Source organism: Gallinula chloropus (assembly GCF_964237585.1).
Source record: "Gallinula chloropus genome assembly, chromosome: 1".
NCBI lineage: Eukaryota > Metazoa > Chordata > Aves > Gruiformes > Rallidae > Gallinula > Gallinula chloropus.
This window is the reverse complement of record NC_140085.1, coordinates 206540606-206601553: the sequence shown is the minus strand read 5'-3', so window position 1 is coordinate 206601553 and position 60948 is coordinate 206540606. Positions and strand designations below refer to the sequence as shown.

The window sequence follows — 60948 nt, the reverse complement described above, 5'->3', positions numbered from 1 at the left end:
GTCAGGCTGTGAGCACCTTTTGCTCCTCAGCTCTTTGGATTTACAGTGCTCAGTTTTGGAGCAGCTCAGCTTCGCTGTATCATCTCCCACATGCAGCTTGCTTCTGCTTCAGAAATGGGCAAAATGGGGTTTTCTCTTCCCTTGCCTCAAGCAATGCCTTCAAGGGAACAGCGGCTTGTGGGAAAAGCAACTTGTCGTTTCAACCTGTCTGGGTGCAGGCTGGAGGTCAAGAAGAGCAGGACAAGGCCCCCAGAGACATGTGTGGGGTCTTCAGACACCTCTGCTCCCTCTGATAAACACAACGCTGAGGCCATGAAGCAGTTCAGGTGCTTCAGTAAGGAAACCAAGGGAACAGGAGTTGCTGCACTGAAAGCGAACCAGTCACCCATCATTTTGGTGTTTGCAGCCATTGGTTTACATTCACTTGGTGAGCATGTGCTGGCTCTGGCTGGGATAGAGTTAACTTCCTCCCTGGCAGCAGGGCAGTGCTGTGCTTTGGGTTTGGGGTGAGAACCGTGTTGATAACATGGGGATGTTTCTGTTCCTGCTGAGCTGTGTGTACACAGAGCCCAGGCCTTTTCTGCTCCACCAGCGAGCAGGCTGGGGGTGTGCAAGGAGTTGGGAGGGGACACAAGTCGGCACAGCTGACCCCACCTGACCTAAGAGATGTCCTGTGCCATATGACATCATGTTCCATATATACCTGGAGGGAGTTGGCCAGACAGGGGATCGCAGCTCGGAGACAGGCTGGGCAACAGCGGGTTGGTGAACAATAGCACTGTGCATGGCCTGGTTTGGATACTCTGTTGTTACTTATTTCCCCTCCCTTTTCTGTCCCATTAAACTGCCTTAATCTCAACCCACGAGTTTTACTTTTCTTTCCCTATCCTCTTTCCTGTCCCATTGTGGGGGAGCGAGCTAACAGCTGTGGGGTTCAGCCCCCAGCCAGACCCCGACAGCGCGTGTTCTGGTGTGTCGGCAGGGACACGCAGCGCTCTGTAACTCCCCCGCTACCTTCCATGGTGCTTCCCTCATTTATTTGTTTCCTTATGAAACAAACCCAGCCCATCAGTGAGGAAAATGAATCTTTATTTGGTTTTTTTTTTTCCTCTAAAAGCAGCATCCACGTACACGGTTTCTCGTATGGTTCAGAAGGTGGTTTTAAGATGTGAACAGGCACATCACAGAAATAATACAGACCCATCAGTGAAAGAACGAAGGGACAGTTTGACAATTGCTTTACCACGGAGTCCAAACAGTACTTTTAGCTAACATTTTTGCCAGAGTGGACTTCAGGGCAGTATTATAACCTCACCTCCTCAGCATAAGTACAGAGATAATGAAGGGGGGGGGGGAAGATAATTATTGCTGCTGTATTTCCATTGCTGTTTCCTCGCAGGATGTTCTGTAATATGCTGGTAAAACAGTTTTTAAATACCAGTTTCGTTGTCAGATAAATAAAGTAACCAACCAGCCAACCGAACTGGTTAATCAGACTTCACCTGGACCTGAAAGACAAAGCTGGCTTACAAAAAGCAGAGAGGTTTTGTTTTACATGGTGAACAGCAGGCTGTTACACCACAGGAACGCTGAAGATGGATGTGCTTACACATCTGAGTAATTTGGTTTGTAGGTGCTGCCAGTGACCACGAAGTGCAATCCTGGCTGCAAAACCTGCCAGCACCAGCCAGATCTCAGCTCCTCCTGGGAGCAGCCAGCTCTCCAGCTCTCCTCAAGGCCCCCACTCCTCCTGCACTTACTACACGTGCCACTTTTACTCTTCTCTAATGACACCAAAATCAGTCCAGGTGAGTACTTGCGCTCACCAGGCATGTACATAAGCCTTCAGGAGAGTGGGCTCTCCAACGGCTGTAAGGTGGAAGCTGGAGAATTAAAGCAGACGTGTAACCATGAAGAACACGTGGCGTTTGGCAGTGCCCATGTAAAACCATCTATGTGCTTCACCTGTACCCCTGCAGTGCACTGTGCTCCCTGCAGCTCAGTGTGCTCCCTGCAGTGCAGTGTGCTCCCTGCAGCGCAGTGTGCTCCCTGCAGTGCAGTGTGCTCCCTGCAGTGCAGTGTGCTCCTCGCAGTGCAGTGCAGTGTGCTCCCCGCAGTGCAGTGTGCTCCCTGCAGCTCAGTGTGCTCCCCACAGCTCAGTGTGCTCCCCGCAGCACAGTGTGCTCCCTGCAGTGCAGTGTGCTCCCCACAGCTCAGGGTGCTCCCCACAGCTCAGTGTGCTCCCCACAGCTCAGTGTGCTCCCCGCAGTGCAGTGTGCTCCCCGCAGCACAGTGTGCTCCCTGCAGTGCAGTGTGCTCCCCACAGCTCAGGGTGCTCCTCACAGCTCAGTGTGCTCCCTGCAGTGCAGTGTGCTCCTTGCAGTGCAGTGTGCTCCCCGCAGCTCAGGGTGCTCCCTGCAGTGCAGTGTGCTCCCCGCAGCTCAGTGTGCTCCCTGCAGTGCAGTGTGCTCCCCGCAGCTCAGTGTGCTCCCTGCAGTGCAGTGTGCTCCCTGCAGCTCAGTGTGCTCCCCACAGCTCAGTGTGCTCCCCGCAGCTCAGTGTGCTCCCCACAGCTCAGTGTGCTCCCTGCAGCTCAGTGTGCTCCCCGCAGCTCAGTGTGCTCCCTACAGTGCAGTGTGGTCCCCACAGCAGTGTGTTCCCTGCAGCTCAGTGTGCTCCCCACAGCTCAGTGTGCTCCCCGCAGCACCCTGCAAGGGAACCCAGCACATGCAGCCAGCACAGTTTGCATGCACACAGACATCTCACATGGGTAAGGCCACTGCACCACCAGTTGCTGATGAAGCCTTAAGACGTACGAAATGTATTCTACAGCGTCTGGAGATGAAGCCCAGACACCAAGCCACAGGTCAGCAGGAACAATCATTTAACAGAGATGATTTCAGGGTTAGTTACATCGTTACTCTAACTGATGTGCACACCCAGATTTAATTTGAACAAAATACTTAAACTACACTTGTCTAAAATTTACAAAGTGTATAAAAATGTGTGATCTGACATTTATAAAACCTCAGCCCTTTTATAAAAAAAAAAAAACCAACAAACCCAACAACAAACAACCAAGGCCACAGAGTTTTAAGTTTAAATCTATTGGTTTTTTCTTCTTGTCAGTTTTAGTTCCTATGATAAATAAAAAATATAAACAGCACTCCATCACAGCCTGATAATGCAAGGAATAAATTAGCAAGAGTCACACTGTAAATCAAAATAAATAATTTCAAAATTATTTTTATTTTTTTTAAAAAATGGTCTCTTTAATTGCACAGTATTTTATATTTTCAGTAGCAATGCAAAGTCAGTTGGGTATTTTTCTAAATGCTCTGGACAGTACGAAAGCATTGGGTCTCATTTTTCAAGCTTTACATGTCAAAAATACCTTGGTCAAAGCATCAACAGATAAAACTGAGGGATGTTTTGGTAGTCTCCCACTGCAGCAAGATGCTGTGGTATTTCTCACCCAAGGCATTTAGTCCTCCGGCGCTCACCTTGCTGGGGCGGATGCCCTCTCCTTTCCCATCCAAGTGAGGTAACTCTGGTTGACACTGGTAGCTTTGAGACTTTGAAAAGTGTTCACCATTAGCCACAACTTTCACAGCAAACAACGGTGAACAGCTCAGCAACAGTCCAGGTCCTCCAAGGCTGCAGAAGTCCCCTTCGAGGGCTTCACCAGACTGGCACACCTTTCTTTAAGGGCTCTTGTAGCAACACACTGGGCTCTTGGCTCTCCACAGAGCTACTGCACAGTGGAGGCCTGAGCCACAATTCAAACATACCAAAGGAAACAGGACACCCAAAAAGATACGATCTCACCTCAGACTATTAGCAGTAGCCTTAAGCCCGCTCGCCCAGTATCCGCGTGTGTGCGTACGTACAGACGTATGTATGGCCACACACACAGGTACTCTTAAAAAACCCCCAAAGACCACAAAGTGATAATACTGTCACAGCCTGGGCGTATTTAGCTCAAGGTTTGGTATCCGTGGGACATGTGTAAAACCTCTGGATATTGGCAATACGCTGTACACAAGCCAGTTGTGGGCAGATGCCTGATGTAAGTGTGCACCCAAAGTACTGTGTGTCTATCCGCTGTTACTGATGTGGCTGCAGCAGTAGTATCTAAAAATATGGAGCTTCTGGCAAGTATCAAAACGACTCTCAAGTACTGAAGGCAAAGGAACCTGTTGCCCTCTTCTTAGTGGTGGGGACAGGCTGAACTTGAAGGTACTTATCCTTCACTGCAATTCTGGCCCTCAGCTGGGACCAGTACAGTATCACACATCTACCTTTCACTGGTTAAGAAACTCGGGATGTTACAGTTCAGTTACCTGTATCCACGCAACTACACTGACAAGTGCAGTGTCGCTGCTTTCATGTTTATTACTGGTGTCCTCTCTAGAGGCCACTATACAGACAGACTGAACTCTGCGTCCCAGAGGAGTCTGCATGCAACTCCCCATTCTCTCTACTATCAATCACAGCAAAACCAAAGGAAACACCAAGGCCAATATATTGTCTGGAGTAAATTTGCTTTACCCAGCACACGGGACTCCAAGGGGAACTAGCACGTCATCATTGCACAACATTACAAGCCACCAAACGACTCCTGTTCCTATCCTTTTAAAGCATTTTCAGTGCCGGAGTACAAAGCGCAGAACCTACTACAAGAATCCTCTAACGATCCACACCCTTCCTGGGATTCAGTACTGCATTACACGCCCGTGGAGGCGATGGGTAAGGACAGCCCGTGCCTGGGCGCTGCAGCACAGCGTCCCGCGTGCCTCCTCGCAGTGTTTTGGCTAGGCCCCAGGCCTGCTCTCTGGGCCCGACGCGCGGGTGCTCGGGGGCTTCCTCATGCTCACGTGATAGGGGGAAAAGACAAACGGCCTCTGTTACATACACGGTTTTGTTCATGCTTAACAGGAATTCAACTTTTGGCAGAAGTAAATTCCTACATAAAAAATAAATGTAGAAACCCATTAAAAACACAAATAGAATAATTGCATTATTAAAACAGCTGCATCTACACTATGGTGTAGTACTTCAGTGTAATTCAATTTAAACAAATCTTAGCGTACAACTAAGATGAGACCCATTTCCCAGTCCAAACCTCAGCGTCAGCGCTGCATCGATCTCTACATTAAAACATGCTCTACGGATGGCGACCAACCAAATCCAGGGAAAAACTGTTGCCACAGGTGAAAAAGCCCTCTCCCTAAACAGACAATGCAGGGCGGATGGCGTAGAGCCCCTCCGGTATCGCCGCAGGGACAGGCGACGGCAGATCCCGCAGCACGTCAGCAGTGGAAGCTGCATGAGCACTACGTCCTGAATCGGTTTGCTGAACATGGTTCAGATTATTGGATATGTCTATAAGCACAATGCTCTTTAGAAGCATTTACTGTATACCCGAACCCTACTCGCTGCAACACACGGTGTCGCACGAGTAGTGAAAACGTCTTCGTATTCAAAGGTGCTTGGACATCATTTTCAGGCAGCATTTTACCTTTATTTTAGTGAGTTCCCACTACAAAGATTTTAGAAGGAAAAAAGATGCCAATAGTTTCTTTCTTTTTTTCTCTTTAGTATGTGAAATTGAGACAGACACCTAAATAAGTATCTACTTTTATTTGCCTAAGTCTATTCTATGTCTGAAACCTCTAATTTTTAAATAAGGGATAAAATGTTGCCCAAAAGACTAGTTATAATTATACATTTGTGTTTCTACTAAATCTACAAATCAAAGTCGTTCTCAGTTAAAAAGATACAATTTGTATCAACAGTAAAAGGTACTTTCTGGTTCTTCAGGGCCTTACTTTAAATTCCAGCAGGTGTACCGAAATTATCAGCAGTAGCAGTGTAAACTAGTGATTTTTTTTTTCTTCTTTTCTTTTTTTTTTTTAACACTGAAACATCTTTGCACAGGATGGAAACCTCAAACTGCTGGCAACTATGTCAAGGAAGTACATCTGACATCAATTGCAAAATCTGTTTCTATTTTATATATATATATATATATGCACACACACACATAAATATATATATATATATAAAGCTTACGAGGTGCTAGTAAAACCCATGATTGAAAGCCAGAAACATCCCTTACTAACACTAAAACAGACTTGGTTTGTCCGTTTCTAGAACTACACTACTTGTGGCAAGAATCAGGCCTAAGCAATGCAACAGGCCAAAAGTAACTTCAGGAACACGTACGGTATCTTCTCTCCCCACAACCCTCCCTTCCCCAACTGAAACAGAAAGGAAAAAAAAAAAAAAAAAAAGAAAAAAACTTTAAGTTATTATCTCAAGCTACAACATCATTATCATAGTGCAGTTAATAAATGTTGCATATCCTCAACTCACAAACCCTTTTCAGGCCAGCCTTGATAAATAGCAAGAAAAATCAAACAGTACCTTAAATACAAAACTTGCATTGAGATAATTAAATTCATTTAAAAACAGGTAAATACTTTATGAAAAGCATATTTTGCCCAGTACACTTGTGCAGCAATACAAAGGAAAAAAACCACACACACAAACCAACTAAACAAGACCCTACGGTTTCAGGCCCCTTCTACTGACCAGAAGAAATACACAGAGCCGGGTAACAACGCATGGGGATTGAAACGGGGTGACCTGGTGTGGGGAGGTTCTGAGCCTTTGCAGCTTCTGCTGGGCTCAAAGGGGGCTGCAAATTCTCAGCGCCTTTGCAAATCACTCAAGGAGGATTTCACCTTTTCCATAAATTAAAAAAAAATAAAATAAAATCTCTTTTTTTTCCTCCTCTGATTGCGCCTGACCCTACTAATTGACTGTATCAACAAAACAGGTAACTATTTAAACAAAACAAAGCAAGCAATGAAAAGTGCCGTACTATAAATTACTAATATATTGTTACCCATTTCACCTTAACTGGTAACTTATTATTTGTTTAAAAAATTAAGTCAGTGCTGTAGTAAATCTTTGTTTCCTATAAATAGATGATTATAGCACAAAAAAAGCTCACAAAACCAACCAACCAACCAAACATACTCAGGGTGTTGTAAGAAGTTCAAAAACTTGGCTTGAAAACTGCCTGCCAGAAGTAGCAAAATTCTCTTTCTGCAGGTTAATGTCACACAGCCCAAGGACAAACATCCAGGAAGTTAAAAAACCAAAACAAAAATCCCGACAACGTGTAACAAGGATAGAAAGTGCTGTATATAAACCCCTGATGCACCAAAGATTATAACCAGAGACCACAGATCAAGTTTTATTTTTTTTTTTTTATATATATATGTTTCTATATATTAATTTAAACTGGAACATTCCCCAGCTGTGAAAATAGCCATTTAAAAATTTTCAAACTAGAGCACAAAACATATCTGGTACTTTCGATGCATGGGGCTCTACATACAGACTCCATGATACAGTATTTCTCATAAACGGATTACTATATAACCTCCTTGCCGAGAAGGAGATCCCAAATGCTATTGTAGCAAACCTCCCTCAGCATTAGTGCTGAGCTGAAAACTACTAGACACCACAAAGATGCATCTTCTCTCAATAACCTAGCTGAGATTTTTCCACTAAGATGGCTGCAGCGAGCTGCTGAGCGTCCGTCACGTGAGGGTTCTTCTTCATAACAATCCTCACAAGATCAGGGGGGAAGATGTTGCAGAGATTTATGTAAACCTTCTCCCTGGTGTCTTGGTGCCTTGGAGGGTCTTGAGGGATTCCACAGTAAGGTACGCGCCAGGTCTGGTCCTGCTGTTCGGGTAAGCTTTGGAAGGCAAACTGCTCGTAACACGGCTGCGTGGGGTTACTCGGCAAGGAGTAGGTCTGGCGGTAGCCGTACGCATCCATCCCGTAACTCTGCCTGTCCCAGCTCCCAAGCCCGTCTTGGCCAGAATAAGGCTTCCTGTGTCTTAATGGAGAATTCTCATATAAATGGGAATCCGAAATGCTGTCTATCCTCATGGACACGAGGGCTCTCCCCAGGTGCATGGTCTTTGAATGTGACGAACTCTGAGAGGTCGAGTAGTCGTTGGGACAGCTAGAACGAGCACCAACCGTCGGGTGCTGCAGATGCACAGCCATGTACGGGATGGGAGGTTTGTGGTGAAGCTTTGGTTCTTCGTGACTATAGCTTTGTACTCGTGTGAGGGGCTCGTGGTAGCTCTGCAGGAAGGGCTGAGTGTTAAGGCGGCCGTGGGGGTGCATGTGTTGGCACTTCAAGTTCTCCTCCAGCTGCGGGTCAGGCGAACTCATGTAAGAGCGATCGCTGTAACCCACGTAGGAATCGCTACTGCCACAGCTAATGCTCCCTTCGCTGCTGCAGTCAGAAGCCACAGAGCTTATCCTGTAATCCGTGTCTAAGGAGAAGCGCCTTTCAGGACTACGTGGACCAGATATACTTAGATTTGAATATGCACTCAGGATAGAGTAATACCCTACATCCACAGGGGAGTCACATTTTGGATACTGGTCATAAGGCATTGGCGTTCCGTGATTTTTGGTTGCCATCATCACTGTGGGATACTGTCCCTGTGGTCTTTGATCCTGAGGTGGGAAGTGAACTCCGGATGGAAGGCCGTTAGTTAAAGGTGCAGTACTTTGGGGTTTTGCAGCAGAGGAACTTGGTATACTAACTAAAGAAGGTACAGACCTAGTTTCCAATTTGTTTTTGGTGGGAAGCTTTTCCTCCAAGTCTTGATAGACTTGAGTCCTTATACTAGGATCCGATTGCCTCTTTGGAGCAGCACGCTTCAGCTCAGAAGTGCCATCATTTTTAGTGCTACAGGGAACACTATTGCTTTTTACCAGTCCTCCTTCACTTGTAGTTTTGGCAGCTGTGCTTCTGGACATGGCACGAAGTTCATCAGCTACAGATCGCTGAGGCTGATTTCCTCTTTCTGGATGATAGTATTTGCATTTGTGTCCATAGGTACATTTCTTCCCTATTAATACAAACACAATCAGATTTTAAAGAAACTCAACCAGGAGTTTTTAATCATCAAACAATGGAAATGTCCCTCATTTAAAGTTTTACTGATCATCTCAAAGACCTTACAAGTGGTTCTGTGTGACTTTGGGGTGAGACCGAATGTCTCCTCTCTTGCATTGTGGGGAAAAAGAGGCAGTGGTAGCGTGCTGCAGGTAGTGCTCTAGGAATGCAGACCAATGCTACCAACAACACTCAGCTGAACATGGCACTGTCAGCGTGTCTGTACACATCTGCTGTACTGGACCAAGGTGATACACAGACAGAAAAACCAACAGGGAAGTCAGACAGTCATTAACCCAGCAGGTTTCAGTTCAATCGAGATGGTGGTGTGCCTGTAGGGATGCTTGGTAGCTAAACTTCAGACAGCCTGATCACTTTTCTGGAAGAAATCTTAGATGTCTTAAGACCAAATCACATTAGAAAAAGGCTTTCTGCAGTCTGCAGAATTTAGGTGCTGTTTTGGATCTATTCCTACAAATGATTAGTAAAGTTGCTCCTTCAGTTCCTCCAGTAAGTAAGAAATGTTCTTTAACTAACACATGAAAAAAATCACTTCAGTGTCCACCATCAGCTCAGCTTTTCAACCACTCTCAGGCTAAGATGACAACGTAAAACCCCCTGTTTAAAAGCTTTTACTTTTGTCAGTGTTAAAATAAAGCAGGAGATTGGTCCCCAGTCCTAGCAGGACAGAAAACTGATGAGTTAAATCAAGTTACCATATGGACATGGTTGCTTCTTATGTTCTGGCACAATAGGTTTCTTCCTAAGAAAATTGTCCAAACTTGGACCATGGCGGCCAAGAGGATCATCAGGAGGCATAAATCTATAAAGAAAAAGAAGAAAGGTATTATGGAAGCAAACAAGCCTTTTCATATTCCTCATGCAATGATGACCAAGAGCCTCATGACTGCATCTTACACCATAACCTGCCATGCTGACCTTTTTAAGCCAGAGCTCTTTGAGAGCCATTTTGAAAGGCCACCTTTGTGCTGCTGGCACTGCCTGAGAGAAAGGCCACAGGCACACATCATGTTGACACCTTCAGCCTAGCTCATCTGGCAGCTCTGCAGCAAAGCAGGGCTCCACACCACCCATTCCAAGACCAAAGTAAGGGCAGCAACACAAGCAGTGATTTCTTCAAATGCTACAACTAACTTTGCAAAACGTTGCCTAGAACTCTTGTATCAGTATTTAGGCACTCAAATACAAGTGCCTGCTTGCCAGAGTACTTTGTCCCTCCCGCTGGAAGAAGTCACCAGTAGTAATTGCAGTTGATCTGTATGTCAGGGTGAAGACACCACAGATGGATCTAAGCAGACAGTTGAACTAGGGACCTCCTGAGGTTCCCTGCAACATGGGGTTTTCTACATTTAGAAGTCTAACCACTGGCACTCAAAAATACTGTCTCAGTCTATCAAGAGATTGCAATATTAATAGCAAAGCACGCACCAAACATAGCATATGAGCTGGCATACACCAAAAGGGGACAAAACCAGCATAAAAAGATATAAAAGACATTGTTGTAAAAAAGCTCTGCAAAATACAGAGTTTGTCATCAGAAGACCAAATCTATGTTTGACTATTCTTCCAGTTTTCCTACAGGTACTTAATGATTTGGGTGTAAAATGAGAAATTCACACCAGTTTTCAACCTGTGCTCCCCTCAGTTATTACAAAGACAGAATTACTTACTTGTCATTAACAAATGAATACATCAGCAAGCGTTCATCTATGAACTTCTTCCATTCAGGCTTTTCATTAGCTAGATCCCTGTAGTTATCATTAGAAACGATGATGCCATCTGACTCAAAGGCCAACTTCACTATGAACCGGTCATCGTAGCAGACCACCCTCCTCCCCTGCACTCGGCGGGATGGCGTGAACACAAGAATCTTCTCCTTTTCTAACTTACGCAAGATTTCTTGGTCTACAAGGAAGGAGAATCACAAGTTTTAAAAGAAAATGAAAAAAATGATTGCTTAATCTCCAAAGACATTAGTTTTGAGGAAGAAAATCCAACCATTAGCACTAAACATGTCTTGAATGGTTATGGTCCAGCAGATTGGAGTTACAGTCAGCAGTCAATTAGCAGTACTTTCAAAAAACACCCTCAAAGAAATCAAAACCTCCTGCTCCACACCATTTCTCTAAGACTAATGCAGGGGACCTTCTTCATGTTGCTGTGGTTCAAAAGAAACACTGCTTATCAACTCCTCTGGATGAAGGGGTGGTTTTAGACATTCCTGAATGTTTCAGTGAATTGGGGGGCTACACCCAAGTAGAGTCAAGGGGCCACTTCCATCTCTTTGTGGCACCCAGCAAGAAATATCTTCCAAAATACTTGAAGCAGCTCACATTAATGGGACTGTCTCATGAAGACTCTGCCCATCAAGAGAAGGGGTTACTACTAGGTTCCACAAGGACTAGAAAACCCACATTCTCTACAAACAGGTTCTTCACAAATGTAAACAGCATTCCCTAACAAGACATCTGATGTCACCAACAATGAATATGGGGTTTGTTTTCTTTAGCTCTGCTAATAGTTCAGAAATTATCCTTCCTTGAAGAGTTCACAGTTTTCCATATCAAGTCCTACCCAATCCATGCAGATTCCTCTTTAATCCTGCTATGCAAATGTGTTTAACATTTTGTCTAATTCATCATAGAATCCCAGAATGGTTTAGCTTGAAAGGGACCTTAAAGATCATCTAGTTCCAACCCCACTGCCAGGGCTGGTGAGGGGAAGAGTTGAATGATTCCTTCTTGCCCTACACAGGCTGTCCATCACCTATAGATATTTTTTTCTTTCTCTGTGTGGGACTTGGGGATCCTGGTGAGCTTTGAAAGACAGCTTGAGGAGGTTGGTCTGAGCTAAGATTCTGGACGTAGCACCAGTGTACTTAGCATTGGAGCACACACCCCTTGTGTTGATTCCCCTAGCACTTGCCTCAGAGCAGACAAGCTATGAAAAAAGAACAAAACAAAAAGCTAGGCAATGTCTAAAATGGCAGAAGATGATGCTTGCACAGCGAATATGAGTCATGGCTCTCAACAGAGGTTTACATCTCAAATAACTCAACTGTTTTGTAGCACAAGAAACTTGACAGGGAACATGTTCCATCTAGACAAAAAAAAAAAGACTAACAAGAAGAAATGCAGCATTAATATTTTATATCATCAATATATTTGATACAAGCATTTATCTGTCTAGTAGAAAAAGTACAAGATTTTAAAATAAATCCAACCTTTTAGTATTCACCACCCCTCCTCCACGTGGTAAATGATAAATATGAGTGTAATGGAAAGTTACTTTTTTGCCCACTAAGACAGAATTAAAATAACTGCCATATGATGCTTAGCAGGTAATAATAAGAAAGATGAAGCTGCTGTTTAATCCAATAAGCTTCTCACAAATACCAACAGTCTACAACCATCTTCACATTAGTAATTTAAGATTTTTTTCAAAACTCTAGGTGGCTGCATATTTCAGGTGAGTATCTCCAGAAATTGAGTGTCAGCACAATGGATTTTCCAAAACTGGTAGCAAATGGGATCCCTGCATCCTGACAATAAAACTGGAGAACCTCTGTTTTACAGAGGATACAATAACCTTCTTTGATCTTCCTCCCATTTTCAGGGTCCACGATGACACAGGGCAAACAGATTTTTCATTGCAACTGGTCAGTTTTCTGTTTTGCTACTTTCTTGATCCTCCTTTCGGAGCACCTAGCCCTATCCACAGCTCTGCCAGATGCCTCAATTTATTTCTAAACAGCCCAATCTTTATTACTTTGCTGATGCTCTTCTCACACCTTAAGCTCTAGTACAGTGAAAGACAAGGGCTCCAAGAGAAAGGCTCCACACTGCCTTACGGTGAGACAACAACAGCTTTCCAAACATTCCTCTGGCATTAGCACAGTGTGTTACAGTAGCAGCCATGCAAATGAAATGAAGTGTGAAGATCAGTGGTCTATGGAGACAGGACAAGGGGCAATGGCTGCAAGTTGGAGCACAGGAAGTTCCGCACCAACATGCAGAAGAACTTTTTCACAGTGAGGGTGACAGAGCCCTGGGACAGGCTGCCCAGGGAGGTGGTGGAGTCTCCATCTCTGGAGATATTCAAGACCCGTCTGGACGCCGACCTGTGCAATATGTCCTAGGGAGCTGCTTTCGCAGGGGGGTTGGACCCGATGATCTCTCGAGGTTCCTTCCAACCTCTACAATTCTATCTTTCCAGATATTGGAAAACGCACATGGTAAGCCAAGCTTGCTTCCATATTCTTTCAGAAGCCATCGCTACAACTCCCAAAAGCTTCCCCTCCTATAGAGGCAGCCATTTTAAAAACCAGAACAGAACAAAACAACAACCTCCCTCTCCCACCCTAAATTCTCGGGGTTTTTAAACCTGAATTCTCCTCTGCTTGAACTTTAGGGCAAAGGGAAAACAACTCTCCAGCCTGCACACATTTTGATCTAGACACAAATACCTCTACATCAATTTTTTAAAATTTCTTTTTTGCTTGATGAGCATGTTTTCCAGATTAAAATTTTCATAAACTGTCTCACTTGTAGTTAGTAATGATGAAAAGGGGAACCGTTCCCTCTCTGCGAGGATAATTCCTGTAACCTCGGGCGCAGGCAGTGACTCACTGCAGGTGACGGGCAGACAGGCCAGCCTGGCAGAAACTGCTCACCACAAGAAAGATCACCCACTGAATCACCAACTTCAAACCTCTTTGCTGCCAATGCTACACGGGTGTGAACAGATTTTAAAAGTGGCAATTACGTTCTTCAAGAAGTAAGTACCAACGTTCATCAAAAATGTATCAGGCAAGCAGAAAAGGGGGATGTGAAGAGGGCACTGCTTTGCCTTCTTCCTCCCTGAAGAAGGCAAGGAAGTAACTACACCAAAGACACTCTCTATTATAGTATTTCATTTCTAAAAATGTGTTCATTTGAGCAGTGGCACTCCCGCTGTGCAAAGCATCAAACACATCAGCAAAGGTGGAGAGCTTACCTGTGATAAGAGCATCAGGTCTAGACTGTTCTTTCCTCCACGCTGGCACGAACACTGTGACATCCTTGTGGCCTCTTTCCAAAAACCAGTCTACCGCCAATTTGATTCCTCGACAAGAAAATACTTCTTTGTTCCCGTGGCTGAAACACACATTGGAATTCCTTATTTTAAAACTCCTTTGCTTTTCTATGACTCTAAATGCAGCACAGCGAAATGCAGATCTCAGTCACGCTCTTCACTCGCTCCATGGTTTCTAAAGGCAACCAGGAGTCAGCCTGAGCCTTGCCCAAACAGTACCACCACTTGCAAAATGCTGTTGGAGAGGGATACTGAATCTGCTCAACATTTTTAATGCACCAAGCAAGGAAAAATGTAAGTAGGGAGTGCTAAAACCCCCCACAGACCAACCAGTATGGGGCGAGACTTGAGGGAACACAGGAGACCTGAACATACCAACATAACAAGAGTACAAAGTGTTTGTAAAATGCTGGCAGATGAGCACTGGTGTGCATGGGGTGGGGGAAAAGATAGCAGATACTGGCTACAGGACCCCTGTGAGGTCCCATCTGAACAGGGAAGGAGAGAGAAGATCTGCATGCCCAAGGGTGGCAGGCACGCTGCGGGACAGTACAGCAAACTGGAGAGCCCGTCCAAAAGCAACATGAGAGAACAAAGAATTTGCTTTGCACTGTGCTCTAGGAGGAGAAATTGTGTCTGGAGAGCTGTGAAAAGATGGTTCAGCAGGAACAGATCAGACACAAGCAAAACAAAGTGTATGCCTGTTGTGCAATAGCTGTCTGAGGTAAGGCGAGAGACGCAATTATGTCATCTTCTCAAGGCAGATGAGTCCTCAGCCAACTTCTGCATCCAGTTTTGGGCATGACATATTAGAAAAGACACAGAGGAGCTGGGAAGAATCCAAAAGAAAGTGAAACAAGGCCTATGGAGAAAGGCTGAAGGAAGGGCATTTACTTAATTGGGAAGAAAAAGGCAGCCTGTGAAGGAACAAAACAATCTTCACTGTATAGGAAGTAATTAAAATAAAAGACAGTAATCAACCTTTGGGTCCATGGAAAAGTTTTGGTAGCAGGGGGCTGCAGGGTGGTCTCTGTGGGGGTAAGGGCTCTCCTGTCCCAGGCGTGCTTGGCTCCAGCCAGCTCCACAACAGAGAAAGGACTGAAGGAATGCCAAGGCTGGAGAAGGAGGTGCTCCATAGGGAGCACGTATGCCCCCAGAGGGACTGCAGCCTGTGGAGCACAGGAAGGAAAGCAGGAGAGGAAGGAGCAGCAGGGAGAAACCTCCATGTTTGGACCCCAACACCTGGCACTGCTCACTGCTGCTCTGCAGGGACTCAGCAGCACCCGCAGCAATGACAGCGGGGAGGAAAAGTGTCTGGGACGAAGTGAGCTTGGGAAAAGGAGAGGACAGGCATTGTCCCTTAAAGTAGTTTAATCTCAGTCTTTTTTGCTTCCCATTATCTGAATCAGTGATTAAATATTTATGTTAATTCGCTATAAATTGAGTTAAATTTTCCAAGTTGAGTTTGTTTGGCATCCAACAGTACTTGGTGAGTGATTTCCCCGTCATTATTTTGACACGTAAGTTTTCTTGCTCCTGTTCCTCCTGTTTTCTCTCTGTTCTGCTGGTGGTGGCAGCGAGCACCCAACTGGGTGGGTGCCATGTGCCAGCTGCAAGTGACCCACAGTCATCCCACTGGGTAAGGACAGAAAAGTCCTTCACTGGCTTTAAGGAGCAGTTAAGCAGTATGTTAGAAAAGCTTTCCAAATGATCACTGGGACAGTCTGCCCATGGATTTTGGGATGTCCTCACTGGACACTCCGCAGAAGAAGTCAGACGGCTCCCTTGGGCCAGTCTGAGTTCTCTGTGCAAAGGAGACAACCAACTTTTGTGAGGTCTCTCCCAAGCCCACAGCTTGATGTAGCAGAAGAAACACAGTAGCAAACCCTTGCCTTTCACTTGGCGGGCTTGTCATGCAGCAAGTATTCCACAACCTGCTCTCCAGAAAGGTAAAAGACAATTATTTCACCACGGACTCACTTTTGAGGAAGACAATATGATGATGGATAGCCACAGGGGTCCTAAAAATTCCTCCTACTTGCATGTTTTGAGGTCAATAAACCCACTCTGTCTCTCTCTAATGGTTATAGTTACTGCCTCTGCAGTAACACATTCCCTGTTTTTATGGTAACATTGTGTAATACATTATTACACAGTAATAACACTCCAATATTAGGAATTCGGGGGGGCTGATCAATGACAAGCTCAGCATGAGCTGACACTGTCCGCTAGCAGCTCAGAAGGCCAATCGTGTCCTGGGCTGCATCAAGAACAGCGTGACCAGCAGGTCAAGGGTGGTGATTCTGCTCCTCTACTCTGCTCTCGTGAGACCCCACCTGCAGTACTGCATCCAGCTCTGGGGTCCCCAGTACAGAAAAGACATACAGCTGTTGGAGCAAGTCCAGAGAAGGACCCTGAAGATGACCAAGGGGCTGGAGCACCTCTCCTATGAAGACAGGCTGAGAGAGTTGGGCTTGTTCAGCATGGAGAAGAGAAGGCTCTGGGGAGACCTTATTGCAGCCTTCCAGCACCTGAAGGGACCTACAGGAAAGTTGGAGGGGCTGTTCACCAGGGAGTGTAGTGATAGAACAAGAGGCAATGTCTTCAAGCTAAAAGAGGGTAGGTTTAGGTTAGATGTTGGGAAGAAATTCTTTCCTGTGAGGGTGGTGAGGCACTGGCACAGGCTGCCCAGAGAGGCTGTGGAAGCCCCAGCCCTGGCAGGGTTTGAGGCCAGACTGGATGGAGCTTTGGGCAACCTGGTCTAGTGAGGGTGTCCCTGCCCACGGCAGGGGGTTGGAACTAGATCATCACTGAGGCCCCTTCCAAGGCAAAGCATTCTATGATTCTATGACACACAGCAATATTCTCCCTAGGGACTGTTTTATAATATACAATTATTATTGTGCTTGCTTGACTGAGCGAGTACTGTCTCTGTGTATCTAAATTCCCAGGAATGGGAAACCAAACCACACACAGACACATCACATTTAAAATGCACATGCACAGAGAAAATGGCCAACAGTATTTCCAGCCAGGACAAGCCTAATGACATGTCCCCCCGACAACACGGAATCGCAGTGCTTGGTGCACAGTCAGGACCCAGTGGGCAGCCATAAGGCCCCTTTTGCAAAGCCTGATACAAGATGTTACTGTTCATCCTATCAGCAGGTCATGTGCAACCCTAAAAGCGTTGCAATCCACGTTAAAACAGTTGGGAAGGGCATGTTCCAGCTACTAAATTCCAGTGAAATCACTGTACTATTATTACTCTCAACAATCTCCATGGTTTCAAGTGGGTAAACCCACCTTTCACTCCTGATGGTGAACAAGTGTTTTGTTACAACTACGTTTTAGTAACAGTATGTTTCTTCCTGGAAGTCTGAGAAATAATTTCTGGAATGAAATCCCAGCCACCCTGAAATAAATGACTGTTCTTGCCTATTGCTTGCCATCAGGCTGGAATTCAAGCCACACTTTTAAGGGCAGAGGGAGGACCAGGCAGTTCAGCTCCTTAGTTTTCTCTTAATACAGACTATTAAAATTCTTCCACTGAGAACAGAAATTTTAAATCTGGTTAAACTTCACAACACACAGGCAGGAAACATGTTACAATGCATATTAGCTCTTCAGCACTGCTGAGCAAGTGGATTTATAGCCTGTATAAACGTTCACATTTTTTTCTCGTCCTTTTCAGACCCATGTGTAAGCTGGGATCTGAGTAGATACAAATTCCAAGAAATGCAAATGATTTGTGAGAGTCTGTGAAAGATGTGCAATTAAAATTTGTCCTTTTCTTCTGGTTTGTTGTCATGCAGATTTGATGCTCTCCCTTTTACGATCTTTGTGCTTCATCAGCTTTATGATACATCATATGGTGAAAGGCCTGAAATCACGCTGCTGCTTCTGACTTCTTTCCCTCTCAGCAGTTGTAAAAAGAGAAGAAATGTCTGTATTTCTATATAAATAAACTTTCTTTTAAAATTCTCTTCCCAATTATTGGCAGTATGTGGAAGCTCAGAGCAGTCAGGATGACAGCTGTAGTCCTGGGTGAGATGTTTTTGGTGACTTGCTGCCCATGTTTAATCTACCGCTCTTAGTTGAAGGAAAAGAAAGTATATTCCTTAAGAAGTATCTATTTGTATTTCATACCATGCACATTTGATTCTTTTGATCACCAAATTTACACTGTTGATAGCTGTGGGTTTATTTTTAAATGAAAAAAAAAATAGTAGTATAACACTTCCTGAGCAAAAATCAATTGAGCATTTTCTTGGCTACAAGTTAGCACCAACTGGCAAAAGGGCTGATGAGTGCATTTCTGTCTTCTCTGTTACCTTCCCAGCCCACAAACTAGATTTTTGAGTGAAAAGAGTTGGGGTATACACTCCTAAAACACTGACTGCTTACAATAGCTGCACGACTTCTGGTGTGCTCTAGTGCAATATTCAAACCTAGGTGGAGGACCCAGGTTTTGAAAGCTACAGAAAACATACACAGTGATGACCAGAGACATTAGAGCTGAGGTCTACAATGATTTCTGTTGGGATGCACATACAGGTTTTACAGAACTGAAATCCAGACATATCAAGGCACTTCTCATGTAAAAGCATATTGAATAAAAGCAAGAAGAACAAAATTAAAACACAGATCTGCCTGGTGAATTTAGAGAGTTACTAAGCTGTTTTCTTCCACCATGTCACGGGAGGAAAGCAGTGCTCAGTCCATAGCACAGGGAGGTAAGAATTTTCACCTAGTAGTGTATTAGTGACTCATTTGGCTGGCAGCCTGGTTTTGTCACTAGCCTCACCCCTTCTTTCAGTATGTTTTTATAGCTCTACTAATTTCCTAATCACAGAAATAACTTGTCCCAAAGCATTTCTCAGTAACCTAGGCCTTCTATCAGTCCTGCATTTGTTCCTTATATATACACACATCTGTTCTCGGTGCTGACATGAAGCAGGTGAAGCAGTTCCTGAATGGTTTTTTCCCATTAGGCCATGACAAACAACTCCAATGGTTTGAGGACTTTGAGGAGAAGAGAAATCTTGGAAGCTGTGACATCTTTCAAAACATCTTTCCTCTGCAGGGTGTCCAATGATGGGGCACTCCATGGAGTACGGCAGGCGCAGTCGCGGGAGTCTGACCGAGCAAGAGTCACGCACTCAGCAGTCAGGGGTCAAAACAGGCAAAGAGAAGTTATACTCAAAGCTGCCAGTGACAAGCTCCTATCCACATGATCGTTACTTGCTGGAAAAGTATTTTTATCTATTCCTTAAAGTGACTTCTCAAAATAACTGAAGAAACTAGACAGCTAGTGCCACTGAAAGATCACAGAATAGTCTGGGTTGGAAGGGACCCCAAGGATCATAGAGCTCCAACCCCCCCTGCCACAGGCAGGGACACCAAACTCCAGGCCTGGATCTACACAAGGCTGCCCAGGGCCCCATCCAACCTGGCCTAGAACACCTGAATCAAGGTACCAGGATACAATCGTGCTTACTGAGCTTGGTAATGCACAGTCTGAGGAGAGGCTAATGCAGGTAAATTCTTTGTTAAAATATGTATGCCATTAAATTGTCACATGAAAACTATGTATGGCACACACAGATAAAGACTATCAAACCATCCTGTGGCACAATTTGCAGTTGTGGAAAAACTTCTATGCAGACAGTGTGTCAGTGAACCTTTCACTACGGCTGAATAAGCTGCCTCATGCATGGTTAACACATGGGGACAAGTCTCAGGTGTCTAAACAGGGATGTCAAATTCTGGTTAGCACCTTTGGGTATCTCATGCTCCCTCCAGCTGAATGCCACTCCTCAACAGCACTGGGGTCTCCATTATGTCTGTCAGGCCTGGGTGTATGTTTGTGATGCCACCCAGCACATCCACGGCTGGCAGGATGGCTGGGCATGAAAGCCAGAAGAAAACTCCCTCTTAAGTGGGAGTGCATTTAAGTACAAAAAACCCCAGCAACAAACAAAAACCAAAACCCCACAAACAAATCAGCATCTACCTCTCACAAAATAAAAATTATCCGGTGTTGTGTCTTCCTTTGTGCAATAAAGTACCATCAAGCATCACTTAAATATACGTGCCAAGGTTTTCCAAAAGGGGAAACTGAACTGCACCACCTCCATGGCCTGGGAATCCTAAGGGTGATGTTTTCAGAATAATCTAATTGCTCAATACAAGACTCATTGATTTCAACCTGCAAATCCAGACCAAAGCACTTCAGATCTTTTGCCCACGTATTTCTGAAAGTGGTTGTCTAAAAATTATAATGCAGCAAGTAAAATATCAAATTATTTATCAGTGTTATCTTTGTGTTGCACACCGTAAGCACAGCAGACTTCTTTTTTGCCTATATGTTTCCAACAGTTTTATACACAGTTATGTAAAATTTAACAGTTTTTTACTGTTAGTGAAGACAGTCTGAAGGCACCCAAGGAAGCCAGAGAAAACTAACAAATAGGGAACAGAAACAAATGAGTAAGAGAGTTACCTTTTCCCCGCTGTTTTTGCAACTAAAGACTCGATCCCTTACTCCTTACTTCTTGGTGGCAAAAGCCTGATTCCAGCAAAGACATGTATCGCAGCAACAGCCTATTTTAGTCAATTTTCAGCATCCCAACCTTACCCTTGGAAAGGGCAAGCAAAGGAAAAGGACTGCAAATATGCTGCAGGTGTTTCTCTCTTCAGATGAAACTCGCTCTTTCTTATCCTCAGCAGTAAAGCAAAGCCTTAAAATGAAGGTGCCAGAGAGAATCTCAAAACCTTGTTTCTGCTGCCTCATGGAGGACCTTTACCCTCCATTTGAGACTGCAGAGGCTCAGCTGAGGAAGCCTGAAGAGCAGGTCCAAGAAGACACTGGAGAACAGACAGGTGTAGGGGTGAAGAGATGATGATGTGCTGTTGCTAGATGGGCGGAAATCACCTTTCCCTACCTCAGCTATGTAAAGGGAAAATTTAGGGTAGCTTAAGTCTCATCACACAAGGATAAAGAGCCACCACTGACTGGAATGTGTCTCCTGTCTAGTATCTATGCTGTGCAGTTTACAATAAATAAGGCTCTGAGTACATTTCTACGTCAACAGACAAACACCTTTCTTAACTCACAAGTTCTACATAAAGATTTTTCATTACATCATCATCTACACAAAAAAAAAACCCCAAACCCCAAACCCTCACCTTATGAAGCAGGGTTAGAGCTACACAATTCTTTGGAAAGTCAACCTAGCTCAGTGCTCAGGTATGGCATGATTTAATCCTGGGTCCTATCTCCTAATCCAGCTTCACTCTCAGCTCTGGGAAGTGTCTCCCACGAGCTCCACAGCAACTCTGGGAGATAACCTCAGTTGTTATTCAGCTCTGATTTAAAGTTCACAATACACAGAGAAGGATCAGACCCATCTGGAAGAGCATTCTACCAAAAGGCTTGGTGTGTGTTTGGCTTAAATGAACAGTCATTTTTTCTCTTCTGGAAGAGGGCTAAGTCAACGTGATGGAAGCCAGAATAACGAAAGAACAAGACCAGATCTGAAGCATCCCATCAAAACTAAATGACAATTCACAGCCTGCAAAAGCCACCTTTCTGTTATTCATCTGAAAGAGGGGGGGTTGGTTTGTTTTTAACACTTTAGTCAATTCATATTCTTTAGCCAATACTGGAGCTTTAAACTTGAAATGTACAAGATGCACCTGACCAACTTTCTTCAGTTTAAGGCACAAATGACAAACAATGCCATCTTAAAGTGTAAGAGAAGCTTTTCAAGCATTACCAAAAGGCAGGAAAACTGAAAAGGTTGGGGGTTTTGTTGGTGGCTTTTTATTGGTTTTGTTTTGTTTAAGGAATGAAAAGAAGATACTGTGCCAATTTATAGGTTAGTTACTTGTAACAGGATGTTGGATATTTAGAGACTGAAATTTGAACAAGATTGTCTGAACTGCAGGTGAATTCCTGTATCCTCCCTGCTGATCTGAACACTCCTCTTTTACATGGAAAAGCTGAAATCTTCCCTTTTAAGGTGCTTCTTTACTATTACGTGTTTTCTTGAAGGGGGAAGGACAGATCCTGCTGGGAAATAACTGGTTGCACTGCTGTGACTCATCTTTTACAAACACAGGAACATCCTTCATAACCAAGGACTGATTTCTAGGAAAAGGTGGGATCCACTTGACCAAGCAGAACAAAACATCTTCACCACTAGCTGACCAAGAGCAGGGAAAAATATCTTTGCCAACAGGTTGACCAACAGATGTAGGCATGGACAATCCAGGAAGTTTCTGGAGGGAATGGGAATTCCCAGCAAGGGAACCTGCTGACCTCACACCTACAAACAAGGAAGAACTGGTCAGAAATGTAAAGGTCAGGGGCAGCCTTGGCTGCATTGGCCACTGAGTAGTGGAATTCAGGATCCTGAAGAGCGAGCAAGGCAGAAAGCAGACTTCAGGAGAGCAAACTCTTTCAGGAGACTCACATGTCACATAACCCCAGAGAAAAGAGTGGCCCAGGGGAGCTCGTTGGTTTTCAAGGACCACTTCTATCAAAATAAAAACTGGTCCCCTGATGTGCAGGAAGTTGGGCAAAGGTGACAGGACAAGATTTTGCCTCAGCAGAGGCTACAGAATGTTGACATGGGACATTCCCAAGCCGTTAGGCCCTGATGGGATGCACTCAGGGATGCTGAGGGAGCTGACTGATGATATTGCAAGGCCTCTCCTGGTAAAATCTTTGAAAGTTTGTGATGATTTGGGACATTCCTAAAGACTAGAAGAGAGCAAATATCCTTTCCATCTTCAAGGAAGGCAAAAGGGGATAATTCAGGGAACTATAGACTTGTCAGACTCACCCTGATCCCTTCAAAGGTGATGGAACACATCTTCCCAGAAGCTCTTTCCTAAAAAATTATGTAGACTGGGTGAAGGTGATTTAGAACAGTCAGCAAGGATTTATGAGGGGTAAATACGCTTGACCAACCTCATAGTGAGATGGTGAGGTGACTAGCTCAGTGGATTAAGAGCAGTGGATGCTGTTTATTGTGCCTTTAACAAAGCTTTTGACACTGTCATCCTCACTGACCAACTACCAGTACGGGCAAGATAAAGAGACAGAGCAGTGGACTGAAATCTGGTGGAAGTGCTGCACTAACATGAAGGAATGCTGAAGGCCAATCAGGATTGGTGTGCACCACAGACTGATACTGGGGCAAGCATCACTTAGCATCTTCATTAATGACCTAGATAATGGGGCAGTGCACCCTCAGCAAGCTTGCAGAGGATGTATAACTGGGAGGTGTACATCAGATGGGTGTACTGCCATTCAGAGGTTGTCTGGCAGGGTAGGCCAACAGGTACCTCAGCAAGTTCAACAGAGGGAAATATCAGTCCTGCACATGGGGTGGACTAACACCAGACACCAGTACAGGTTGGGGCCCAAACAACTAGAAAGTAACTCTGAAGAGGACCTTGGGTTTCTGGTAAACACCAAGCTGATCATCAGCCATCAGTGAGCCAGATCTGGAGTACTAGGTTCAGTTCTGGCCTCCCCAGTTTAAAACATACATGGACAATAATGGAGAGAGTCCAGTGAAGGATAACAAAGTTAATCAAGGGACTGGAGGACCTGCCATATGAGGAAATCCTGAGAGAGCTGGGACTGGAGAAGGCTCAGGGAGATCTTATTAATGTGCATATATACTCAATGGAAAAGAATAAAGAGGGCAGAAACTGGTTTCTCACTGGTGCCTAGTGACGTAACAAGAGGCAACGGGCACAAGTGGAATACAACAAATGTTGTTTAAACATAATAAAACCCCCTTCTTACAGTGAGGACATTCTAACTGTGGCCCAGAGAATATGGCGAGTCTCCACCCCTGGGAGACCTTGGAAACTCAACTTGACATGGCCTTGAATTAACATTGCTCTGTGCAGGGGATTGGATTAGATCATCTCCAGAGGACCCTTCCAAACGGAATGTCTTTGTGATTAGATTTGATAGAAAGCAAGTAAAGACCTGTTAATTTGATTCTTGGAACAGAAGGACTGTTGTATTAATGGATTTAACCTGTCTGAAGGCCCTGTAGCATGCACAGCATGCATTCATATTTGGCTCATTTTAAGTAGGCAGTCAAGAAAGCAAATTGAGCATAGAAAGGCAGGTTCTAAATATTTATGTTAATAAATGAATAAACATTAAGGAAAAGTGACTGATCTGGAGCTGCTTCTGGAATGCATTCAGTGCAGTTTGTGCGAGAAGTTGAGCACCAAGTCCACCCACCAAGTCTGAGCTGTGCTAACTAGCTAACACTTATACAGCTGTGTTGGATTTATGTGAAATACACTCTAAACTCATCCTAGAAGTCTCTGGGTAACTTGGTTGAGTACCAGAATAGCATTCAACTGGGCAGACTTCCTTTACAGCTCAAGTTGAACAAAAATAACAGGACTGACATCAGAATGAGCTCACAGGAATACCCCGTTTACAATATGGGCTAACACATCACTTTATACAAACAAAACCTATCATATTAGTGTCAATAAGAGCTGTAATTAAATTCAATTTTTAAAAGCTTAATATAAAGGTAACTGACTTGATTAGGAGCTAAAAAACCTGTGCGTTTAGCCCAGAAATGTCTTACGTGGACTTTCATTACTAAGCTAATGAGAACCACATCGTCATCAAAAGACTAAAATTGACCTTCTAAACCACAGCACTAGCAATGAGATAATCCTTATGAGTTACCCAATTAGTTATAAATAATAAATTTGTCATTTAATCATCTATATAGCCATAAACCCCCTATCTCTCAGCACACGTCTCTGCTATTTCCTTCTTCCCCCCCAACCACTGATAGAGTTTGCTTCTCGCCTCCCCACAGACAAGTTTCTTGTGCTAGATGACTGGGGTCAGGATGGATGAATGCTGGAGGTAAATGTGTTATCTGTGGGCATGTAAGTGAAAGTCTGAACCACAGCAATCTCAGGAATTAATGGTAATAGAAACTATTTCCACATCTGAAAACCGAGACCAATTTTAGAGACAGGGCAGTTACCATAGTATAACCTACCACAGGAAAGCATCCCTTAAGCCACTTAATTCTACAGCATTACTTTATAATCTTAAGGAATCTTACATTTGCTTTAACCTCACGTATGTAACTGGACACAGCAATTGCCCATAGCAACGGTACCTACCAAAAATTAATTAATTACTAGAGTGGCAGTGGGAAGTAGAGATTTGACAGCTGCCTACAACGAGAGACTGGCATTAACCTATGGTTGTTCTAATAGTGAGCACAAACCACTGGTCTCTTACAGACCTCTAGCCTGATTACAAGATTGCCACACTGTGTGGCCAACGAAGATGCTTGTGACAGAACCTGCATACAGCTTTAGGCAATTACACTAAACACCTTGTTTGAACATCGTACTTGAATGGGACAAGGTTATTCTGTTTCCATTTAAATATAAAAGCAAAAGCTTCATGGTCACATACCTCATTGCAACATTGCTTCCATCAATAACTATTGGCCTCAGGTTGTCACCATCCTCTGTCACATCCTCCTGCAGTGGAGACTCTGACCTCTGAGACTCTATGGAAGACGTTTCACGCATTACACTAGTGTTAGCATTAGTTACAGTCTGATCAGTCTCAGTTTTATTCCCAAGTTTGACAAGTTCTCCCAAAATATCATTTATTAAAGCATCAGTACCAAGTTTATTGAGTACAAGTTGAACCTGCTCTTCAGAGTAACCCAACTTAAGTGCAAACTCCAGTTTGGTTTGATATTCTTTCACCACATCAGGTGGCTTTTTGACTTCCTTAGGTACTATCTGAGCCTCTTCTATCCTAAAGTCTTGCAAGATTTCATTTCTTTTTAATATATGAGGCTCTAAGCAAGGAGATCGGCACAGCTGTCGGTGAGTCTTAGGCAATAAATGTGATTCTGATGCAGAATTATTCAGTCTCTCTGAATCATTATCAGAATTTGTGCTTTCTTCAGAGTCACAGCTGGAGCTTCCAGAAGTCTCCTCTGATGCCTCCTTGTCTACATCTTCTTTCCTAGAATTAACCTTATCCATCGTCGGCTTCTCCGCCATTGACCAAGGTACAATTGCATTTATTTGTGTGCCAGTGCTCCCCACATAGAGGTGGCCTAAGTCATGCCCCAGATGATCCTTCAAGCCCATGAAGCTGCTGCATGTACTTGACTCCACTTTGCTGTTTTTCTTGTATTCCTGAATATAAAGTGTTCCGTATTCCTAGAGAGAGAACAGAAACGTTGCAAGTGGTTACACATATTACATGTTCTGCGCCTCTTTGCTCCTTCCTCAGCAGCAATATTCTCTCCCAGCAGAGAAATACAACTTTTATTTTAAACATGGGAAACTTTTCTTTTTCAAAACCATTTCCTAAGGAATATCCATAGCTAACTGGATGAACAACTGATCTTCAGTTTTCTGAGTGTATCAAATCTTTTACTTAAACATTCCTAGAAATGGGTTTGTGAAAGAATAGGAAACCAAATGCTGCTCGTTTACCTACTGTAATGCAGAGACAGAAGTCTTGTCACAAATTAAAGGAACTGAGGTATTTCTTCCATCTTAAGACAGCATTGTAACAACAAAATCAGCATAGTACTAGATCTGGCTACCAGGCAAATGTAAGACATAGGATGAATTAGTAACAGAAAGCATGATTAAATAAAAACTTATCAGCCCTAAAAAGACACCATCAGTTTGACTCAATACACTCAAACTATTTTTGAATTCCCTTATAAAGTGATAATGAAGTCAAGACAGATTAATGGCTTTCAACAGAGTGCTGCATCACTAACACACACAGCATTCAGGGACACGGATTGATCTAATGGCCCATAATGCCAATGGAAGTCTTTGCACTGACTGCAAAGGACCATTCATCAAGCCAACAAGGCAACAAAATTAAAGGCTGATTTCAGTTCTGGGCTAGGCTTGTGCAAGCCTTTTGTTGAATCAAAACTAAATACATGGATAGAAGTCATGTGGGATGAACAGAAGAGAAATTGCAGTTTTCTGGACTTCATACACTTGCAACACCATTTCTTCTGGAGAAATTTTGCATAACAACAGTTACACAGAAGTTAGCTACCCATTTCATCACAAGGATTACTTCCACAATCTGTATTTCAAGGCAGGTTGCTACCTCTTTCCCTTATTTCGTTCTTCAAAAACAAGAATACTGGCTAACTGCTTCAATAAAAAAGTAAAAGGCAAATTATTTCTCATAGATAGAAATGGACCATATGGACCAATTGTACTGCAGGGTTACCATGAAAAAGAAGAATTTACATTAAGGGGCACTATGAAACAAAGAGTTCTTTCACACTTCCATCTTGCAAGGCAGAATATAAAATGACTTCACTTGAACTTGACAGATACATTACAGACACAAATTTCATCAAGGGTAAGTTCTCATATACTGAGAAAAAACCATGTCAGAGTCTCTTGATCTACACTGGCACTAATTACAGGTGTGTGTCATGAACAGCCAAAACCTGTCAGCAAATACATTAACTCTCCCATACCCTTAAAGCTTAGCATTTAAGAACTGACTGAATATTTTTAAAGTACAGTGTACTTTCTTGGGATGAAGATCTGAGAGAGCATGGAAGAGACATTAGTCCAGACTTAGGAGAGAATTAAGAAAAAAAAATTCAATCTGTGGTTTGGTAAGAGCAGAGTCCATAGGAACTGAGTGCCAAGATATCACCACTGTGGTGGGGATTTATGGTTACAGGGCACAAAACCTTATTTTACTAAGGTCTTCTAGTTAAAATAAAGAAGCAAATCTATCATCAGCCTTTTCATCTCCAACATCTTAATCCAGGAAAGACCAACAGGGGAGAAAATTTAGGGCTGTACTACTCTCAAGCAGTCTATCAAGGAATATTACTTTCTCTTCACTTGAAGGTTCAGGATTTCGAGCGACACCACAGATTACACACAATGAGAATTTAGGAAACGGACCCTTTCACACAGTGATTTATTAACTAACGTAATGCACTCAGCGGCATCGCGCTGGTAACAAATCACGGTATCCCACGAAAAGGATACAGTTAGAATACCCAACACCACGGCCTGCGCCGAACTGACACCCAAAAAGGAGAAATTAAAAAAAAAAATCTCCAACAAGAAGCCCCTATTGGAAGCAAGGCTGCTTAGCAACCAGCCTTTAGTTGCTAGGATGCACTCCTTTAACATACCATCATGAATACTAGCACAGCGAAAGAATAATTTGGTATGAACAAAAGCCCATGAAAGAGAGCGGGACTTAAGTGCGTCTGGTTTCCCCTCGGAGAACAATGCAGCTGCCAAACCGATCTGGAAGCCCCGACATCATTGTTCCACCAACCCCACAATCTGCTCTGACTCGAGGAAGTCTAGTTAATGGGCAACACTTTTAAGCTGGACTGAAAAGTTGAGCTGGCTCATGTACTACTGCAGCAGAATACGGGGAGATAATGGGTCACTGCCTAAATCCATGTACTGTGAAATGTCATTTTAGAATTGAACTAAAAGTAGAGGGAGGAGGGGGGTTTTTTTTGGAAGGGGGGTGGTTTACATATTAACAGCATTGAATAAACAAAGCTTGACGAGCACAGATGAGAAAGAGGATTTTTTTTTTAGTGTTGGTTAAAAATCATATTTAGGTCATTTGCCAATCGCTTCTTCCTTGAAGTTTAAGTGCTTTACAGCAACTGAAATCATAACACCCTCCAGCTGGATGCAAAGTACCACCTAGCATATGCACGTGTCTGAAGATCAGGCGTTACATGAGACATATTTAAAATGATTTGCACATCAACTGTGTATGAAAAGTGACTATAAACTGGGCTTTGTCTATTGTTGGGAATGTATAATCAGCCTTGCATCTATCTGCTTTAAGTGTCCTGTCAATCTCCACTTTGTTCCAATATATAACTGCTTCCTTTGCACAGAACTCTACTGTTTTTCAGAAACCATTTAAAGAAGAACGTAAGAGCAGCAGCTTTAAAACCTGCCACAGATGGTATGCAGACGCCATAATATTGCTTTTAGAGGCTGGACACAATGATGTTTACACTGCAAATCCAAAGCAAAAGATTTCTGAAGCATTTTTGCACAAGCAGTACACTATTCCTGGCATATGGCCTAAACCCAGCATACAAACTATTAATATTTTCAGACAAATTTTTATAACATCTGTGAACTTTGTACACAGCATCTGTGGGCAGCAGCATCTCTTAGAAACACTGGACCTTGGAGCTGCCAACATGGTGTCCTTTATTCATTGATTAGAAACATAACAATCAGATGTCACTGCTGAATGCTTCTGGAATTGATTATTTTATCTTGATTTGATTAGCGAAGAGCAACATGCCAGCCAGTGTATTTGGATGAGTTTGTATTCCAAACAAACACTAGTGCACCTACATATAGGACAATGAAGTCCACGAAAACCTGGAAAGGTCACATTTACCTAAGGAATCACATCAGATAATAACAACTCCTCACACTCTTTATTTATACTGAACTCTCATTATGTACATAGAGTTTTAAAGTATGCTTACTGATACAGAGCAATACAGCTCAGGAAAATACATGCTATGATTTCTGACTCAACTGAATGAGGGCCAAAGAAACAAAAATCAGCCAAAAGTTTCTTGTCAAGGGTCTTCAGTATTCTCACCACAGCTGGATAACAGAATTTGTATTTATGACAAAGTTAATAAAATGGGTAACTCCCAATTTAGGTATACAACCTAAGTGTGAAACTGCAGCCTGCCTAAAACTACAGCATTTCATGCTCAGTTCTCTGTTAAAGGCCTAAAATACTGTACTGCTGGGTCAAAGGCATTTATCAAGTATAATGGTAACAGTCTGGATAAACCCTGTACATTGCAGATGTGTAATCTTTTCCCTTTTCTTAGAAGTCACCACTATTTTCCACTAGCCTTTAACAATAATCAGCCCATTCATTCCCCTTCACACACAACAGAAATATTTCTCAAAAGGGATGTGGGCAAGTACATCATCTAATCTTTTAATGTGTATTCAGAATATTTTCCACTTACAATTGAGCATAAGAGGAACAATTTAATGCAAATGTAGTTCACAGAGGGAAATTGTGAGAAGCAAACTAGTGTGTAACAGAATTTTTGTCTCAAAAGACTGTCAAAAGTTTCTGAAGACACATTGTGCAGTGAAATAGTTCGGCATGTTTTCATACAGGCAGACTTTTTCTAAGTCTTCTAAACATAAAATGGAAAATATTGAAATCACAGTTTGTTGAAACACTGTCATTACTTGTCACAAACAGAAGTGCAGAGCTGATTAGAAAAGAAAAGAAAGAATATATCAGTTATCCAAATGATAAAGATACTGCAACAATGCAAATAAAATAATGAATATGTAATAAATACCTACTGCTGTAGTTTCTATGTATTTAATTACCATTGTATTTCAGTGAGTGCTGTTGTCTGCATCATTCTATCCAACAAAGGAAGGATGTCCCATTGAACAGATTGGTTAATGCTCTGGGGCAACAGATGTCTACTGGAACTGCAGGAGACCAGCAACTGGTGGCCTGCCCATCTTCTGAAAACTTTCAATAGACTCATGCATATGTTCACACAATAGGGCATGTGGTAGAAATGCAAACCTCTTTTTAACCCTTTTATATGCTCTCTTTCCCTCCCAACTGATATATGAAGGTCTTTGTTTTTTGGTTTTTTTTTTTTCTTTAGAGGATCCTTGGAACACAGGCTGATGGAGTATACAGTGTTTGTTCTTCAGCCTAACATCTGAACTCAAAACATAAAACAAAACAGATTAGAAACTTTATAAAAATAGCCAGGCTAGATCTGACACACTTATGAATAGCTTTCAAAGCACAACCCCTTTGACTGGCACATTTCCACCTAAGAGCATCCTAAGGCTCTTATCTTGCACTACAGTATCTTCAGACAGCCCACAATGGAGCTCTTCCTATTTTCACAAACACAGGACATCTCACCCACTGCATGGTGTAATGGAAAAGTGCTTTTCTTTTTTTTCTTAAAAGCTTTTTCTACCCCCTCAAAATAAAGTAAATAATAGCTTATTTGCAAGAAAAAGAAGAAAAAAAAAAGCAGCAAATACCTATAGCTTTCAGTTGAAACCTACCCTTGCCCTCAGAGGGCTGGAGGAGGATTTGTTCTGTTGATGACTACTGCCCACCATTTTCAAACTCTGGGAAACGCACCATTGCCAACGCTTCTGAAAGTTCCTTAACAGAATGCACCGGGTGAGATCATTGCTCTTTAATACCCTTAAGCCTCCGACACAACTGGCTTTCCTTCCCTCTTTCTCCAGGAGACACCCAAAGCGTGCACACCTCAGCTGACACACAAGGTGCTAGCTACCTTGCCCAAACGCAAGCCGACACACGGGAACACCGGGAAGGCGCGGACGTCCTGTTTCTGCAGAGAGAAGCCCATATACTTACGTTCGCTGGGAAACACACAGACATTGGTTTCTTGTAGCTGTTCCAGAAGCAACTCCTTAACACGATTTCAACTGCAGACTTCAGGCAAGCAAGCAGAACAATGAATGGACGAACAGATGGACCCGCGATGTCTTTGCTTAACCTATTACCGAGCAGAGCCGGAGCCAATCACGACCCGCAGCGCTCACAATTAGTTGGCCGGGCAGATGCAAGGCAACCTCCCCACCCTGCATCAGGTTCGGAGGTTTCTAAGATAAGCAAGTTGATGTCATTCTCAGGGTCTGCCCCGGGCAGCATGTGTATTAACGAGGGGTGTGCAGCAACAATAGGCCATACAAAAGAGACTAGCAGGCAGCTGCTGTATGAGAGCCGGAGTCATTAGGGAGCAGGCTGCCAACAAGAAACACCTGGCTTGGGCAGACTTCGGCTTCTCCTCATTGTTTCTAATTCATGAAACAAAGAAAGGAATTATTTTTAAGTAGTAAAAGTTGTGAGTTCCTATTAAAATATAGCAGTCTTCAGGAATATAATCCCTCCGGTTACGGAGACAAGAAGTTCTTTGTAAGGAAAAATATTAAAGAGAAATAAATCTAGCAGTAGCTATTTGCATTCCCCTTTTCTTGTTAGCAAAATTAATCATATCGGCACAAAGTGCAAGGAAGTATGAAAGGAGCCCACACTAAACATTGAAACGTATTCAGAAGCCGCTCTCCCAGTTTCCTGACACTTTTGTACATCACTGTATGTAATAAACCTGCACTTACACACACCTCTAATGGAGCACTTGCGGGCAATTTCAGAGGAAGAGGAAGGTGTTAAACTAAACCCATGTAATACTGGTACATGGAATAATGGGTATTTTTAAGCAGCACATCGCAACATTAGGGTACTTGACAGAAAGGAACTAGGAACCACTCTTTTGTTCTGGAGTCACTTTTATTTGTTTGCAAGAGAACTTCTTTCCCTTTTATTTCACAGATGTGTTCTAGATGCCAAGATCTTCCTGCCTCTTTGCAACAATGAAATATTTGAATAAAAATCAGGATCCAGGCCACAGCCAGCTTTTTATCGTTTGTATTTTTGCTGAAGCAAACCACACAAGCTCCACACCACCCCTCCCCTCACTGCCCAACACTCCCTATACCACCAAAGCCCTGCAACACATATTTAGTGATGTACACTGGGAGGTTCCATGCTTGATTAAAAAAATAAAAAAATAAATAAATGGTCCAACGTAGTTGCCAAATAAAGAGTTGCCACTGCCGGTAACTTCAGCAAAAACTGCTCAGCACAAAGAAGGAAGGGATTCTACATCTGAAAAAGTTTATCTGAATGACTGCTAGAAAAGTGGATTTACTAAACTTTAGCATCATTACATGCCTAAAAGTAATACTGAGAATGACAGAGGCAGCTGTCCTCCTCTGCCTGGGAGGACACGTGATCTGCAGGGAAACATCTACAGCAATTTAAAATAAGGAAAGAATGAGATTAGGGTTTTTTTAGAACTGTTTTGAGTAATTTCCCAAGCTTTGCATGAATATTAAAGCTGTTCAACACAGTAAATGAAATCACATACTGTCATGCTATTACACTGATGTATTTATCACGTGCCCAGATATTAAACTGCAAAGCAGAAACCCCAACTGTAGTTTCTCTGCTCTGTCCATTAAACACTCCTAAGAAGAACTGACTAACACCACTATTTTGGAGCTTTTAAAATTGGAGGCAGGAGGAGACTCCTCACTAATTTCTGCCACTGTGAACACAAAGAGTGAGAGAAAGCTACCCACGAGCACAGTGGGACGTCTGATCTCCAGCACTGGATTAAGCCTCTTTGCAAACAGCGAATAAAAGCAGTGATCTGAAAAAGCTAATCAGTCCCTGCTGTGGTATTTAGACTACCCCAGTTGCTGGTATTGGATAATATTAAGCATATTAAAACTTCTGTAGGCAAAATAAGAAGCCAGTCCAGTTCACCCATGTCCAAGAACTGCCCTGAAAGGCAAGCTGGATCACTTGGCCAGTCCTTAGTTGAGTATCTCCTTGCCTAGAGCCAAGCACTCCTCCTGCAATACCAGCAATGCTCGTTTTGGCAGAGGACACGTACAACACCCTTTACATACATCTGTGACAAACTGAGAACTTGGTCACACAGAAGCAGTGTACTTAAAACTCTACAAACACAACTAGGGCAATTCTGCCTTAGAGATAAGGTTGGTTGTAAGAGGCTGACTTGTGAAGACCTGCACTCTCAGCGTCTTCTGCGGTTAACAACAGGAATACTCTCCCCTCACAGCAACAATCCCTACTCCAAGGGCACGTCTTTAGGGCACCAGGCCTAAACCAACGTCCATGCTGCAGCACTATGACCAAGGTCAAAATATTTATAATCTGGTCACTTACTTTATATTGCTTAATTTACAGAAAATACTCTAGCAAACTGTAGCTGCATGAATTAAAAAGACATTTTCTAAGTCTATCCTGTGCACAATTTCAGTTACTTAAACCAGCTGCCCGTTCTGGTAGCGTCTTCTCAGCTCTTCCCTAAAAGAACTTGGGCTGTCCAAGGTTTTACAAGGTGTCAGACTGCCTTATTAAATCATGCTTGTGAGGCCAGAAAAGCACTTATATTAAGGTTCAGCCATGAGGCTTCCTCCTGGGAATGAAGAGCTCAACAAAGAAACCTTCCTGAGAAACACCATGGCTCTTCCATCACATCTGTGAGAGGACACCTGTAGCAGCATCACTCATACACAGCACAAATGGACAGAGCTACTTCTTGTGCTTCAACAAAAGCGCAGCAAACACAACCACTCTTCCCATCTCTGGCCTTGCAAGATCAGCAAGCTATGAACACCTATCTTTGTGGCTCCTAGAGATAGGGCATTGTGTACAATGCTCATCAGGCCCCTAAAGCCACCTGAGTGGGCCAGCACAAAATCAGGAATTGGCTGGAGGTGATGAGCTCAGGGACTCCATGGTGGAAGGAGATTTCTGAAGGGATGCTGCAGAGACAGGGACCAGGGTGAACCTCTCAGCTGGGTGAGGGATGGGAAGGAGAGCATCCTCCCATCCCCCACCACCCAGATTGGTATGAAAAGCACGCATGGGAGGATCAGAAAGGCCAAAGTATAGAGAGTTGGAGCAGCTGGGAAATTCAGACAGTGCAGGTTCAAGATATTAGGGAAGTGCTTCTATAAGGAGAAAAATAAAGACAACCACCAAAAAAACCAAAACAAAACAAAACCCAACCAACATGCTAGCAGCAACCAATTCTTGTTTCAAACATACTGAAGACAAAGCCTTATTTAAAAAGAAATTATATTATGCAAGCATACAGAACAGTAATTTGGTAACTCAAGTGGTGCTGCTGCAGCAACTTAATGGGACAACTTGTCCCATTAAAGTATTTAATTATCATTTATTGTAGACTTTATGCTAGGTCTCCAGTAAATGATGTGTTTACAAGAATACTCTGCACAAGTTAAACAATCACATACCACTGCAATTGAGAAACAGAAATGAAGGTTGTATGCTGCAGACAAGATTCACTGCTGTGTCACTGCAAAATATCCTACATTTATCACCGGACTTGAGAGCTGCAAGGGAGATGTTTATCTTTAAAATTATGAGGTGGCAATACAACAGAAATTCTTCTTTTCCAGCTAGTATGTTAAGAGATGCAAACTATCTTAAGTATAACACTTTGAAAGAAGTTTACTTAGCTTTGAGGAATGGTAAGTGGTGCTCTAGATTGTATCTACACATGATCATAACATCAACAAAAAGCCACCACGGCTCCATAGTGTTGAAGAACAGTGAATTAAACAACCAGTAAAAAGTGCCCAGAATTCAGAAAAACAACTTGATATTATGATAAAGATGAATAATGACTTGCCTAGAGATCAGTCTTTAAAAAAATATTTTAAAAGGATCAGCTGCCTTTTCAAACATGCACTTTCAACTGCATGAAAACAAAGCAGCAAAGAGTTCTTTCAGTCCTTGAAAGAAGACCCAGCTGTCTGTAGTTATCCTTAAATAGTTATGCTTAATATTTTAAAAAGCAGAGCTGCGTTTTCCAGCAGGCCACCATCTTAAAAGAAGGTCAGGTCTTGTTTCTAGTGTAATCCCATTAGATCATCAGCACTGACCATAGGCAAGACTTGAGCAAACCATTGCGACATTTACCATGACATCCTCTAATGTGTTTTGAAGAGGAAAACCCTAAGTTTTATAAGACACAGTCATTACCACGAGCTGTTCATCATGAGATGACACGGTGTCGACCTGCAGCTGCACCTAAGTGCATGGTTTGCCTATATAAGGAGCCTAAACAGGTTAGAGCTATACCACCCAGCCGTGCAGAAAGCAGCATTCTGCAACAACAAAAACACTGGTGTCACCCATTAGTACCACACTGAGAAGTAGCTCCTGAAATTATATGTTTTCTGAAGTGAAGACTTTCACTTTGAAAGTGAATAGTTTGGCTACGTGACAAAATAAAACCCCACTATGTTCACCTAAGGATAACAAAAAAGTAGTTGCCTCAGTTGCCACAACTTGAGATATCCACTGCAAGCACAGATGCCTGAGCAACGCTCTTCTGCAGCATCACAGAAACACTGAGGTTGGAAGAGACCTCATGAGGTCTTCTGGTCTTACCCCACTGTTCAAGCAGGCCACTGAAAACCAGCTGTCCAAGACCTCGTCCAGACAGCTTTTGACTATCTCCAAGGATGGAGACTTCACAACCTCCCTGGGCAACCTGTGCCAGGGCTTGGTTACCCTCACCATAAAAAAATGTTTCCTGTGGCTTGGACCACCTGATCTCCAGGGGTCCCTTCCAACCCTGACGCTTCTGTGATGTTCAGAGGGAACATCCTGTGTGTCAGTTTGTGCCTACTGCCTCTGGTCCTGTCACTGGGCACTGCTGAAGAGAACCTCAGTCCAACCTCTTGAACCCTCCCTTTAGGTTATTTATATACATTGATAAGACTGCCCTGAGCCCTCAGGCTGCAGAGTCCCAGCTCACTCAATCTCTCCTTGTACAGCAGACGCTTCAAGCCCTCAATCACTCTCATGGCCCTTCACTGGACTCTCTCCCATATGCTCATGTCTCTCTTGTACTGGGGAGTCCAGCACTGGGCACAGCACTCCAGGTCTGTCTCACCAGGGCCAAGCAGAGGAGAAGGATCACCAGCCTTGACCTGCTGTGCTGTCTCTCCTAATGGAGCTCAGGACATCTTCTGTGCCACAAGGACATGTAGCAAGCTCAAGGATCTTCCCACCTTTAAGCAGATGCTCGTAATTTGTGTGGTAAAAGCCTGGCACAAACATACAAGTTCCTGTGATCACACCTGCACAAGCACACCAGGACGTGCACGCTCAGACAGTATGATCACCCAAGCCTTGTTTCAAAGGGCTCTAAGCCACATGGCCAGAAACTCTTGAGGGTTTTTGGGAATAGACACCCAAAAGCACTCCACCAGCTGTATCAGGGAAATATTTCCCTTTACCCACCCCATTCTGTGAGTGTACCTGTAGGACTGCAGCATCAGTTACTGTCTCCTGTCTGGAAAAAAAAATTTTTTTTTTTTTAAAAAAATGCAAATAGCTGGAAAAAATACACCAGCTGCCACTAGCACTGAGAGGTAGGTCTGACAGTCCTTTTAGGCTTCTTTAAAACTGCACTTAATACAGTATCTTGTGGTTGTTTCTGCCCTATTAGGGACACAGGAGTTTAAAACGTTTAAAGTTATTAAGAAAATTTCCCAAATTAAAAATCTTTAAAAAAAATTTTAAAAAATCACCTGCCACTGTTTTTCAAATTCCCAGTTTATAGACACCAAAGGCTCCATCTTATTTTTACACACTTTGTCAAAGAAAATTCAACGTGCAATTCAGCTACTTTGAAGCTGGGCTTTTCAGCTCTACCAGAAGTTTTCAGGGGTTTGCAAGCCAGAGAACATTGAAAACCCCCACCACTCACTAAGAGTGCTGTGGAGCAACTTGCTCTGACCAACACCAGGGCAACACACTGCCAATTTCAGCAACAAATGGGGGAACAGTCCTTATTTTAAGATTAGTGCCGGAGGGCACTCCCTTTAATTTCTTTCTTCACTTTATTATTTATGAATCGAAGCTGATACACAAAGCACTCTAACAACAACAACAACAACAAAAGTTTCCAGTGATACATGTTAGATTTGATCTCTTCCCACTTCCAGCATGAGTCACGCTGTCTGGATGCTTTCTGAGCACGAAAATTTGAACTGTCTAATTAACTTTCCCTGTGACAATATTAGGCGGCCAGACAATGCCTACAACTGTACAGAGTGTACGCCGTCATGCTTAGCAAAGTGCTTTTATTCAAATTTGTTCTGTCAGAAGAAAATCCTCTAACAAAACTAACATGGTTATGTGGAAGGGGAAAAAAAAAAAGTATTCTCTTCATTTAAATACAAATTTAAGAGACTTAGCTAGTCAACCCAACATCTTTTATCTGTGCCACAGACTATTATTAAGAGTTTGAAAGGCTCGTCAGAGGAAAATGGGCCTCTCAAACTGTCTAGCGACATGGCCAGGTTGTGTTTCAGGTCATGCTGCTGGCAACCGAGCTCCATAATCTCCGGGGTTCCTGGACGGAGTTCAAGGTGTTGGTTGGACCCTGTGTCGCCCTAAATGGCTTCACAGGGTTATGCTTATTTGAGAGACAATTCCTGTGCCTGTACCACACGGCTGCAGTTGTCAGTTTGGACTGGAGCCTTCTGCAAGAGAGCTGCCAGCAGTGGATTTTCTGCAAGACTTTCAGCCTTGCCATTTACTCTCTACCGGGATGAAAGAGCCAGAGAATACGTTAAGGTCCAATTTTTAACCCGGATTTAGCAAGTTAAGAATTAGGGAAGACAGAGATGGTCACGCGGTTTGGCGAGACACACTCAGTACATAATTATTTCTTACTTTCTGGGGAAGCTTTTAATAGATCTGACAAGTAGCAACAATAGCCAGATCTTAGAGAAACTGGGTTACTGTAGCTCTAAATCCAAGTTAAAAAATAGATAGAAAGAAAATAGCTACACAGAAGTCTGACTGCCTGTCCTTTAGGCGTGGCTTTTTTTCAGATTCACTGCAACCTAAAACCCAGGAGAGTCCATCACCAAGTCCACACACTGAACTACATACACCAGGCTTTGAACTATTTTATGTGTTAATAAAGCAGCTTGCCTAATTTTGTTTAATAACCTAACATACCAAAAAGAGAAAAAACATATTAGTGATTTCACATAATTTTTGTAGGTCTTAAGAATAATTTCATTCTGTACTCAGCAGTTTCTAACTTTTAAAGTAGAAATTAATATTGCAGAGCAAATTCCTTGATGTTTAGTCTCCACTTGATTAATATTTTTTTAAGTTGGAAAGCCAATCAGATTTCAGTCACAGAATCATTAAGGTTGGGAAAGACCTCCAAGATCACCTAGTCCAACCATCCCCCTACCACCTATATTACTAACTAAACCATGTCCCTAAGTACATCATCCAACCTTTCCTTGAACACCCGAGGGACGATGACTCCACCACCTCTCTGAGCAATCTGTTCCAATGCCCAACCACTCTTTCTGAGAAGAAATTTGTCCTACTTTCTAACATGAATCTCCCTTGGCACAACTTGCAGCCATTCCCTCTTGTCCTATCGCTACGTATCTGTGAGAAGAGGCTGACCCCCAGCTCCCCACAACCTCCTTTCAGGCAGTTGTGGAGAGCAATAAGGTCTCCCCTCAGCCTCCTCTTCTCCAGGCTAAAGAGTCTCAGTTCCTTCAGTCGCTCCTTTTAAGACTTGTATTCCAGACCCTTCACCTGCTTCACTGCCCTTCTCTGGACACGTTCCAGGGCCTAGATGTCTTTCTTGTAGTGAGGGACCCAAAATTGAACACAGTATTTGAGGTGCGGCCTCACCAGAGCTGAATACAAGGGGATGATCACCTCCCTGGTCTTGCTGGCTATGCTACTCCTGATACAAACCAGGATGCCATTGGCCTTCTTGGCCACCTGGGCACACTGCTGGCTCGTGTTCATTTCAGTGTCAACCAACACCCCCAGATCCTGTTCCTCTGTGCAGCTTTCCAGCCATCCTGCCCCAAGCCTGTAGCGTTCCCTGTGGTTGTCACCACCAAAGTGCAGGACCAGGCACTTCACCGTGTTAAACCTCATCTCAGTGGCCTCTGCCCATCAATCCAACTTGTCCAGGTCCCTCTGGAGGGCCTTCCAGTAGATCAACACTTCTCCTGAACTTGGTGTTGTCTGTTAACTTACTGAGGGATGCACTCAATTCCCTCATCCAAATCATCAATAAAGATATTAAAGAGGATGGGCCAACCCCTGGGGAACCCCACTAGTAACTGGTCACCAGTTGGATTTAACTCCATTTACCACCCCACACTGGACCCGGCTGTTCAGCCAGTTTTTAGACCAGTGAAGAATGTACCTGTCCTAGCCATGGGCTTCCAGCTTCTCCAGGAGAATACTGTGGGTTATCTACACAGATTTCTCCATTAAGGTTAATATTAGAAGACCTCTTTGGCTCCCAGAGCTCACATTCTTCTTCTCCTCAGACTTCTACCTCATTATGAAGTTAGGTCTCACAATGCAGACACAAATGGGAAGACTTCATTCAGACCTGGTGATGCTGTTAACGTTCAGAATTAAATACTTTAGTTTGGAAGGGATGTCAGGAGGTCAATTAGTCCAACAAACCCTCACCGAACACACGGTCAACAACAGTAGGTTACTCAGTGCCTTTTCCAAATCAACATCTGGAGACTCCACAGCCTCCCCAGGCACCCATCCCAGTGTTTAGGCATTCTCACCATGACATTTTTCTTCATCTCCAGCCAGAATTTCTGCACTGTAACTTGTGACTGCTGTCTCTTGTCCCTTGCTGCAGGCCTTCAAAGAGGCTTTTGTCTTCTCTATGCCCTGCCATTATAGAGCTGAAGACAGCAGTAAGACTTCCCTTTAGCTTTCTCTCAGTAGGCTGAACAAATTCCACTCTCCCAGTCTCTCCTTGTACATGATGTGCTCCAGCCTGACAATCACCCTGATCACTTTCCACTGAACTTGCTTTGTAAGTCAGTGACTTCTCCTGTCCTTCAGAGACCAAAACTGGACACAGTGCTCCAAATTCAATCTCATCAGTGCCAAAAAAGATGCAAAAAATCACTCTGTTTGATAAACTAGCTACTCTCTTGCCAAGGCATCCTATTTGGCCTTATTACCTATTTCTGCATCATCATCTTGCACTTATCAAGGGATGAGGCTATGTTTTCCACAAAAGCATTTCATGTCAGCAGATGAACTAATGTCTATTTACAATGCCCACTGGAGGCATCTGCTTTCAGTCTGAGCATATCCAAGCTGCGGATGAACAATTCAAACTGCTCACAGAAGTACACCGAGCACAGGAAGGGAGATCAGCCTTCAGATGATGATGCTTGGTTTCACACTAATGAGTTTGCTTCTCTGAGGTGTCTCTTGCAACAGCTGTATAAATCAAAATGTAACCTATTTGTACTATACTAAAATCTGAAATTTAGCAAGGTGTCTGGTGTGAACTGTAGACTGCTACCACAGCCTCACAAAACTCTGGAGCTTTCAGTTTTATAAAGCAAATCAGATGGAAGACCATCGCCAAATACCGAACAAAACCTTATGGATCATGCATGGCACCAACAGTTAAACTTATCACAGCCAAAGAGAAATTACTCTGAGTCTTGAAAAAGACTGGCTGAGTAATTCCACAATGCAATCCCATGCTAAATCTCTGCAAAGATCTGAGTTTAATTTATCCCAATTTATCAGGCAAGGGTGCTTTACCAAGTTTCACTTGTAACGTAAGAGATGGTCATTCAGAGAAGCCACAGACCTCACAGGTCAAAACTTTGTATGAGTTTTGGTAACACGGTCAAACTCCAACTAGTGGGCACCACCTAAAGACATTTGTGAGCCATAGAGTCTTGCTGGAAGCAGATGAAAGTCACATCAATGTATACATAATACCAGATATTTTCTCCCACACAACGGCTACAATAAAAAGCCATTAACAGACAAGTGAACAAGCAACTGGGGAAACAACAGTTGAAGAAGAAAAGACTGATTTTAATCTTTCAGCTGTAGCTCAGCAACAACTTCAAGAAACCCAGACCATAATCCCAACAGTAACAGTTCCAGAAACACTGACGAGTCCAACTCACAGCTCGGCAAGGGCAGCAAAAGCCCACCTGGCAGCCCAGCAAGAATGGCAGCAGCTGCTAGAGACTCGGGAACCCAGGTGCGCAGCCCTGGGCACCGGCACATCACAGCCCTTCCCCAGCCAGAACCATTTCCAGGGGTGTACCTGGCATTGCATACAGTACATATTGGAATTATTGCTGAAGGAGAAATCACCTGAGGTTTTCAAATCAGTTGAATATTTTAAGGTGGAAAGGCCTCAGGGGATGCTGCTGCAAATGATGAGGCTCTCAGACTCACCACTTACATAAAGTGGAGATCTCAATGAAGCGTTGATGGTACTTTTTGCAAGAGAAATGCCTCTCAAACACGAGGCCATGCATTGATGCTGGAAAGATGAGATGGCCCAGCAATTGAAACCTTAGCTTTACAGATGAGGAAGGACTGAAGAGACCTGTTGAGAGTCAGGGCACAAACGGTAATGGTGGCTAGGAAAGCAGAGAGATGAGTATTTACAGGTAGCAGCTACTTACATGTAACACTTTGCAGACCAAAATGAGATTAGGAAAGTAGTTACTGTTAAAGGAAATGCAATCTGTCCCTTTTCCAGCCATTCTCTGCCAAACCACCAAATTTCATTACTCCTAAGATAAAAGGTCTAAGTCACAACACAATAGACACTTTCAGCTCGTTGCAAAACTTCAAAGTTTGATAGCACTGATTCATTGATTTCGCAACTTAACACATTACTTTTTACAGCTCACAGGGGAGGACTGCTCTCACAAATGGTCATTTAAGAGCTACCACAACAGTTTTTATCAATTAGTAAAGCACTGAAGGATTTAAGACCCTTTTCAGACACTGAGCTTTAACTATACGCAGCAAGCAGAATGCTTTTCAGGTATTTGCAATAACCTGTGTCATATTTACTGCTGAACTCCTCCTGCTTCACTGACTTGCCCAATCTCTGGCACTCCTCTGCGACTTTCAACCACTTCCCAAGACATTCTTTTCATACCAAAAGAAATTACTGTATTTCTTCCACTGGGAGGATTATTATCGTCCATTAAACTCTCCTTCACTCCCAACTACCAAATGTCTTGCTTTGTCTCTCCCCATTCTTTTCTCAAAATATCAACCTCCTATTAAGTAAAATCCCTCCTGAACCCAGCTTTAATTTCCTCACTATCCACCTTCAAGAAAACTACAGGGAGTACATTTCAAATTCTTTGCATAAACTTCTGGAAGTTTTATGCAAAGGACCTATTTATCCTGAAAGAACTCGGCACCAAACCACTTTGAACTAAAAGAGAGGGATTGGAAGCTGTATTTGTGATCACAGCACACAGGAATATGGCCATTTAAAAACAGCAGATGCTAGGATGCAGCATTCTGGCATACATCTATCTACCTATACACACAAGTATACATGTTTATATATATATATGATAATATATATATGTTCATATATATATGTTCATATATATATACACACACATATATATACATATATATGTGTGTGTGTGTGTGTGTGTGTACACATGAACAGACATCTCCTCTCCCACACTGGTATCATAAAATCAAGCCAATGCTACCTTAAAATGGTCAGGCAGTGGGGAGAGGTAGTCTGGCGTGCACTGCAAGGTGAGCCTGGAAGAATGACGAACCCAGCAGTTGGAGAGGGTGAGCTTCGTTACTCCCCAGGGCAAACTCTGAAAAGGTCTTGTCCAGACCTTTCCAGACGGGACAGCAGAAGTACGAGTCTGAAAATTAAAGTCCTCTTTCAAAACATTCTCATACTGCCACTGTGATTCAAGAGCGAACGGAGCCTGACTTTATCAAAAAGCTAAAGTAATTCCTGAACTGGGGAATGCAGTATCCTTGCAGAATGGGAAAGTCAGCGCCCAGTGTCAAGCCCAGCACTTCATCCTAAGCAAAATAGAATTTGAATTTTTGGCAGTGCAAGCTCAGCTTTTTACACAAGAAACGTGATCTACCCCGAAGTAATCAATCCTGATAGGTAAGAGAGAAATGCCTAGTTCATCTAAGCAGAAAGCCCCAAGGTTATGAAAACCTTCCTCAATTTCTGCTCATCCCTAAATAGCACGCTAAGGAACACACTTTTTGACAGAGCCTCAAGCTGTTAGACAAAACCACTTCAAGATGCACGGCTCTATAGCGAAGAATAACCGTACACTATTTTTCTCCTCTAACTCAGGAGAGCTGCCTATTCCCCAAGATCACAGAGAGAGGGAGAGAAAAAATAATTAAAAGAGAGGAAAAAAAAAGATAGGGGGAAGAGAAATGCCTCATAATTCTACCAAGAATATGAGCAGATTGAAATTGATTTTCTATCTATGTGCTAACTGGAAATGACTAAAGTTTGAGACCAGAAGGTACAAAGATGACTCTGCTTCTTGTTACACTATCTCACCTTGGCTTTTGTTATATTCTACCCTTACCATACAATTTAGTAACTTAGCAGAATTGTGAACTGAAGCGTCAATTCTTTCAAGCATAAAAATACAGGCTCATTTAATTAATGGATTTATTGCTTCAAACATATGGTAGTAGTAGTACATTTATTGTAAATATTGAGCAAGCTTGAAGACAGAAGGCATTTTTAAACATAACTATACATAATAAGGCATGGAAAGCATCACTACACAGTAACTTCAATCCAAGGACAGAAACATTTCAGTCTCTTCATAGAAACCACTTACTGCTGCCTCTGTGCAGCATCTGTTTCTTACAGTACCTCAGATTTCCAGTACCACAAGACAGAAGAGCGAAGTGTAACCACCTTAATCACTAATAAGGCCGCTGGCTAGCTGCCATGGCAACAAACACTACGGAAATGAGTGCAAGATTAAATCTCTCTTGAATAACTTAAAAAAAAGCCTTATCCACGACTTCCAAGCTACATGTGGGATACTGCTCCACAGAACAGCGAAAGCAGAATATTTACTGAACAGGAAAATGAGTAGTATTATGCCATAACCTTACTTATGACACATTATTCTAACAGTCCTCTTAGTTACAGTAACTCCCCTGCCCCCTTTCTTACTACTGTCACTCTCAAGCACTTAATTTTTAAGAATTATTTAAGATGTAGTCTATGAAGAGACTTGTGACTGGCAGCCATGGCTAGCAAAATTCAGATTAGGATCTGTTTTATCCAAAAAAGTGCAACCAGTGAAAAAACTACACAGACTTTTAAGTGTTCAAGGGCAGAGTTTGAGGGGTTTTTATGAGTACTGGCTCAAGCCAGAAGTTACAGATCTGATGCAGAAAATACCAAAGGAGACTTTATGACTTCTGTAGCAGAAGTCCAACTAGATGACACATCTCCTTTCCACCAAACACAGACCTGCTTAGCCATAGCCATTCCTGAGTACAAACAAAAAACTGACCTGAGCCAAGCAAGTCCTTCTTTTCTTTCTTATTTCTGCCTATAGGATGTATAAAGGTCTCACAGAAGAACATCTCAAGAGTTTTCAACTTACCTACATTAAATGGAATGGTAAATAAATTTCATCACATATTGAACTGAGTCTCCAATCTTTTCAAGTCTCATCGACTGTGAAGCCTAGTTTTCTCCAAATAAAATAAACAGCTCCAGAATACTAATAATGTTTTCAAAGGTTGGTACAACCCAGAGAAGCAGGCAGGGGAGTCACTCCAGCAGACTGCTGCTCAGCTCAGCAGTCAGCCTGAAATGCACAATCTACACAGATGAGTCAAGTCTGGATAATCCCTTCATGCTCTGTCAGGTTGACTGTATGGGGTTTGTTTTTAAATTGCATACCTTCGATGAACTCCACTTCTCTTGGCATTTACATTATAATCTGACATTTTTTTAAAGCATGTTTTGATTTGCAGACGCCTAAAAATACTGTTAGTGGAGTTCTGTCTAACAGGACCTCACAAATAATCACTGCCTTTCAAACAGGGTCACAAATGGTAATGGTAATTCTAAAACCACTGAGTGACTGCTGCACAGTCTTGTGTAGTAATAAAGGTGTAATAAGCATGTTGGTCTAAAAACATAAGCATGGCAAGGTCTGTGGAGAGCTGGAACGCCTTGATTTGGTTCCACTGGGGAAGGGAAAAAAGGTATTGAATTCTCACCGCTAACTGCTCTAATTAATAAAAAAAGAGGGGGTTGGGTGGAGAAAACTCAAAAAACTTTCCCTCTTTCCCTAAAATAGCCACGAAGGTGTCTTATACCAACATAACAAATTCTCTTCAAAATCACATACTCAAGTTTTCATCCATTCACTACAGTATAACTCTGCTGAAGTGTATTGTCCTCTTGGAGCACCGGCCAGACAGAAAATGTAGTTTGTTAAGATTTATTTAATACAGTACTGGAAGGAACCTTATCGTGAATTTACCGGTTTGCTATTATGAGCACATGCTAAGTAGTAAGGAGACAGCAGGAGAGAAAGCACCCTGCCACTCCGAGAACTCAGACATACTTCAATGGTTTATTTTCTTTCCAGATCAAAAGCCTGTGGGCTACTGCTATCTTAAACACGCCCTCAACTGCATAACCCTAAGAACCACACATAGGAATTACGCCTCTGCCTCCCAAACACAGACCAAGAGGACAAAACACAGTAAACAAGCCATTTCCATGCATCTGCTGCTGAAGAAGTGCCTTCGGATGGGTTTACCCAATCCCAACTTCCAGCAGGGCCCTGCCAAAGCTACCAGTGCCAGGCACAGGAGTGACAGACAGGACGGGGACCGGCTGCCGAAGGTGCTGTACAAACACAGCAGAGTTTCGCCCCCGGGGAGCGTTATAAAATAACGTCACCGCTCCACAAATACAACTGTACATGCCCGGCGCTACCCAGACATGCCTGCAGAAACAGGGCCAAAGCACACAGGTGAATGAGAACTAATCTTGAGGAGAAATGGCAACTTAAAAGCCACAGCTGGGTGCAAGAACGGTTCAGCCAACGCTTGGGGGGGGGTTCCACCTCTGACGGTGTGATTAAGCACACCAAGCCAAGTTAGGCTGCCGGCTGTCCCCCAGAGCGCGGGGTGTAAGTCTCCGCTGTTCTCACAGAATTATTAACAAAAGAAAAACCCTCAAACCACCGTCCCACCCCCCCCACCCCCAAAAAAAAAGTTATAAGCAAGGGGACGGCAGGGTAAGCAGAGTACCTGAAATAACTTTTCAATTCCTTCTCAGGCTCCCGGCACCCTCGGGAACGAACGGGTGTCCCTCGGGGCAGCCGCAGCTCCCAGCGCCGCCGCCGGACCGGCCCCCAGGAGCACCCGGCGAACGGGCCAGCCCGGCGCTGCGGGGAGACGCGGCCGCTCCCGCCGGCGTCGGCGGCGACGAGGTCAAGGAAAACTTGCTGAGGGGCCGGCCGCGGGGCCTGCCGAGCCGCGGGGCGGCCGGCGCCGTCCCGCAGGCCCCTCAGGGTAGCGGGCCGGAGGGACGGGGATATCTCCTACCTCCCCGGGAAGCACCGAGCGGCGGCGGCGGCTCCTCCCCGCCGAGCCGCGGCCTCCGCCGCCCGGGCGACCTCCGCCGGGCGACCTCGGGCAGCCGCCGGGGGCAGGGCCGGCGCCGCGGCCCCGTGTTGACACACGCGCCGGCTCGGCCCCGGCAATGGGCGGCGCCGGGGCGGGAGCGCGGAGCGGGGCAGCCACCGCCGTCCCCGGCACTCCCCTCCGCCGCCATCGCCGCCGGCACCCGCGCACCCCGCCCCGCCCGGGGCCGGGCCCCCCCCACGCCGCCCTAGCCACCCACCTGCAGCCCGCCGGCAGCCGCATGCCGTGAGGAGGGCGGCCCGCCCCGCCGCTGCGAGCGGGAGGAGCGGCGGCAAGGTCGCCTTCACCTCGGCCAGCGCCGCGCCGCCTCCAGCCGGCCGCCTCATGCCTGCAAGAGGCGCTCCGCGGTGCCCGGTGAGCAGCCTGGGGGGGCCCCCCTCGCTGCCGGGCCGCCGCACCCACCCCGCCTTCCGCGGGTAGGGCCGGGGCGGGCGAGCGGCACCTGCTGCCGGAACGCGGCGAACCCCCCCGGGGGCACTGCCCGCCCCGGCGTGGTGAGGGCCCGGCCCAGCCTTCGCCGTGGCCTTTGGGGCGCGGGTCACCTGCCGTGTCGTGGGCTGCCGCCCCGGGGGCGAAGGCCGCTGTAGCAACACCCTCCCGAAATATCAGGACATTACCGTCTGCGGTTGGGGCTAGAGGGCAGGCACCGCGCCGAAGCGGTTCGGGTGGCGGCGCGGCCTGGGCGACGGCTTCTCCCGGCCTGGCAGAGGTCCTGCTGCCATTTGAGAAAGTCTCCCGGTGCTTGTGGACGTTTGCTGTTCAGGTCCCCCCCATGCCTGCCTGCCCCTGCCTCTGTAGCTGGAGAAAGGGCTGGGGAGCGTTTTGCCTGGGATCACAAACTCGGTCTGTGGCGGAGTTGGTAGGAACCTTAATTTCCATCCCGTGTTCTAATTATGAGATGTTTCCTCCCACCCCGCAGTTACTTTTATGCAGATGAAGTAATCTACCTCTCACCATCCCACCCTGCCTTCTGTGCTCCTGACAAGGCGGCTGAGAGCCAGGAGGCTGCTTGGAGGAGATGAATGAAACTGGTGGTGTGATTACGGCTCGTGAGCTGACTGAGCATATTGTATACAGGATACGACATACTCGCAGACTGGAAGTGTGTGTATATAATTGTTAGTCGCTCCTGTTCTCCTACCAAAGTTCATAAAAAACTCTTCAGATACTCAACAGAAAACAGACTACTTTTTTTTTTTAAACTTTGCATCTAATCTGTGCAAATCCTACACAGAAACACGAGCCTGGAGGGCTGTGCTGCTAGGTTTGTTTTTCCAATAAAATGTGATAGATCGGATATGTCCCAAATGTGTGGGCAGAAGACTGGAGAGGAACAGGGCTATGTTACTCTCCTGTACGTGTTTTAGTAAACCTCTCAGAGCTGTGTAAGTGCGATGGCATGATTTTGTCTGTCCAACTCATTCAGTATGAGGTCTTTTTAATTCCTCAGTGTGTCTCCTCCTCACCTGAGGCGTGAGTTTGGAGGGTTCGGCTCATGGTGCAAGAGGCTGGCTCTCTCCTCTGGTTACTTAGCTGTGCAGAAGGATTTTAGACCTCTACTGAAATAATTAAAACGCCTCCATCCCAGACATGCTGATGTTGTTTCAGAAATGTCAGAGTGGTGTCCAAATGCGACTATGAATATTAATTTGATAGACAAAATTGGTGAAAGCAGGACTAAAAGAATTAGACACTCGCAGTGCTACTTTGCTGCTTATTATGGAAGCCTTTGCTGGTGATTGAGGACATATGAGTCAGTTAAAAGCACTGCAGCGCTGGAGAAAATGATTCTCAATTATCGGAATAAGAGAGAACAGAATAATAGGGAGTGGAATTGATTTTGAAACTACTTAAAGTCACAAGAGTTTCACATTAACTTCTTTTCCCCCTTAGTACACTATAGTTCCTGCTGAGTTTGTCTGAAGGATCTTTTTGACCTCGTCTCCTGTTCAGAAGAGATTGTGATTCTGCAAACCTACAGCACCTTTGTAATGGATTAAAGCATGCTAGTTAGAAGCACAAGTCCACTCAACGTGGGAGGTTTACTCGGCATGAAGTGAGCTGCGTGATGTCGCTGCGTTGCTCATTGGTAAAACCTCATTTCCTCTCGCTCGCCTTAGGAAACAAGTTGCTTCCCAATAAAAACAGGTGTTTACAAGTCAGAATCCAGGATTTTTCTGTCCCACAAACCCTGAATACAGCAGTGATACCTTGCAAGCGTAGGTTGTAAGTGTTAAAAAAGTCTTTCTCAGAGTAGGACAGTCATGGGCTGGGGATTCATAGGCCTCCAGAACTTCCCACAACTCTCTCTTCCTCTGGGTTTGGTTCCCCATTGTATGTCCACAGTCTTTCCCGCATCGCTGTTCTTCAGGTTTTGCTGAAACTCAGGATTTCCGTAGCTTCTGTGGGACTTTCACACATTGCACAACACTTCCCTGGTCAGCAAATGGAGGAAAAAGTTGTTGTTAATGAATGTAAACGCATTGGTGATGTTAATCGGTTCTTAAAAGCAAGAAGGAGGAAAACAGGACCAGCTGTCCCATTCTGAAACCAGAATCTGTACTTGGGTAACTACGGTGTAACAATCCAGAATAGCAGAAGTATATAAACTATACTTCTTCTATATAGCTGGTCTCCTGTACATGTCAACTGTGATTTCCTTTCTGTCCTTATGAATCTTTGCCAAGTCAGACTTCATCTTGGCATGACAGTTACCTCTTTTTCTCTGTTAAAAACCCACACATCCATATTTTCAGAATTTCTTTACCGTCTCAATTATGTTGTGCATTTAATCTGCTATTTCTTCTCTCCCCTTATGAGCTACAGCTGCTATCCATGGCTTGAATACTTTCTGCCTGTGTCATAAAGAAAGCCTCCTTTATTCCTGCAGTTGTTGGGCAAGCTGGCCAGCCCTTGTAATCAAACTGACTCCTCACCCTCTGGGCCTGGGAAACCCCCTGTTTCGTGCCTCCCTTCACAGCAGCCCACTTCTCAGGTAACCCCTGCCCAAAAATCTCTTGACCTAGCTTGTTCTTGAGATGTGCCAGAGCAGGTAACTTGTTGCAGCAGGGTGTCATCACTATTAGTGTCTGTTGCTTTTGTCTTCTTAAATAACTCCTGCTTTACTTGAAGATCCTAAACATGTAGTCTACTTCTTGCTGTCTTTCTGAGTACCTTTTGCAGGTAGACCCTCACCCTTTCCTCACTTAACACAGTTACGATCCATGATTCCAAACTGATGCCCTTGAAATGTCTAGATGATTTGTCAGTGCTTTCTTTAGCCTCCAGCTGGCATTTTCCTTCTTCAGCCACCACATTTCGTGTAGTAACTTTTGCATGTCCGAAGCTCATGCCTCTTCTGCCATTATTTGTATAGAGAAGCCTGCATGCTTTATATGACAGAGCTGGTACAACAATGTATGCTTTGTTAATTTATGTTACCACAGCAACTGAGCCATGTGAAAATGTAGTGTTACGTTGTGTGGTACTGTACCTTGGTGTGCTGATGAAAAGCCAGGGAAGTGTCATAGAATCATAGAATCATAGAATGGTCTGGGTTGGAAGGGACCCCAAGAATCATAGAGCTCCAACCCCCCTGCCACAGGCAGGGCCACCAACCTCCAGGCCTGGATCTACACAAGGCTGTCCAGGGCCCCATCCAACCTGGCCTTGAACACCTCCAGGGACGGGGCATCCACTACTTCTCTGGGCAGCCTGTTCCAGCACCTCACCACTGTTTCCGTAAAAAACTTCCCCCTAATATCTAATCTAAACCTTCCCTCCTTTAGCTTTAGTCCATTCCCCCTTGTCCTGTCATTATCTGCTCTTTTAAAAAGTTGAATCCCCTCCTGCTTATAAGCGCCATTCAGGTACTGGAAGGCTGCAATGAGGTCCCCCTGCAGCCTTCTCTTCTCCAGGCTGAACAGGCCCAGCTCCCTCAGCCTCTCTTTGTAGGGCAGGTGCTCCAGCCCTCTAATCATCCTTGTGGCTCCTCTGAACCCTCTCCAATAAGTAGATAATCATGGCTACAGAGCAGGTATCAATGGCTGGTGTCAAAATGGGTCTGCCAAGGTGAATCATCAAGGAATCTAAATCCAGAACCAAATTTGGTTCTGGGAGGAATTGCAGGCGTGTTGGAGGAGGGGGTTAGGGTCTCAGCGAGTACAAACCTGGTCTAGGAAACATAAGGCGTAGCTTGGTGGGGACAAAAGCAAGCTGCTAAACCTAGGCAGGTCTGCAAAAGTGTACAAATTCAGGAACAGGAAAAGGAACAACTGGTGAAAAAGTAATCTTCCAGAAAGGAACCTGGTGCCTACTGTAAGTCACAAGCTGAGTATGAGTCAGCAATATGTTTTCATGGCAGAACTAATAAAACCTCCCAGGAAGAGGTACTCGTGGGAAGCAATCTGTGGGCTCTTTGCAGTATTGGTAGGCGTGGTGCGTTGACCCTGGCTGGAGGCCTGGTGCTTCCCAAACCTGCTCTATCCCTGCCCTTCTCAGATGAGCAGGGGAGAGAAAATACAATGAAAGGTTCCTGGGTAAAAACAAGGACAGGGAGAGATCCCTCACCAGTTACTGTCATGGGCAAAACAGACTCCACTAGGAAAAAATTAAGTTATTACCAATCAAAACAGATTAGAGCAATAAAAAGACCCCCAAATCTTAAACCACCTTCCCTCCACCCCTCCCTTCTTTCTGGGCTCAACTGCCCTCCTGATTCCTCTCCCTCCTCCCCCCAGCAGCACAGAGGGACAGGGAATGGGGGTTGGGGTCAGTTCATCACACATTGTCAGCTGCTCCTTCCTTCTCAGGGGGAGGACTTGTCACACTCTTCCCCTGCTCCAGCGTTGGGTCCCTCCCACAGGAGACAGTTTTCCATGAACTGCTCCAATGTGAGTCCTTCCCATGGACTGCAGTTCTTCACAAACTGCTCCACTGTGGGTCTGTTCTGTGGGGTGCAGACCTTTAAGAACAGATTGCTCCAGCATGGGGCCCCCATGGGGTCACAAGTCCTGCCAGCAAACCTGCTCCAGTGTGGGATCCTCTCTCCATGGGGCCACAGGTCCTGCCTCACTGTGGTCTTCTCCACAGACTGCAGTGGAATCTCTGCTCTGGTGTCTGGAGCACCTCCTCCTCCTTCTTCACTGATGTGGGTGTCTGCAGAGTTGTCCCTCTGATTTTCTCACCTACTCCTCTCTTCCAGCTGTTTTGCACAGCAGCTTTTCCCCTTCTTATGTCTCTTATCCCAGAGGTGCTAACACCATCGAACTTGGTCAGCAGTGGGTCCATCTTGGAGCCAGTTGGTATTGACTCTGTTAGACACAGAGGAAGCTTTTAGCAGCTTCTTGCAGAAGCCACCTCTTTAGACCTCCTGTTACCAAAACCTTACCACACAAACTCAATGCAGTAGGACACCATGAAAGGGCTAGTTTTGTGCACCATAACTCAAGAATTATGTGAACCAACATAAAATCACAGAATCATAGAATGCTTTGGGTTGGAAGGGACCTCAAAGATCATCTAGTTCCAACCCCCCTGCCACGGGCAGGGACACCCTCACTAGAACAGGTTGCCCAAAGCTCCATCTAACCTGGCCTTGAACCCTGCCAGGGAGGGGCAGCCACAGCTTCTCTGGGCAACCTGTTCCAGTGTCTCACCACCCTCATAGTAAAGCATTTTTTCCTAACATCTAAACTAAACCCTATTTCAGCTTGAAGACGTTCCCCTTCATCCTATTGTTACACTCCCTATTGAACAGTCCCTCTCCCACTTTCCCGTAATACCCTTTTAATTATAGATAGGCTGTAATTAGGTACGTCTCCCTGAAGCCTTCTCCAGGCTGAACAAGCCCAACTCTCTCAGCCTGTCTTCATAGCAGAGGTGCTCCAGCACCCTAATCGTCTTCATGACCCTCCTCTGCACTCACTCCAACAGCTTTATGCCTTTCCTGTACTGGGGACCCCAGAGCTGGATGCAGTACTCCAGATGGGGTCTCACGAGAGTAGAGGGGCAGAATCATCTCCTTCGACCTGCTGGCCACACTGTTCTTGATGCAGCCCAGGTCATGGTTGGCCTTCCAAGATGCTAGTACACACTGCTGGCTCATGTTGAGCTTGTCATCAACCAGTACCCCCAGATCCTTCTCCCCAGGGCTGCTTTTGATCAATCCATTCTCCACCCAGCCTGCAGCTGTGCTTGGGATTGTGCCAATCCACATGCAGGACCTTGCACTTGGCCTTGTTGAACTTTATGCAGTTCACATAAGCCCATTTTTCCAGTTTGTCAAGGTCCCTCTGGATGGCATCCCTTCCCTCCAGCGTGTTGACCTCATCACACAGCTTGGTGTCATCAGCAGACTTGCTGAGGGTGCACTCGGTCCCACTGTCCATGTCACCAACGAAGATGTTGAACAAAGCCAGTCCCAGTACTGACCCCTGAGGAACACCACTTGTCCTCCATGTGGACATTGATCCATGAGATGGGGCAAGTGGCAACAAGAAAGAGCAGAGGACTCAAGGAGCTGGAGTTGTTCAAGCTAAAGAAAAGAAGTCAGAAGAAAGACATACTAAGACTCTTCATAGACCTAAAAGGCTCTTGCAAAGAGAAAGGGAATAATCTATTCTTGGTAGGTAGGGTAAGAAGTAATGGACTTAAATTGCATCAAGGAGGAAAAGCTTTTTTAATGGCAATGTTAGAGAGGCACAGCCTTATATTACAGAGGGTGTAATAGTGTCTCCATTACTGGATGTCTTTAAGTACATACTGGGCAAATAGTAAGTACTATTGATCTGGCATTGGAATTGGAGGATGGACTAGGTGACTAATGAAGGTCCATTCCAGACCTATTTTTCTGTAATTACATATAATCTGAGGCTTCTCATTAATCATCATTCCTTTATCCAGCCCAGTCCTACATTCTGTTTTCTTTTCAAGCAGAATCCCCTGTCATTCCTGAGTTCTTTGGAGGGCAAAAAATATTTTGCCCCAGTTTTCTCTGAGTGTAGCCAAAGACCAAAGCCCTTCTCATTTTCCTGGCAGACTGCAGCAGGCACAGGCTGGTGAGGTGTACTTCACTGAGCTGCTGAGGTAACAATGATAATTTCATCTGAGTCAAATGCAATAAAAATTATTTAGATGGCTGTTGTCAGTCTGTTCAAACATGTTCCACATATACCCTACATTATGTTAACATAAATCTGGGATTCTGTAGACATATCCTAGATAAAATTACTCAATTCATACAACGTTGTTGTATCCCAGACCTACTTAATGCACACAATCCTAAATTCTCCAATATGCACTGCTAGGAACCCACAGACATTTTTAATGTAAACTGTATGGTGTTAGCTATTTTCTAGGCATGATTTGCTTTTGCAAAGTCTTTATATTTTTAAAATAATGTAGTAAAACATTCACTTATACAGCTTATACCAATTGACATTGATTTTCTTGGCAGATTCAACCAACATCCAGCATATCTGATAGGTTTTCTATTTTTCCAACCATGTTAACTAGTCTAATTAGTTATTACTTCTTTCCACAAACATTTGTTGTTGTAGCCTTAAATCAGCAGATTTATGGCAGAAATCTGTGAGAGCAGAGCCATGCACATGTTAGACACCCTAGAACAAAAAAAGCTATTGCAGTAATTGCCGATGCTGATTATATTACTTGTAGAACTTGTAAAGACAATGTCCATCAGGAATGTAAGCCTACCATTTTTCTCCTTAGGGATGACTTGGGAAAATTGTATATTCATCCTTTCAGAGAAGGAGGGTTTTCTTCCTGTAGTGATTTCTTTATTAGAGTGCTTTTCTATACAAAACATGCACCTGTGCTGATCAACTTCTTCACAGGTGATGTGGAAGAAGTGGGGAATTTTTGTGATAATACTGGGCTTCTCAGGGTCATAAACAGTAAAATCTAACAATGAAGACCTGTTGGCCTCATGTGAAGCAAAGGATATTGGAGTTACAGTGAAAATGTCAGTGTTGAGCTGTGGCTGAATGAAATGGGGATTAAAGAAAGAAACATCAGAAAGCATCAATATGCCCCCATACGCATTTGTGGTGCTCCAGTATCTTGAATGCCACAAGCAGCTCTTGTGTTCATTTCTCAAAAGAGATGTGGTAGAACTAGAGAAGAGTATATGGGTGATCAGGGGTATGGGACAGCTTTTCCATGAGGTGCAGCTGATTACATAGACTCTCCAGCCTGAAAAGGACACAGCCAGGAGAGGGTATGGGAGGGATCTGTAAGCCACAGCTAGCACAAACAACATGGATAGACTGTCTCTCTTAATATAGGCCTTAAGGAGCATCAGTTATATTTTCAGAAAGACAAAAGGATAAATTCACTGCAGCTACCACTGTTTTCAAAAAGCAAGTGGATATGTTCATGGAAAAAAAAATCCATGTACAGCCATTCAGACCTTAAGGTGCAGAGATCAGTGTGTAAGCAAGTCCCTGTGTCAGCCCCAGGTTCCAGCCCTGCTGGAGTCTTTATATTTTGTTTAGTCCTTGTTTTTTGGCAGGAGATCCCTTCAGCTGGCTGCTGCCAGAGAGAGGTCCTGGGTTGAAGCGAGACGCGTGTCCCAGCATGAGCATTCTTATCCCATCGTTCATTAGCCTGTTCCCTGAGAAGACTCTAAAGCCCTTTGACTTGTTCAGGGCTGTGCTCCTGCACCCTTGCAGCACTGCAGGAGACACTGAGCCTGGGAAGGGATCAAAAGAATAAGCAGGAGGCAGAAATCTGCCTTTGGGACTCAGCCTATTTCTTTTTTCTTTTTTTTTTTTTTAACTGAAAAATAATTTTGTCCTACATCTGCGGACACAGACAAGTGTGGACAGATGCCTGACTCTGGATGCCTGACTCCATCCATTATCACCTTCTCCATCATCATGAAAAGGCCAAGCAAAATCCTAAGGCACTCTGAGGCCACAAAATGGGTCATTAATGCTGGGATTGCAATAATGGGGAGCGCAGTGAGGAAATTCCCTTGCTGTGCCTGCCAAGGAGTGAATCAAGTGGATGCAAACCTACTTTCTGCAGCTGGGGGACATCACTTGGGGGATCCCTGAAGTGGGTCAGGGCAGGGGTCATTCTCGCTGTTCTCAAAATTTCCGGAGCATCAGCAAGGAGGAGAATTATCCACTGTCAGCATATCCCGAGGTATGATTGAAAACTAGCATGGGAGTCTTCTTCCCAGCAGAGCACAGGAAAGCAGGAGTTTGATGTTTTTCTGAAAAAGACTGACTGACAGGAATACTAAAGAGGCTTTCAGGATGCCTACATTTTGGCTTCTGGAGACCAAGAAGGACAGAAGTCACCTCAAGTCACCTCAAACAGCAGTTTATTGGAGCACTGTGAGACACTGTGTGGCAGAGAAAGAAGGTCAGTACCGAGGGATTCTTCACACCTACAGTCCCCTTTAGGCTGGGGAGAACAACCCTGAAAAGGGTGATGAAAAAATACAATGTTAGCATAAGAGAAATAATTTTGTCCCTGTTTTAAGAAGGTCTTTATTACCCCGTATATTTGTTGACTGCTACTGTCATGCTGTGGTTTAATGAGTAAGAGAGAGAAGGATATGGGAGTGTGAAATGCCAAAATAGCATTTATTTGCTATTGGATGTTCACTTTTTGAAGCAATGAAAATTCAAACAGAATTAGTCACTTTTCAAATCTTGAATCAAAACCCTTCAACACTGAGCACTTTTGGATGCATATATTTTACAAGGTTTTTATTAAGTACAATAATTTTTGTTTCCATCCTTAGGTTTTTTGATACTACCAAATTCCCTTTAGTTTGTCTGAAAATGTTGTAAATGCCAAAAATTGAAATAAAGAGCACTTGGATGATAATTTTCATGTAATCCTATCTTGACCTTAGCTCTTTTATTTTCTTCACAGCTGCCAAATATTGGCAGAACACTACAGAGGAGCAAACTCCGTTGTCCTTCTACAGCCAATACGGCTTTTAGCCCCATTCTGCTGTTTTGTCTGACAGTATTTTTAGTAAGTTTTATAGCTCAGTGCCGTGGGTAGTTAGTGCTTTTGTGAGGTGAAGTGATTCCATTTTGTTTCCTTTGTTTTGATAAATTCTGATCTTACTGACACACACATTAAAAAAGAATCAATGCTTGTGCTTTCTTGCTTTCTTTCTGGGGTGGGCAGGGAGCAGGGATATTTTGTGTATAGTTCTGCTTCATGGTGACTTAGAAGTGAGTACAACATGGCAGTTACCACTAATGAACCAACTGGGTTTTGATTGCAGTGAAAATTCTTTTTTGGGTTGCTTGTTTGGGTTTTTTTTTGTACAGGAATTGCAATTTGGCCAAAAGCTGCCAACTACACACTGCCATTTTTTGCGTATCATTAATGAGGTAGAAGTAATATCTTCTCTCCTAATAAGTGCTGTTCTTTATACCTCCTCTCCTGGGAGATCACTTTTATTTTGTAGCCAGTTTTTTAATGAACAGAAATGTTTCCAGTGTCTGTATTTTTGTTGGTAGGCAATAATGACTTTATACTGTCACTTTTTTATCTGCTTCAGTATTTGACTCTCTTGGGGCCTATCTGTCCCATTCCTGGCCACCCTTGTATGTCCTTATAGACAGTATTGTAGAAATCATAGATAATACTATGAGAAGACACATCATATGGCCCATCTTCGTATTCCACAGCAGGATCATTTCAACCTAAGTTAGTTCTGAAGATATTTGTCCTACTTCTTTTTGAGAATGCCTGGTGATGGAGACACCATATACACTGCAGGCAATATGCTCCAGCCCTGGCTGCTCTGTACTGTTTGAATAATTTCTCTGGAAAATGTCTTTCAGACAGTCACTGTGGGATGAATTCTCTAAGTGTAGATGTCGACAGGTACCTCCAAATACTGTAGGTTTCTAAGTTTCTGCTAGAGGAAGGAGGGGTCTGGATCTTGACTCAGTTGTCTAATGACAGGTGTTTAGAGCCATCTGAGATGGAAAGAGCACCCCTAATGCCTTATGTATCGTGAAAACCATTTTGCTGTCTCAGCCATAGGACAGGTATGGAATGCAATTTATTCCTTTCCTCTCTGTCACAATCTTTACCCTTATTCATCATCTTCTACAGGCTAACCAAGTCCGCTATTTCTTTGTATGCTTTTTATTCTCAATTCATTCTTTTTGTTCCTCCTTGCACTCATTCCAGCTGGTTTGTGTAGTTCTCATAATAAGGAACTCGAAACTAAACACGTGGTGGAAGAGACCACATGGCATGAAACGTACACTGCATGAACCCCAGCTTATCTCTTAGGACAGTGGATGGGGAACTTAATCAGATGAAAAGCTCTCTTCCATTGCATCACCACTGAAGCAAAAGCAGCACATGCAGCTAAGTAGTGCTCGCTTCATGCTATACTAACTGTAAAGCTGAGGGTTGGATACCAGCGAGCCACAAGCCCTAGTAGGAGAGTATCAAAATCAGCAAGCATCATGTCAGGAAAAGCGTGCTGGCTGTTTCTTGATGATTTATGTCTACAGAGCTTGAAAAAAGATGCTGGCAAAGAGAAAAAAAAAAAAAAAGGTGCCAGAAATGCTCTTAAGAAACTTTATTATCTTGATCACTGGTTTCAGAAGGGATTGCATTCATTCTTGAAGCCGTGGAGTAAATTTTCAAGTTCATGTGTGGGGGAGGAATACTGAGAGGATTTTTTGCATATATCTAAAAAGTAAGTTGGTCTAAAAATATGCTCCATTGTAGCTCAGTGTTCAGAAATATTACTCTTTTCAGTTCTATTTTTATAAACCGCTTAAATGATTTCTAATAGTTACTTTAAAAATTCCTTATTACTACAGTACATCTTATGATGGAGGATAATTGTTTCTGGATCTTTCTAATTGTTCACATGTCAATCAGTCTCTAAGAAACTCAGAACAGTTTTGTGGGAATAGCGGAACAAACTTCAAGTGGAGAGAGTTGTCTGAGGTCAAAGGTAATTAAAAAAAAATGCAAACAAGCAAACCAGTATTAGGACTGTGGGAGAGTACATGAGTATCTGCACATAGTGTTTGCAGTAAATCCATACCATTTGGAGCATACCTTCATTTTATTAGCATTATGATACTAAAAATGACCATAATGCACACGTGACCTGGTACTCTGGATTTCGTGTGAATATCATTGGTTCAGAAAAATAGTCCTGCCTGAAAGAAATAGTCCTGTCTGTTAAGAGCAGATAATGGCAGGACAAGGGGGAATGGACTAAAGCTAAAGGAGGGAAGGTTTAGATTAGATATTAGGGGGAAGTTTTTTACAGAGAGAGTGGTGAGGTGCTGGAACAGGCTGCCCAGAGAGGTGGTGGATGCCCCGTCCCTGGAGGTGTTCAAGGCCAGGTTGGGTGGGGCCCTGGTCAGCCTTGTGTAGCTCCAGGCCTGGAGGTTGGTGTCCCTGCCTGTGGCAGGGGCGTGGAGCTCTGTGATCCTTGGGGTCCCTTCCAACCCAGGCCATTCTATGATTCTATGATTCTATGAAAGATAAAAAACAAGATGAAAAAAGGAAAACGTATTTCATACACCAGCACTGCTGTTTGTTCATCTAGAAACATATTTAAATCCGTCTGCTTCGGTGTACTGGGTTCACAATCATCTAAGAGGAAAGAGAGGAAATCTTCTCTGTGGAGACAGAGCCAAATCAGGTTTTCAAGTCCGAACTGTTCTTGCCCCTCCAGATCCTCAGGGCAGGGCTCACCGAAGGCTTGGGGTGGGCTTTTTTGATCAGTTGTTTTGATGCAGAGCCAAGATCCTGGATGAGTCCCAGCTGTGGCATGTGACCTGACACATGGACTGAAGGCTTTTATGTTTGAAACTTTGTGAGAATTAATTGGGTTGGCAATTCTGAAATTGGAGACTGATGGACATCCTGAGCGTACACCCTCTGCTTTAGGATACTGCCTGATAACAGGTCAGATTTTTCCAGTCAAGCCATATATTGCAAAGTGCTTTGAATTCATGTTCTTACTCATTAATAAATCTCTCCTGCAGTATTCTCTTACTATTGTTACTGCTACCTGATCTAGTTCTAAAATTAAGTTATTGGCAAATCTGTATTAGTTTATTGTGATGACCTCACTGCTCCTGAGTTTCTCTGTGGCCTTTTGGCTGTAAGCTACGTCTTTGTAAAGCTTTACATTCTTCAGTATTTGCTGACATAAAGGACAACCTGCTGCTTCTAGTTCTTCAATTATTAGTTATTGTCTGTCTTATTGTTACACGTAAAGGTTTATAATACTAGACTGTAGATTTGTTCTAGGTGTTATACGCATGTAGAATGAAAAGAGGATCTCTGTCCCCTCTACAGCACCTAATTTAGTACAAGTGAACCTTGATGATGGATGCCACAGTCGGAGACGTGATCATAGGTTTTGGAGATATGAAATTAAATATTTCAAGATTTGTATGTAGACAATTCCATTTTTCTAATTTGAAAGTGACTTTTCTACTGAAACTGTATGGTGAAAAAACCAAAATCATCAAAACCGAACTGAAATCTCTTTTTAAAACCC

The 60948-nt window shown here is 43.9% G+C and overlaps 1 protein-coding gene across 2 annotated transcripts; it reads right to left on the bottom strand.

Moving 5' to 3' along the window:
- Positions 1–7240: 7240 nt before the first annotated feature.
- Positions 7241–31628, bottom strand: ZC3H12C (zinc finger CCCH-type containing 12C; the record flags this gene model as incomplete). Of its 2 annotated transcripts, none has more annotated exons than XM_084260817.1 (6): positions 7241–8954; positions 9718–9824; positions 10693–10927; positions 14018–14157; positions 25593–26359; positions 31605–31628. In XM_084260817.1, 6 exons carry the CDS (start codon positions 31626–31628, stop codon positions 7558–7560), a joined length of 2670 nt encoding a protein of 889 aa, XP_084116943.1. In that variant the 3' UTR covers positions 7241–7557. The 2 variants fall into 2 exon arrangements, with proteins under 2 accessions (XP_084116943.1, XP_084116944.1); XM_084260818.1 differs by lacking the exon at positions 31605–31628 and adding an exon at positions 30401–30421.
- Positions 31629–60948: the final 29320 nt, after the last annotated feature.